The 72,089-nt window shown below is 43.9% G+C and overlaps 2 pseudogenes; one reads left to right on the top strand and one right to left on the bottom strand.

Moving 5' to 3' along the window:
• Positions 1-18,489: 18,489 nt before the first annotated feature.
• Positions 18,490-61,032, top strand: LOC119352305 (annotated as a pseudogene).
• A 10,636-nt stretch (positions 61,033-71,668) lies between these two features.
• LOC119352295 overlaps positions 71,669-72,089 on the bottom strand; it is a 1,126-nt pseudogene continuing 705 nt past the window's right edge.

The following is a 72,089-nucleotide window of genomic DNA, read 5'->3' as shown; positions in this document are numbered from 1 at the left end:
GTCAATTGCTCAACAGTAATTTGTTCACCCACCGTAGAATACTTATGCTCTTGAGAGAAGCCACTAGTGAAACCTATGGCCCCCGGGTCTATTCTCATCATATCAATCTCCACCACTTTAATCTTGCTTTGCTTTTTTACTTTGCCTTTACTTTTCACTTTGCATCTTTATACCAAAAATACCAAAAATATTATATGTATCAGATCTCACTCTCGTAAGTGACCGTGAAGGGATTAACAACCCCTAATCGCGTTGGTTGCGAGTAGCTATCGTTTTGTGCAGGTACAAGGGACTTGAGCGTGGCCTCCTACTGGATTGATACCTTGGTTCTCAAAAACTGAGGGAAATACTTACGCTACTTTGCTGCATCATCCCTTCCTCTTCGGGGAAAACCAACGCAAGCTCAAGAGGTAGCATGATGCTGCTGCCGGCTTCTTTCGCCGGCCGGCTTCGGAGGGGGAACCGGCTTCGTCTTTCCGGCTTCATCCAGCGCCACCTGGATCTTCATGGCGGAGTCGGCGGTGGTGTACTTGTCCGCCGTCACCATGAGTGCGGCCATGGTGGCCGGCTCGGAGCGTAAGATCTAGTGCTTAAGGAGGGTGCCGTCTCAGCACCCGCTGACGAAGTACTGGATCGCCTAGACTTCATGGACGCCCTCCTAGCTGTTCCAGAGCTCGGTACAGCATGCGAGGTACTCGCGACCGGTTTCCATAGGCCCTTGCACGCACATGGCGATCTGGCTAGGGCGGCCGGGTCGCTTGTAGGTCCCCGTAAAGTTGCGGACAAAGGCTTCCTCGAAGTCCACCCACGTGTTGATGCTGCACATCGGCAGGCTGTTCAACCACGTGCAGGCCGACCCTTGGAGTATGAGCGGTGCGTAGCGCACAACGAGGCGACGATTGGCACCGGTGATGCCGATGGTCATGGTGTAGTCGGTGAGCCAGTATTCTGGCTTCACCGTCCCATTGTACTTGGGGATGTCACGGGGGAGCATGAATCCTTTGGGGAAGGGCTCGTCCCAGATGCGCGGGCCGAAGCACGCCGGCCCGATAGCGCCACTCTCCTCCACCTCCAGGGAGCGAGCAAGCCGATCAAGGCGGGGCGAGCGTCGGTGTCGTCGATGGCTCGCGGGCCGAGTCAACTTGCGGCCAGGCCACGGGGGGCCGGGACGGTTGGATCCGTGGCCGGGTTCGCGCTGGATCTCTAGGATGGACTCGTCGCCCAATCCGCCGGCGGCTATAGCATCCGGGTCGCGCCGAGTCCGGGCTCGGCTGGAGTGCGCCTCGCCGGGTGGCAGTAAGCGGTGTGCAGAAGTTCGCCGGGCCCGCCAAGGCGGGCGGAGCCGGATCCCGCCGGCTTGGCGAGCTGGTTGAGGCGGTCCAGCTGGGTGTTGGCTGCGTGGAGGAGTTCGCGCATCCGCCTGATGCGCTCTTTCAGCTCCTCACCCGCGAGCTTGTCCAAGCCGGCTGCGGCTGCCTAGGTAGCGCGCATATTCTTCGCTGGGGTCTCATAGACGGTTGGGACGGCGTCGAGGGCCCGGCGGATCGCTCCTCCCCGGGCACGCACGTCGGCGCCCCGGATTGGGTCGGCCGCGGCGGGCGTGAATCCGTAGGCGGCATCGCGCTCCAACTGAGCGGCGTCCAGGCGACGCTGAGTGGCGGCGAGTGTCTCGGATAGATCCAGCATCTACTGGCGCCTTTCCTCAAGCTGGGTTCGGGCCTCTGCGACATTGGTGGCGTTGACGTCGGTGCCGATAGGGATGCGTAGGCTCTGCATTACGGCACACAACGGATCAGATGGCTCGATCCGATCCGCTACGGCCCTGGCTTCGGCAGCCTTCCTGGTCTTGCTCGACAAGGCGGAGACGCCGTCGCCGGTGACGAAGACAAAGACCTCCACGTGGTCGTCCATTGCCCCGGCCGAAATGCCGCCGCCGAGGGAGAGGGGAGAGTCCGAGTAGCTGAGCACCTCGCTGGGGTACTCGTCAGAGATGCGCAGCGCGGCGAAGGAGGCGGCTAGCGCGCCGACGACGTCGTCCGCCAGCGCGACGGACTCGTTGGTGTAGGAGAAGGGCCCCATGTGAATCATGCTCCCGGCCAGCTCCTCGAGCTGCACCACGGTGGGCACCAGCTGTCGTGGTGGGTGCACGACAGATGCCAAGGGATGGCTAAAGTGAGGATGAGGCTCGAGGGTGCTGGTGTACTCCAGAGGCGGGGTTGGCATGAGCGGGCGCGGGATGCCGGACATACCCAGGTCCGAGGCTCTCCGGAGATATAATACCCCTAGTCCTGCCGAGTGTAGTTGGATGACCGATAGTACAATGTTGCTGCTGGAGCTGTATGGAGGATGAAGGAAGCTGTCCAAGGCTTGGGCTGCTTCTTCTCTCTGGTGTTGCTGTTTTGTGGCTAGTCCTATGCTTGCTTGCTTTTCTCTTGTATATGTCTTCTGCTTTCTCCCTTTTTTGCTCTCCTACGATCGCGGGCTCCCGAGGGGTTTCATAGTCCAACCCCCCGGGGGTACAATAGTAATGTTACAAGTCGGTGGGTCCGTATTGTCGGTGTCCGGGAACCCAGGCTAGGTCCCACTGAGGGCTTGTGGTTTGCTGGGTTCCCCTAGGTGCGGGCCCCGCATGCCTAGGGGGACTATGCGTCGTCTTGTCGATCGTCAGGGCGTGGCCGAGTCGAGTCGTGTACAGCGCTCTCCGTCAGGTTGCTGCTTGCTGTCATCAGCAGTGAAGGCGGGGGCAATGTAGCCACGCCGGCCCTAGTCAGCGGGTAGGTAAGGGGCACTGTTGCCACGTTCCTCCTGACCAGAGGCATGGGCGGGGCACTGTTGCCTCGGTCATCTTTGATTAAAGTCTCGTCCCATCATACGGCCTGGACGGGACAGGAGTTGGCCCGTGGCTGGATTGCGTAGCACGCCATGGGTGGTGCTGGCTTGTCGAGGAGGCTTCGGTCGTGCCGGGTTCGGCTGTCTTGCGCTAGTTGTTGGGGCCGAGTCGACGTGTCTTTCCGGGTCGGCTAGTCTGGCCGGCTTGTGGGGCTTGGCCGGGTCGAGCGACCCGGCCAAGCGCGTGCCGGTATTGAGGGGCAGTGCCAACCCCGTTGTTTTTTGAAGAGGATCCGGGTTCCGTTGCCTGCCAGGGGTCCATCCCCCCGATAGCGAAGGTGTTGGTGAAGATCGCGGTAATGTTGATGGCACCCGGCGGCGTTCCGGCACCACCGGAAGCGAGGGGGAGAGAGCCCCCTCCTTCTTCTTCTTCCTTGACCTTCTCCCTAGATGGGAGAAGGGTTTCCCCTCTGGTCCATGGAGGGACGAGAGCCCCTCTGAGATTGGACCTGCCTCTCTGTCTCTCTCTGCTTCTTCGTTCCCAGATTCTACCCCTTCACCGATTCTTATATTCCCGGAGACCCGTAACTCCGATTGGGCTGAAATTTTAACACGATCTCTATCCGGATATTAGCTTTCTTGCGGCGAAAGAAGGGCATCCAGCGCCTTACGGGGTGGCCACGAGGGCCCAGTGCGCGCCTGCCCCATGCCTCATGGCCCCCTCGGGCATCGTCTCGTGTTGATTTTTCTTCCCAAAAATCACATATATTCCAAAAAAATCTCCGTTAGTTTTTATCCCGTTTGGACTCCGTTTGATATGGATTTACTGTGAAACAAAAACATGCAACAAACAGGAACTGGCTCTGGGCACTGGATCAATATGTTAGTCCCAAAAATAGTATAAAAAGTTGCCAAAAGTATATGAAAGTTGTAGAATATTGGCATGAAACAATCAAAAATTATAGATACGACGGAGATGTATCAATGTCTCTTACTGATTTACCGCTATCATTTTGGGTTTATGCTTTAGAGATGGCTGCATTCACGTTAAATAGGGCACCATCTAAATCCGTTGAGATGACACTATATGAACTATGGTTTGACAAGAAATCTAAGTTGTCATTTCTTAAAGTTTAGGGCTGCGATGCTTATGTGAAAAGCTTCAACCTGATAAGCTCGAAACCAAATCAGAGAAATGTGTCATCATAGGATACCCAAAGGAGACTGTTTGGTACACCTTCTATCACAAATCCGAAGGCAAGATATTCGTTGCTAAGAATGGGAGGAAGGTAGAACTTGCTGAGGTAATTGTACCTTCTCCCAAATTGGGAAGTAGTTCATCATAGAAATCAGTTCCAGTGATTCCTACACCAATCAGTGAGGAAGTTAATGATGATTATCATGAAACTTGAGATCAAGTTAATACCGAACCTCATAGGTCAACTAGAGTACGATCCGCACCAGAGTGGTATGGTAATCCTGTTTTGGAGGTCATGTTACTTGACCATGACGAACCTACGAACTATGAGGAAGCGATGATGAGCCCAGATTCCATGAAATGGCTTCAGACCAGGAAATTTGAGATGGGATCTATGTATGGGAACAAAGTGTGGACTTTGGTTGGCTTCCCGACGATCAGCAAGAAATAGAGAATAAATGGATCTTTAAGAAGAAGACTGACGCCGACGGTAATGTTACTGTCTACAAGTTTCGACTTGTTGCGAAAGGTTTTCGACAAGTTCAAGGAGTTGACTACGATGAGACCTTCTCACCCGTAGTGATGCTTAAGTCTGTCTGAATCATGTTAGCAATTGCCGCATTTTATGCTTATGAAATTTGGCAAATGGATGTCAAAACTGCATTGCTTAATGGATTTCTTAAAGAAAGTTGTATATGATGCAAGCAGAAGGTTTTGTCGATCCAAAAGGTGCTTACAAAGTGTGCAAGCTCCAGCGGTCCATTTATGGACTGGTGCAAACCTCTCGGAGTTGGAATATACGCTTTGATAGTGTGATCAAAGCATATGGTTTTATACAGACTTTTGGTGAAGCCTGTATTTACAAGAAAGTGAGTGGGAGCTCTGTATCATATCTACTATTCTATGTGGATGACATATTGTTGATTGGAAAAAATACAGAATTTCTGGATAGCATAAAGGGATACTTGAATAAGAATTTTTCACTGAGAGACCTCGGTGAAGTTGCTTATATATTGGGCATCAAGATCTATAGAGATAGATCAAGACGCTTAATTGGACTTTCACAAAGCACATACCTTGATAAAGTTTTGAGGAAGTTCAAAATGGATTAGTCAAAGAAAGGGTTCTTGCTTGTGTTACAAGGTGTGAAGTTGAGTCAGACTCAATGCCCGACCACTGCAGAAGATAGAGAGAAAATGAAAGTCATTCCCTATGCCTCAGCCATAGGTTCTATCATGTATGCAATGCTATGTACCAAACCTGATGTGTGCCTTGCTATAAGTTTAGCAGGGAGGTACCAAAGTAATCCGGGAGTGGATCACTGGACAACGGTCAAGAACATCCTGAAATACCTGAAAAGGACTAAGTATATGTTTCTTGTTTATGGAGGTTACGAAGAGCTCATTGTAAAATGGTTATGTCGATGCAAGCTTTGACACCGATCCGGATGACTCTAAGTCACAAACTAGATACATATTTATATTGAATGTGGAGTTGTCAGTTGGTGAAGTTCCAAGCAGAGCGTCGTGGCGGGATCTACGTGTGAAGCAAGTATGTAGCTGCTTCGGAAGCAGAAAATGAAGGAGTCTGGATGAAGGTGTTCATATCCGATCTAGGTGTAATACCTAGTGCATCAGGTCCAATGAAAATCTTTTGTGACAATATTGGAGCAATTGCCTTGGCGAAGGAATCCAGGTTTCACAAGAGAACGAAAAACATCAAGATATGCTTCAATTCCATCCGCAATCAAGTCAAGAAGGGAGAAATAGAGATTTGCAAGATACATACGGATCTGAATGTTGCAGACCCGTTGACTATGCCTCTCTCACGAGCAAAACATTATAAGCACCAAGACTCCATGGTGTAAGAATCATTACTTTGTAATCTAGATTATTGACTCTAGTGCAAGTGGGAGGCTGAAGAAAATATGCCCTAGAGGCAATAATAAAGTTGTTATTTATATTTCCTTATATCATGATAAATTTATTATTCATGCTAGAATTGTATTAACTGGAAACTCAATACATGTGTGAATACAAAGACAAACAGAGTGTCCCTAGTATGCCTCTACTACACTAGCTCGTTAATCGAAGATGGTTAAGTTTCCTGACCATAGACATGTGTTGTCATTTGATGAATGGGATCACATCATTAGAGAATGATGTGATGGACAAGACCCGTCTGTTAGCTTAGCATAACGATCGTTTAGTTTTATTGCTATTGCTTTCTTCATGACTTATACATGTTCCTCTGACTATGAGATTATGCAACTCCCAAATACCAGAGGAACACTTTGTGTGTTATCAAACATCACAACGTAACTCGGTGATTATAAAGATGCTCTATAGGTGTCTCCGATGGTGTTTGTTGAGTTGGCATAGATCGATATTAGGATTTGTCACTCCTTGTATCAGAGAGGTATCTCTGGGCCCTCTCGGTAATGCACATCACTATAAGCCTTGCAAGCAATGTGACTAATGAGTTAGTTACAAGATGATGCATTATGGAACAAGTAAAGAGACTTGTCGGTAACGAGATTGAACTAGGTATCAGGATACTGACAATCGAATCTCGGGGAAGTAACATACCGATGACAAAGGGAATAACATATGTTGTTATGCGGTTTGGCCCAAAAGATCTTTGTAGAATATGTAGGAGCCAATATGAGCATCCAAGTTCGCTATTGGTTATTGAATGGAGATGTGTCTCGGTCATATCTACATAGTTCTCGAACCCGTAGGGTCTACACGCTTAACGTTCAATGACGATTTGTATTATGAGTTATGTGATTTGATGACCGAAGTTTTGAAATGGTCGAGAGGTATATATTGATATATTGGAAGGTTTATATTCGGACACTGCTACCTCTTGAGCACTGCGTTGGATTTCCCCAAAGAGGAAGGCATGATGCAGCAAAGTAGCATAAGTATTTACCTCGGTTTTTGAGAACCAAGATATCAATCAAGTAGGAGGCTACACTCGAGTCCCTCGTACCTACACAAAAATAATAGCCCAATGCAACCAACGCACTTAGGGGTTGTCAATCCCTTCACGGTCACTAACGAAAGTGAGATCTGATAGAGATGATAAATAATATTTTTGGTATTTTTGGTATAGAGATGCAAAGTAAATAAAGTAAAAGCAAAGTAAAAGCAAAGCAATAATAAAGTAATGGAGATTGCTATGATGAGAAAGAGACCCAGGGGCCATAGGTTTCACTAGTGGCTTCTCTCAAGAGCATAAGTATTCTACGGTGGGTGAACAAATTACTATTGAGCAATTGAAAGAATTGAGCATAGTTATGAGAATATCTAGGTATGATCATGTATATAGGCATCACACCCAAGACAAGTAGACCGAAACGATTCTGCATCTACTACTATTACTCCACCCATCGACTGCTATCCAGCATGCATCTAGAGTATTAAGTTAAAAACAGAGTAACGCCTTAAGCAAGATGACATGATGTAGAGGGATAGTTTCATGCAATATGATAAAAAAAACCATCTTGTTATCCTCGATGGCAATGATACAATACGTGCCTTGCTGCCCCTTCTGTCACTGGGAAAGGACACCGCAAGATCGAACCCAAAGCTAAGCACTTCTCCCATGGCAAGAACAATCAATCTAGTAGGCCAAACCAAACTGATAATTCGAAGAGACTTGCAAAGATAACCAATCATACATAAAAGAATTCAGAGAAGATTCAAATATTATTCATAGATAGACTTGATCATAAACCCACAATTCATCGGTCTCAGCAAACACACCGTAAAAAGAAGATTACATCGAATAGATCTCCACGAGAGAGGGGGATAACATTGTATTGAGATCCAAAAAGTGAGAAGAAGCCATCTAGCTACTAGCTATGGACCCGTAGGTTTGAAGTAAACTACTCACACTTCATCGGAGGGGCTTGGATGATGATGTAGAAGCCCTCCGTGATCAATGCCCCCTCCGGCGGAGCTCTGGAGCAGGCCCCAAGATGGGATCTCGTGGATACAGAAAGTTGCAACGGTGGAATTAGGTTTTTGGCTCCGTCCCTAATCGTTTGGGGGTACGTGGATACATATAGGAGGAAGAAGTACGTTGGTGGAGCTTCGAGGGGCCCATGAGGCAGGGGGCGCGCCCTAGGGGGGTGCCCCCTACCCTCATGACCACCTCATGGCTTTCTTTATGGAGGGTCCAAGTCTCCTGGATCTTATCTGATGAGAAAATCACGTTTCCGAAGGTTTCATTCCGTTTGGACTCCGTTTGATATTCCTTTTCTTCGAAACCCTAAAACAGGCAAAAACAACAATTCTGGGCTGGGCCTCCGGTTAATAGGTTAGTCCCAAAAATAATATAAAAGTGGATAATAAAGCCCAATAATGTCTAAAACAGTAGATAATATAGCATGGAGCAATCAAAAATTATAGATACGTTGGAGACGTATCAAGCATCCCCAAGCTTAATTCCTGCTCGTCCTCGAGTAGGTAAATGATAAAAATAGAATTTTTGATGCGGAGTGCTACTTGGCATAATTTCAATGTAAATTTTCTTAATTGTGGTATGAATATTCAGATTCGAAAGATTCAAGAAAAAAGTTCATATTGATATAAAAATAATAATACTTCAAGCATACTAACAAAGCAATTATGTCTTCTCAAAATATCATGGCCAAAGAAAGCTATCCCTACAAAATCATATAGTCAGGCTATGCTCTATCTTCACCACACAAAGTATTTAAATCATGCACAACCCCGATGACAAGCCAAGCAATTGTTTCATACTTTTGACATTTTCAATCTTCACGCAATACATGAGCGTGAGCCATGGATATAGCACTATAGGTGGAATAGAATGGTGGTTGTGGAGAAGAAAAAAAGGGAGAAGATAGTCTCACATCAACTAGGCGTATTAACGGGCTATGGAGATGCCCATCAATAGATATCAATGTGAGTGAGTAGGGATTGCAATGCAATGGATGCACTAGAGCTATAAGTATATGAAAGCTCAAAAGAAACTAAGTGGGTGTGCATCCAACTCGCTTGCTCACGAAGACCTAGGGCATTTTGAGGAAGCCCATCATTGGAATATACAAGCCAAGTTCTATAATGAAAAATTCCCACTAGTATATGAAAGTGACATAATGAGAGACTCTCTATTATGAAGATCATGGTGCTACTTTGAAGCACAAGTGTGGTAAAAGGATAGTAACATTGTCCCTTCTCTCTTTTTCTCTCATATTTTTTATTTGGGCCTTTCTCTTTTTTTGGCCTCTTTTTTCATCCGGAGTCTCATCCCGACTTGTGGGGGAATCATAGTCTCCATCATCCTTTCCTCACTTGGGACAATGCTCTAAAAATGATGATCATCACACTTTTATTTACTTACAACTCATGAATTACAACTCGATTCTTAGAACAAAATATGACTCTATATGAATGCCTCCGGTAGTGTACCATTAGGTGCAATGACTCATGAGTGACATGTATGAAATAATTATGAATGGTGGCTTTGCCACAAATACGATGTCAACTACATGATCATGCTAGCAATATGACAACGATGGAGCGTGTCATAATGAACGGAACGGTGGAAAGTTGCATGGCAATATATCTCGGAATGGCTATGGAAATGCCATGATAGGTAGGTATGGTGGCTGTTTTGAGGAAGGTATTTGGTGGGTGTATGATACCGGTGAAAAGTGCGCGGTATTAGAGAGGCTAGCAATGGTGGAAGGAAGGAAAGTGCGTATAATCCATGGACTCAACATTAGTCGTAAAGAACTCATATACTTATTGCAAAAATCTAGAAGTTATCAAAGCAAACTATCACGCGCATGCTCCTAGGTGGATAGATTGGTAGGAAAAGACCATCGCTCGTCCCGACTGCCACTCATAAGGAAGACAATCGATAAATAAATCATGCTCCGACTTCATCACATAACGGTTCACCATACGTGCATGCTACGGGAATCGCAAACTTTAACACAAGCATTTCTCAAATTCACAACTACTCAACTAGCATGACTCTAATATCACCATCCTCATATCTCAAAACAATTATGAAGCATCAATTTCTTCTTAGTATTCAACACACTCATACGAAAGTTTTATTATTAATCTTGCATACCAAGCATATTAGGATTTTAAGCAAATTACCATGCTATTAAGATTCTCAAAATAATCTAAGTGAAGCATGAGAGATCAATAGTTTCTATAAAACAAATCCACCACAGTGCTCTAAAAGATATAAGTGAAGCACTAGAGCAAAACTATAAAGCTCAAAAGATATAAGTGAAGCACATAGAGTATTCTATCAAATTCCAAATCATGTATGGCTCTCTCAAAAGGTGTGTACAGCAAGGATGATTGTGGTAAACTAATAAGCAAAGACTCAAATCATAAAAGACGCTCCAAGCAAAACACATATCATGTGGTGAATAAAAATATAGCTGCAAGTAAAGTTACCGATAGAAGTAGACGAAAGAGGGGATGCCTTCTAGGGCATCCCCTAGCTTTGGCTTTTGGGTGTCTTTATATTATCTTGGGGGTGCCATGGGAATCCCCAAGCTTAGGCTCCTTCCACTACTTGGTCCATAATCCATCAAATCTTTACCCAAAACTTGAAAACTTCACAACACAAAACTTAAAGTAGAAAACTCATGAGCTCTGTTAGCGAAAGAAAACAAAATACCACTTCAAGGTACTGTAATGAACTCATTATTTATTTATATTGGTGTTATACCTACTTTATTCCAACTTCTCTATGGATTATAAACTATTTTACTAGCCATAGATTCATCAAAATAAGCAAACAAAACACGAAAAACAGAATCTGTCAAAAACAGAACAGTCTGTAGTAATCTGTAGTTAGCGCAAGATATGGAACCCCAAAAATTCTAAAATAAATTTCTGGACGTTAGGAATTTATCTATTAATCAACTGAAAAAAGAATTAACTAAATATCACTTTTCAAATAAAAATGACAGCAGTTCTCGTGAGCGCTAAAGTTTCTGTTTTTTACAGCAAGTTCAACAAGACTTTCCCCATGTCTTCCCAACGGTTCTACTTGGCACAAACACTAATTAAACACAAAAAACACAACCAAAACAGAGGATAGATAATTTATTTATTACTAAACAGGAGCAAAAAGCAAGGAATAAAAATAAAATTGGGTTGCCTCCCAACAAGCGCTATCGTTTAACGCCCCTAGCTAGGCATAACAAGCAAGAACAGGTCTAGGTATTGCCATCTTTGGTACGCAATCCATAAGTGGCTCTCATGATAGATTCATATGGTAATTTTATTTTCTTTCTAGGGAAGTTTTCCATGCCCTTTTTTAATGGAAATTGAAATCTAATATTCCCTTCCTTCATATCAATAATTGCACCAACCGTTCTAAGGAAAGGTCTTCCAAGAATAATAGGGCAAGAAGGATTGCAATCTATATCAAGAACGATAAAATCTACGGGCACATAATTCCTATTAGCAACAATAAGAACATCATTAATTCTTCACATAGGTTTCTTAATAGTGGAATCCGCAAGATGCAAGTTTAGAGAGTAATTATCAAAATCACGGAAATCTAGTAAATCACACAATGTTTTGGGAATAGTAGAGACACTAGCACCCAAATCACACAAAGAATGAAACTCATAATTTTTAATTTTAATTTTAGTAGTTGGTTCCCACTCATCATAAAGTTTTCTAGGGATAGAAACTTCCAATTCAAGTTTTTCTTCATAAGATTGCATCAAGGCATCAACGATATGTTTAGTAAACGCTTTATTTTGACTATAAGCGTGAGGAGATTTTAGCACGGATTGCAACAAGGGAATACAATCAATCAAAGAGCAATTTTCATAGTTAAATTCCTTGTAATCCATAATAGTGGGTTTAGCAACATCTAGGGTTTTAATTTCTTCAATCCCACTTTTATCAAATTTAGCATCAAGATCAACAAATTCCGAATTCTTAGAACGCCTTCTAGGTAAAGGTGGATCATATTCAGTCCCATCATTATCAAGATTCATATTGCAAAACAAAGATTTAATAGGGGACACATCAATAACTTTTAGATCTTCATCATTATTTTCATAGGAACTAGAAGAACACGCTTTTATAAAGGCATCTTTCTTAGCACGCATCCTAGCGGTTCTTTCTTTGCACTCGTCAATGGAAATTCTCATGGCTTTGAGAGACTCATTGATATCATGCTTAGGTGGAATAGATCTAAGTTTCAAAGAATCAACATCAAGAGCAATTCTATCAACGTTCCTAGCCAAATCATCAATCTTAAGCAATTTTCTTCAATCATAGCATTAAAATTCTTTTGCGAAGAAATAAATTCTTTAATATTAGATTCAAAATCAGAGGGCATATTATTATAATTTCCATAAGAATTGTTGTCGGAATTACCATAATTATTAGAGGGGTTACTAGGATAAGGCCTAGGATTGAAATTTTCTCTATACGCGTTGTTACAAAAATTGTTCCTACCAACAAAATTCACATCCATAGATTCATTATTATTCTCAATCAAAGTAGACAAGGGCACATCATTAGGATCAGAAGAAATACTCTTATTAGCAAATAATTTCATAAGTTCATCCATCTTTCCACTCAAAACATTAATTTCTTCTATCGCATGCACCTTTTTAGTAGATCTTTCAGTATGCCATTGAGAATAATTAACCATAATATTATCTAGGAGTTTAGTAGCTTCTCCTAAAGTGATTTCCATAAAAGTGCCTCCCGCGGACGAATCTAAAAGATTTCTAGAGGCAAAATTCAATCCGGCATAAATTTTTTGTATAATCATCCACAAATTCAAACCACGAGTAGGGCAATTACGTATCATTAATTTCATTCTCTCCCAAGCTTGTGCAACATGTTCATGATCAAGTTGTTTAAAAATCATAATATCATTTCTAAGAGAGATGATCTTAGCGGGAGGAAAATACTTAGAGATAAAAGCATCTTTGCACTTGTTCCATGAATCAATACTATTTTTAGGCAAAGACGAAAACCAAGCTTTAGCACGCTCTCTAAGCGAAAAAGGAAATAGCTTCAATTTAACAATATCATTATCGACATCTTTTTTCTTTTGCATGTCACACAAATCAACGAAGCTATTAAGATGTGTAGCGGCATCTTCACTAGGAAGGTCGGAGAACGGATCTTTCATGACAAGATTCAACAAAGTAGTATTAATTTCACGAGATTCAGCATCGGTAAGAGGAGCAATAGGAGTGCTAAGGAAATCATTATTATTGGTATTGGTGAAGTCACATAATTTAGTATTATCTTCAGCCATCGCGATAAACAAGCAATCCAACACACGAGCAAACAAAGAGAAAACGGGCAAAAGAGGCAAATAGAGAGGGAGGATAGAGAGAGAGGGCGGATAAAACGGCAAGGGTGAAGTGGGGGAGAGGAAAACGAGAGGCAAATGGCAAATAATGTAATGCGGGAGATAGGGATTGTGATGGGTACTTGGTATGTTGACTTTTGCGCAGACTCCCCGGCAACGGCGCCAGAAATTCTTCTTGCTACATCTTGAGCACTGCGTTGGATTTCCCCGAAGAGGAAGAGATGATGCAGCAAAGTAGCATAAGTATTTCCCTCAGTTTTTGAGAACCAAGGTATCAATCCAGTAGGAGGCTACACTCGAGTCCCTCGTACCTACACAAAAATAATAGCTCAACGCAACCAACGCGCTTAGGGGTTGTCAATCCCTTCACGGTCACTTACGAAAGTGAGATCTGATAGAGATGATAAATAATATTTTTGGTATTTTTGGTATAGAGATGCAAAGTAAATAAAGTAAAAGCAAAGCAATAATAAAGTAATGGAGATTGATATGAAAGAGACCTGGGGGCCATAGGTTTCACTAGTGGCTTCTCTCAAGAGCATAAGTATTCTACGGTGGGTGAACAAATTACTGTTGAGCAATTGACAGAATTGAGCATAGTTATGAGAATATCTAGGTATGATCATGTATATAGGCACCACGTCCGAGACAAGTAGACCGAAATGATTCTGCATCTACTACTATTACTCCACTCATCGACTGCTATCCAGCATGCATCTAGAGTATTAAGTTAAAAACAGAGTAATGCCTTAAGCAAGATGACATGATGTAGAGGGATAGTTTCATGCAATATGATAAAAAACCCATCTTGTTATCCTCGATGGCAACGATACAATACGTGCCTTGCTGCCCCTTCTGTCACTGGGAAAGGACACCGCAAGATCGAACCCAAAGCTAAGCACTTCTCCCATGGCAAGAACAACCAATCTAGTAGGCCAAACCAAACTGATTATTCGAAGAGACTTGCAAAGATAACCAATCATACATAAAAGAATTCAAAGAAGATTCAAATATTATTCATAGATAGACTTGATCATAAACCCACAATTCATCGGTCTCAACAAACACACCGCAAAAAGAAGATTACATCGAATAGATCTCCACGAGAGAGGGGGAGAACATTGTATTGAGATCCAAAAGAGAGAAGAAGCCATCTAGCTACTAGCTATGGACCCGTAGGTCTGAAGTAAACTACTCACACTTCATCGGAGGGGCTTGGATGATGATGTAGAAGCCCTCCGTGATCGATGCCCCCTCCGGCGGAGCTCCGGAACAGGCCCCAAGATGGGATCTCGTGGATACAGAAAGTTGTGGTGGTGGAATTAGGTTTTTGGCTCCGTCCTCGATTGTTTGGGGGTATGTGGATATATATAGGAGGAAGAAGTACGTCAGTGGAGCTTCGAGGGGCCCATAAGGCAGGGGGCGCGCCCTAGGGTGGGTGCCCCCTACCCTCATGACCACCTCGTGGCTTTCTTGACGGAGGGTCCAAGTCTCCTGGATCTTATCTGATGAGAAAATCACGTTTCCGAAGGTTTCATTCCATTTAGACTCCGTTTGATATTCCTTTTCTTCGAAACCCTAAAACAGGTAAAAACAACAATTCTGGGTTGGGCCCCCGGTTAATAGGTTAGTCCCAAAAATAATATAAAAGTGGATAATAAAGCCCAGTAATGTCTAAAACTGTAGATAATATAGCATGGAGAAATCAAAAATTATAGATACGTTGGAGACGTATTAGACACCGGAATGGTTCCAAAATGATTCGGGTATTTTTCGGAGTACCCGGAGGTTACTGTCGATGTTAAAACCGGCGGATCTCGGATAGGGGGTCCCGAACTGTGCGTCTGAGGTTGATGGTAACAGGAGACAGGGAACACAATGTTTACCCATGTTCGGGCCCTCTCGATGGAGGTAAAACCCAACCTCCTGCTAGGTTAATATGGATGAGTATGGGGGTTACAAGAGTTGATCTACCACGAGATCGTAATGACTAAAACCCTAGAAGTCTAGCCTGTATGACTATGAATATGATTCTCCGTCTCTACGGACTAAGCCCTCATGTTTATATAGACACCGGGGGGGACTAGGGTTGTACAAAGTCGGTTACAGAGAAAGGAATCTTCATATTGGGACACCAAGCTTTCCTTCCACGCCAAGGAGAGTCCCATCCAGACACGGGTGAGAGTCTTCGGTCTTGCACCTTCACAGTCCATCAGTTCGGCCCACGTACCATAGTACGGACGCCCGAGGACCCCCTAATCCAGGACTCCCTCAGTAGCCCCTTAACCAGGCTTCAATGACGAGGTGTCCGGCGCGTAAATTGTCTTCGGCATTGCAAGGCGGGTTCCTTCTTCGAACAATCCAACACAGTCTTTGGACGCAGCGAACGTGTCTGGCTCTGCAAAACAAATACCACACACCACCACAGAGGAAATAATATTTTGCTAGTCCAATTTGTTGACATTTTTTTATGATGTGATATCACGTCACCACCTGGTTATTATATCGGACCGTTTTTTTTCGTTTGCCGTTCCATGTTTTGAGACGCGGTTTCATTGGCACGTCTTGTCAAAGCAGAGATCGTGTCCCCGTATTGCGGGGTCCTCATCAACACGGGCATGGGTATTCCAACCGTCCGGTTGGCACGATTCCTTAAGAATAGGCAGGTTTCATGGTCGAAGAGGAGGTGTTCGATAGTTATTACCTTTATAAAGGGACTAAGGCCCGTCTGGCTTCTTTACGCCAACCCTTTTCTCATCCTCTCTAACCTCGAGCTCCAGGACCCAAGGTTTCTATTGTTTCAAGCATCCCAGTCATGGCCGGCCCCAGTCTTCAAGGTTGGTCGGTGCCTTCCTCCGTCACAGAGGAGGACATCGCGAAGCTTAGGGTGGCCAGATACCTGACCGCGAAAATCCTCCACAGGCTTCCTGCTCAAGGGCAGGTTATTCCTAATCCCAGATCTAGCCAGAGTGTCGTATTCATCTCCCACTTCCTCCGAGGGCTAGGGTTCCCTCCACCCCTTTGTTCGATTGCTTATGTTCTATTACAGGCTAGATTTTCACGATCTAACTCCGGACTCCTTCCTTTATATCTCGGCGTTCATTATCATGTGCGAGGCTTTCCTCCGTATACCCCCACACTTCGGCTTGTGGCTTAAGACCTTTAAAGTGAAGCCGAAGGTAGTCGACAGGGGACGAGCAGAGTGCGGTGGTGCTACAGTGGGCAAAGTTATCAACGCTCCCTGGATAAAAGGATCCTTCACAGAATCTTCCGACTTATGGCAGCGGGAGTGGTTTTACATCACTGAACCCCATGGCACCAAGTGGGCAGCTATACCTGCGTTCCGATCTGGCCCTCCAATTCAGCTCGCATCATGGGTCAATAAGGGGTTGGACTGGGGATCAACCGATGAAGTGCAGACTCTACAGAGCCACATCTGAAGTCTCCTTGAGAAGAACACTGAACTCATTGATGTGATTCAAGTAATGCTAGTCAGCCGGGTCCTCCCGTGCCAAAGACGGCCCCTCCGTATGTGGGAGTTTAATACAGAAGGACCATGAACCCTTCGGCACTTCTTCAGTGCGACGCACAAAGGAATGTGGAAGTTATTTTTTGGGAAACGAAAATAGTGGTCGGATACTACAGAGGACGTCGGCCTTGACTACAACCATTCGGATACCTCGGTAAGAACTTGACTCTCGAATACAGCTTAGATACGCACCTCATAATTAGATGCTGAGAAAACCATCTTCTTCCAGGGCTGGATAAAGAAGGCGGAGCAAATCAGTTGTTCGGCTCCTCTTCCCGAAGACTCAGCTAGTCCCGTACTAACAAGGATGCTAGTCCTGGCGCCATACCAGGCGCCGGTGGAAGAGGGGAATGAGGAGAGCGGGGGCCAAAGGTGGCTTCCATCCTGGAGGCAAACCACACACTGTGTCCGGGGAGACTAGGGCTCCCTCTTCTGAACACAAAAGAGAAGGGGAAGCTGACATCCCTTCTTCCTATGGTAAGAAAAGGTCCGCCTCCAATAGTTGGGAGGTAAGGGCTCCTAAGCGGGGAAAAACACCTCTGTCGGGTGGTTCAGGCTCGGAAGGGGTCGTTGTCGCACAATCCCTTCATAAGGATAAGCCTCCAGCCGAATCGTAAGTGAACAAAGATATTTTAAACATACCCCGTTCCTTTTCTCTTTGCAAAGCTAACATCTAGAATATGCGTTTTGTAGTCCGGCACACAGTCTTCCTCAACAATCTTCCTCCTCAGGGGACCTTCTACCAGAGATGATGGAAAGCGAAACGCCTCCACAAGCTTCCTCGCCCAACAGGGCGGACGACGTCGAGGTGTCGTCCCGGAGGGTCTCTCTCGGTTAGGGGATAATGGAGCCAGCACCCCAAGGTGAAACTTTGGCCGCCCAGGGTCCGAAGTGTGCGGTCCCTACAAGGGTTAACAATAAAGGCTCTAGAATATCCGGTTTACAGCCGGAGGCGACTCTAGGGTCGAGTAGACATACCCTTTCAAAGGGAGTCCGTACTGTCACAACTGCTTCCGAGAATCCAGATGCGCCGGATACACTGACGAACATGTTATGGTATTCGTCAATCTCAGAGGAGCATCATACCTTGATGGGTATGGTGGTTGAGAGGATTCTGTCCGTGAAAAGCGGATAGAATGAAGCCTTCATGGGCCTGCTAAGAGGCTTCGAGGTATGTAATGTTATATTTTTGATTGTGCTCTATACGCAAAATGCACATGTGTATAGACAGTAGCCCCTGAGACTCTGGTTGGCGCCCAAAGGTAGGCAATCAGAGGATCGAAAAAGATGTCCTCAAGTAATAATCTAATGACTGGAAACACAGGTTGTTACCTTCAAGACGACTGCCCACGCTACAGAGGTTGCAGGTCTGGAGCATAAGCTTGATGTGGTGGATAACAACATCATGCCTATTAACAGGCAACTCGATGAGGCGCAAGGTATGTGTTAGAGTATGTATAGTAACGTGAGCACGAAGCTAGAATTATGTTCTAAGACATGCGTATCTGCAGATGGTGTTGCCGTGGTTGAGACCCTTCGGGCTGAACTTGCCCGAGCCAAGGAGCAAGCCCGGATGAGTAATGTGGCTGCCAAGAAGGCAGTTGATGAGTTAGAAGCCGGACAGGCTGCTCAGCGCCAGTGTGAGGAGAGAATGGCCACTATGGCGCGCGAGCTGAAGGAAGCCACTGTCCGGTGCGAATTCCCCGAGAAGGATAACAAGGCCAAAGCATTCGATCTTGACAAGGCATTACAAGAGGCAGGAGAAGCACGATCTGAGTCTAGAGCGCGTCAGGAAGAGATCCGGCAAGTTGGGGAGATAGCGGCTGGTAAGCCTTTCTTATTACAGACCAAGTTCGCCGATCCGAAGTATGCCCCGCTTAATCAAATGTGGAGCTCCCTAGACGCCTTTTTGGACTTGCTGAATAGTGCCTCCTATGCGGCGCAGTTTTACAAAGCATAGGAAGGGCATGCAACGGAGAAGCTTTTCTGGTCACAATTCAGCACGCCGAAGCGCCCGCTGTTGCTGAATGAACAGATGGCCTAGTGGGCCGAGCTCCATAAGATATCCGGTTCTGCCATGAAGGACGTCATAGTCCGGTTGTGGCCGACTGAGCCAGTTCCAAAGAGTTATTTCAGTTTGGTACGGCGATTAGGTGATGCGGTGCCACATATTGACGCTGTTAAGCGGTCCACATGCATTGAAGGTGCACGGATGGCCTTTGCCCGTGTGAAGACGTACTGGGCAAAGATGAAGGCCACCAATGTTGCAGCAAAAAGTCCACCCGAGGGCAAGGAGCATCACACACCAGAGTATTATTTTGAGGATGTCTTAGAGGGTGCCCGCTTGATAGAGGGTTAGTGCTCGAAAGAGATAATGTTCGAGTGAAATGTATTGAAATTGTAGAAACAATATTATTATATTTTAAGATTATGCCTAGAAGTTGTGGCTCCTCCTGTGCGGCCTTTTTTATATAATATGAAAGTTTTCCAGTCGTCGGCTTCAGCCCCCTCGCATAAAATACGGGGGTCTTCGAAAAAGCACTTGCTCACTCTTGATCCAACGTCTTGGTCCGTGAAGGAGGTGTTAATGCGGTGAACTAGGCAATCGGACTATAGGGCTTTAGCACTTTCACTTAGCCATAGGAGTTTGACAGTGGGTCTACGATATGGCCCCTGGTATGTACGCGGTTAACCGAATACAGTGCGTTACATGAGTGACCAGAAGAACGGTCCTTCGTTCAATACGGAAGGAATCGCGAAAGATTCTAATAAGTCATCAAGTGGTTGACCAGCTCTCATCGCATCATGACAGTCAGTTTTCGGCTTTCTCTACTAAGGTGCTCATTCGGATAAACCGGGACACAATTGCAACAGTTCTCCCTTTACTACCCTAGCCGATATAGCGGAATGTAAGGTAGTAAGAATAGGAGCCGGGCAACCCAACTATTGACCAAAGACATGATTCGGAGCTGATGCATATAAGTCCAAACTCACGATGCCGAAGTGTGCTATAAAGCTGTTCAGACTTGTCGGCAATTCATTTGTTCCCATATCGAGCCCCTGGCAACCCGTGCCGAGGTGCGAGTGTGAAACAAGTGGAGAAATTCAGCTTTTTTAGAAAAAGTGAATACTGGATATGGATTATGTTTACTTGGATCTGATCGATATGTCAATTGCCATTTTACAAAGAATAATGCCACGACCCGGGCTATTTTACATGCCGGTGGTCGAAGGCTGAGGGAGAAGGCACTTTACAGGCTCAAAATAGAGAGTGCGGTCTACAAAATTATTTGGACCTCCTGTCGCACGTCTGCGCTGCCTTGCCTCGGTTAAAGGATTCCTTTAACAGGAACAACTTTGGGGTAAGTGTATGAAGCCAAACTCCGAAAGAGTTTGTGAGATGACCAATATTTTGCGTCACCTGTGATAAGATAAAAAGGAATAGTTAGAAATGAAAAGGAGGAAATGGGAGTGCTTGTAGGCTTGCCCGTATTGTGCCTCCGCCGATGTCCAAGGTATTTTAAGTGCATAATTATGCATGCGCGTTATAAACTTCGCGTGATTGTGTGGCGAACAACGGAGGCTGAACTACTAATCCTGCTCTGAGACAGATTGGTTCCATTTAATGGAAACCGGCGGCTTAATGGCCGATGAGTTGTGCGGCTTGACGAGGCCGCTTTGTGCTTCGGCTGTAATGGCCGTAGTACAATTCCCTGTACGGAAGGAGTGTCCTGTATTTCGGTTTATTGTTATGACGCCGTGCGGACTGGGCATTTTAAGTTTTGTGAGGGCGTAGAGTGAGACCACATTAAATCAAGCAAAAGCGGTATGCCCCAGAAGTGCGTGGTAGCCACTATGGAACGGGGCAATACCAAAGGTCAAGCCCTCGCTTCGGAAGTTGTTTGGCGAACCAAAAATGACTTCCAGTGTGACGGAGCCCGTGCAGTGAGCTTCTACGCCGGGTACTGCTCCTTTGAGAATTGTTGTGGTGGGTTTGATTCTAGAAGGATCAATGCCCATTTTGTGGATAGTGTCTTGGTATAGTAGATTAAGGCTACTGCCGCCGTCCACAAGGACTTTCGTGAGGTGGAACCCATCAATGATTGGATCGATGATTAGAGTTGCCGATCCTTCGGGATGGGTATGACTAATTTTTGGGGGAACCCGCTCTATGGCGTATGTATCCCGTAGTGCGCGCGTTTGCTCCCCTATAGGGGTGTGTGTCGCATATACCATATTTACGGTTTTCACTTCGAGGGGGAATTGCTTCGGAACCTCGGTATTCAACTGGCGAGTCTCTTCATCGTCGCTGTCACTGGGCGACCCCTTCCCCTTGTGTTCGGCTTTTAGCTTGCCGGCTTGTTTGAAAACCCAGCATCTTCTGTTAGTATGAGTAGCTGGTTTATTAGGGGTGCCATGAATCTGGAAGGGCCAATCCAATATCTTATCGAGGTTGGATGGTCCCTCTCTATTTTCCTTGGATGGCTTTTTCGTTGATCGGGCTTGGAGCCACTGAATCCGGTGTTAACTGATGTGTCTTGTGTTATTTCATCATTATTACAACGCATGTGTTTATTGCGTCGCAGCTTTCCGTTGCTGTCTCGGACTTTGGAAGTGCCCGGGTCACTAGCGTCGTTGCTCCTATGAGCGAGCCAGCCGTCTTCTCTGCGCAAAAGCGGGACATTAGAGCGGTAAGGGTTGTCATGGATTTTGGTTTTTCTTGACCGAGGTGGCGAGCGAGCCATTCATCCCGGACGCTGTGTTTGAAGGCCATGAGGGCTTAGGCATCCGGACAATCGACATTTTGGTTCTTTTTAATTAAGAACCTAGTCCAGAGCTTTTTGGCTGACTCTCCAGGCTGCTGGATGATGTGACTTAAGTCATTGGTGTCTGGTGGCCAGACATATGTACCTTGGAAGTTATCGCGAAAGGCGTCTTCCAGGTCTTCCCAGCTGCCAACGGAGTTCTCTGGAAGGCTGTTTAACCAGTGCTGAGCTGGTCCCTTTAGTTTTAGTGGTAGGTATTTAATGGAATGGAGATCATTGCCGCGGACCATGTGGATATGAAGAAGATAGTCCTCAATCCATACCGCGGGATCTGTTGTTCCATTGTATGATTCAATATTCATTGATTTAAACCCTTCTAGGAATTCGTGGTCCATTACTTCATCAGTGAAGCAAAGTGGGTGAGCGGCGCCTCTATGTCGGGCCACGTCGCGACGTAGCTCGGATAGAGTCTGTCTGCGGTTCTCGGCCCTGGCGTGAGTATGGCTATTGTGTCTGGCTAGATAGCCGTTATCGTGTGTCAGGGCACGCCCCCGTGATCCATAGATTGATCTGTTCTGACCTGCTCTACCATCCAAGTCTTGATGTAGGTCATATGTGTGTCCCCAAGCTGTTTTATCTCTGCCTTTACGGTGAGGTAGGGCAGGCTGGTGTTCGTCTTGAGTTGTCGCTTTATCCCGACCGCGTGCTGGTCGGTCAGCCGCATTGCACGATGATGGTACGGTCTCCAATGCCTCGTCATCGAACTGAGGTAGCAATTTGCACTTTGGGAAACTTTTGGCTAGGCGCTTGAGGCCGTATTCCTCGGCTGCCAGGACATCAGTCCATCTATCATTGAGCAGATCTTGATCAGCTTGAAGCTGCTGCTGTTTCTTTTTCAGGCTCCTTGCACTGGCTATTAGCTGGAGCTTGAAGCGCTCCTGCTCGAGAGGTTCCTCAGGCACGATAAAATCCTCGGTGCTGAGGCTCGCCTCATCCTCGGAGAGTGGAAGATAATTACTGTCCTCCGAGTCTTCGTGTGTGGCATGTTCATCAGGGCTAACTTGCCCGTCTTCCCGTTCATCTTGTTCGGAAGTTGCCTCAACGGGGTCTTCATTGTCTTCGGCACTGTCCGGAGTGTTATCTTCTCCTGTGCCGGTGTTGCTGTCTTTGCTGCGGCATGGCTTAGAGCGGTGCCGCTGACGCCGGCACTTTGGTTGTATCTCGGGAGGTTTATCCTCGACTGGATCTTCCTTGTCATTGTCGCTATTCTCTTTTGGTGCATCCACCATGTATACGTCATACGAGGAAGTAGCCGTCCAGCGTCCGGTAGATGGCGGGTTTTGGGCCTCTTCTTCTCCGGCATCGTCGTCCATATCGTCGATGTCGTCGAAGCCGTAATCGAGCATGTCAGTTAAGTCTTCGACAGTGGCTATTAAGTGGGCGGGGGTGGGAAGCAAATTTCTCCGTCAATAGCCTCCAGTTTGAACTGGATATAATTCGGTTACGAGTCCCCCGCTAAGGAGAGTGTTTTTAATGAGTTTAGCACGTCGCCTAAAGGCAAGTCGGGAAGATGTCCGCGGAGCTGAATTCAACGATTGACACCCGATCAAGCTCATCATGTGCGGACGCACATGCTTCGGAACCTGTAGCCGGAAACGTGTCCGAGGCTCTTGTTGGGTAACGTAGTAATTTCAAAATTTTCCTATGCACACGCAAGATCATGGTGATGCATAGCAACGAGAGGGGAGAGTGTTGTCCATGTACCCTCATAGACCAAAAGTGGAAGTGTTGGTACAACGCGGTTGATGTAGTCGTACGTCTTCACGATCCGACAGATCAAGTACCGAACGTACGGCACCTCCGAGTTCAGCACACGTTCAGCCTGATGACGTCCCTCGAACTCCGATCTAGCCGAGTGTTGAGGGAGAGTTTTGTCAGCACGATGGCGTGGTGACGATGTTGATGTTCTACCGACGCAGGGCCTCGCCTAAGCACCGCTACAGTAATATCGAGGTGGACTATAGTGGAGGGGGGCACCACACACGGCTAAAAGATCAAACGATCAATTATTGTGTCTATGAGGTGCCCCTGGCCCCGTATATAAAGGAGCAAGAGGGGTGCAGTCGGCTAGGGAGAGGGTGCGCCAGCAGGAGTCCTACTCCCATCGGGAGTTGGACTCTCCCCCTTTCCTAGTTGGAATAGGATTCGGGAGGGGGAAAGAGGAGGGAGAGAAGGAAGGGGGGCGCCGCACCCCTCTCCTTGTCCTATTCGTACTAGGGGGGAGGGGCGCGTGGCCCAACCCTGGCCGCTTCTCCTCTTCTCCATAAAGGCCCACTAAGGCCCATTTACCTCCCGGGGGTTCCAGTAACCTCCCGGTACTCCGGTAAAATCCAGATTTCACCCGGAACACTTCCGATATCCAAACATAGGCTTCCAATATATCAATCTTCATGTCTCGAACATTTCGAGACTCCTCTTCTTGTCCGGGATCACATCTAGGACTCCGAACAACCTTTGGTACATCAAAACATATAAACTCATAATATAACCGTCATCGAAGCTTTAAGCATGCGGACCCTACGGGTTCGAGAACTATGTAGACATGACTGAGACACGTCTTAGGTTAATAACCAATAGCGGAACCTGGATGTTCAGATTGGCTCCCACATATTCTACGAAGATCTTTTATCGGTCAGACCGCATAACAACATACGTTGTTCCCTTTGTCATCGATATGTTACTTGCCCGAGATTCGATCGTTGGTATCTCAATACCTTGTTCAATCTCGTTACCGGCAAGTCTCTTTACTCGTTCCGTAATACACCATCCCACAACTAACTCATTAGTTGCAATGCTTGCAAGGCTTAAGTGATGTGCATTACCGAGAGGGCCCAGAGATACCTCTCCGACAATCGGAGTGACAAATCCTAACCTCGAAATACGCCAACCCAACAAGTACCTTCGGAGACACCTGTAGAGCACCTTTATAATCACCCATTTACGTTGTGACATTTGGTAGCACATAAAGTGTTCCTCCGGTAAACGGGAGTTGCATAATCTCATAGTCACAGGAACATGTATAAGTCATGAAGAAAGCAATAACAACAAACTAAACGATCAAGTGCTAAGCTAACGGAATGGGTCAAGTCAATCACATCATTCTCCTAATGATGTGATCCCGTTAATCAAATGACAACTCATGTCTATGGTTAGGAAACATAACCATTTTTGATCAACGAGCTAGTCAAGTAGAGGCATACTAGTGACACTTTGTTTGTCTATGTATTCACACATGTATTATGTTTCCGGTTAATACAATTCTAGCATGAATAATAAACATTTATCATGATATAAGGAAATAAATAATAACTTTATTATTGCCTCTAGGGCATATTTCCTTCAGTCTCCCACTTGCACTGGAGTCAATAATCTAGTTCACATCGCCATGTGATTTAACATCAATAGTTCACATCACCATGTGATTAACACCCATAGTTCACATCATCATGTGACCAACACCCAAAGGGTTTACTATAGTCAATAATCTAGTTCACATCGCTATGTGATTAATACCCAAAGAGTACTAAGGTGTGATCATGTTTTGCTTGTGAGGGAAGTTTAGTCAACGGGTCTGCCACATTCAGATCTGTATGTATTTTGCAAATTTCTATGTCAACAATGCTCTGCACGGAGCTACTCTAGCTAATTGCTCCCACTTTCAATATGTATCTAGATTGAGACTTAGAGTCATCTGGATCAGTGTCAAAACTTGCATCGACGTAACCCTTTATGACGAACCTTTTGTCACCTCCATAATCAAGAAACATATCCTTATTCCACTAAGGATAATTTTGACCAATGTCAAGTGATCTACTCCTAGATCACTATTGTACTCCCTTGCCAAACTCAGGGCAGGGTATACAATAGGTCTGGTAAACAACATGGCATACTTTATAGAACCTATGGCTGAGGCATTGGGAATGACTTTCATTCTCTCTCTATCTTCTGCCGTGGTAGGGTTTTGAGTCTTACTCAACTTCACACCTTGTAACATAGGCAAGAACTCCTTTTTGACTGTTCCTTTTGAACTACTTCAAAATCTTGTCAAGGTATGTACTCATTGAAAACCTTATCAAGCATCTTGATCTATCTCTATAGATCTTGATGCTCAATATGTAAGCAGCTTCACCGAGGTCTTTCTTTGAAAAAACTCCTTTCAAACATTCATTTATGCTTTGCAGAATAATTCTACATTATCTCCGATCAACAATATGTCATACATATACTTATCAGAAATGTTGTAGTGCTCCCACTCACTTTTTTGTAAATACAGGCTTTACCGCAAGTCTGTATAAAACTATATGCTTTGATCAACTTATCAAAGCATATATTCCAACTCCGAGATGCTTGCACTAGTCCATAGATGGATCGCTGGAGCTTGCATATTTTGTTAGTACCTTTAGGAGTGACAAAACCTTCTGGTTGCATCATATACAACTCTTCTTTAATAAATCCATTAAGGAATGCAATTTTGTTTATCCATTTGCCAGATTTCATAAAATGCGGCAATTGCTAACATGATTCGGACAGACTTAAGCATATATACGAGTGAGAAACTCTGATCGTAGTCAATACCTTGAACTTGTCGAAACCCTTTTGCGACAATTCTAGCTTTGTAGATAGTAACACTACTATCAGTGTCTGTCTTCCTCTTGGAGATCTATTTAATCTCAATGGCTTGCCAATCATTGGGCAAGTCAATCAAAGTCCATACTTTGTTCCTAAACATGGATCTCATCTCAGATTTCATGGCCTCAAGCCATTTCGCGGATTCTGGGCTCATCATCGCTTCCTCATAGTTTGTAGGTTCATCATGGTCAAGTAACATGACCTCCAGAACAGAATTACCGTACCCCTCTGGTGCGAATCTCACTCTGGTTGACCTACGAGGTTCGGTAATAACTTGATCTGAAGTTACATGATCATCATCATTAGCTTCCTCACCAATTGGTGTAGGAGTCACAGGAACAAATTTCTGTGATGAACTACTTTCCAATAAGGGAGCAGGTATAGTTACCTCATCAAGTTCTACTTTCCTCCCACTCACTTCTTTCGAGAGAAACTCCTTCTCTAGAAAGGACCCATTCTCAGCAATGAATATCTTGCCTTCGGATCTGTGATAGAAGGTGTACCCAACATTTTCTTTTGGGTATCCTATGAAGACGCACTTCTCCGATTTGGGTTTGAGCTTATCATGTTGAAACTTTTTCACATAAGCATTGCAACCCCAAACTTTCAAGAACGACATCTTTGGTTTCTTGCCAAACCACAGTTCATAAGGCGTCGTTTCAATGGATTTCGATGGTGCCCTATTTAACGTGAATGCGGCCGTCTCTAAAACATATCCCCAAAATGATAGTGGTTAATTGGTAAGAAACATCATAGATTGCACTATATCCAATAATAGTACGGTTATGACGTTCGGACACACCATTATGATGTGGTGTTCCAGGTGGCACGATTTTGTGAAACTATTCCACATTGTTTTAATTGAAGACCAAACTGGTAACTCAAATATTTGTCTCTGCGATCAGATCGTAGAAACTTTATTTTCTTGTCACGATGATTTTCCACTTCACTCTGAAGTTCTTTGAACTTTTCAAATGTTTCAGACTTATGTTTCATCAAGTAGATATACTCATATCTGCTCAAATAATCTGTGAAGATCAAAAAATAATGATACCTGCCGCGAGCCTCAATATTCATCAGACCACATACATCAGTGTGTCTGATTACCAACAAATCTGTTGCTCGCTCCATTGTTCCGGAGAACGGAGTCTTAGTCATCTTGCCCATGAGGCATGGTTCGCAAGCATCAACTGATTCATAATCAAGTGATTCCAAAAGCCCATCAACATGGATTTTCTTCATGCGCTTTACACCAATATGACCTAAACGGCAGTGCCACAAATAACTTGCACTATTATTATTAACTTTGCATCTTTTGGCTTCAATATTATGAAAATGTGTATCACCACGATCGAGATTCAACAAACCATTTTCATTGGGTGTATGACCATTGAAGGTTTTATTCATGTAAATAGAACAATAAATATTCTCTAACTTACATGAATAACCGTATTGCAATAAACATGATCCAATCATATTTATGCTCAACGCAAACACTAAATAACATTTATTTTAGGTTTAACACTAATCCCGAAAGTAGAGGGAGTGTGCGATGATGATCATATCAATCTTGGAACCATTTCCAATACACATCGTCACTTCACCCTTAACTAGTCTCTGTTCATTCTGCAACTCCCGTTTCGAGTTACTATTCTTAGCAACTGAACTAGTATCAAATAGTGAGGGGTTGCTATAAACACTAGTAAATTACACATCAATAACATGTATCTCAAATATACCTATGTTTAGTTTTCCATCCTTCTTATCCGCCAATTACTTGGGGTAGTTCCGCTTCCAGTGACCAGTCCCTTTGTAGTAGAAGAACTTAGTCTCAGGCTTAGGAACAGACTTGGGCTTCTTCACTTGAGCAGCAACTTACTTGTCGTTCTTCTTGAAGTTCGCCTTCTTCCCTTTGCCCTTTGCTTGATGTTTTTCTTGATTTCTACCTTCGTCGATTTCAGAATCACGAAGAGCTTGGGAATCATTTCCGTTATCCCTTGCATATTATAGTTCATCACGAAGTTCTACTAACTTGGTGATGGTGACTAGAGAATTCTGTCAATCACTATCTTATCTGGAAGATTAACTCCCACTTGATTCAAGCGATTGTAGTACCCAGACAATCTGAGCACATGCTCACTGCTTGAGCTATTCTCCTCCATCTTTTAGCTATAGAACTTGTTGAAGACTTCATATCTCTCAACTCGGGTATTTGCTTGAAATATTAACTTCAACTCCTGAAACATCTCATATGGTGTATGACGTTCAAAACGTCTTTGAAGTCCCAATTCTAAGCCGTTAAGCATGGCGCACTAAACTATTAAGTAGTCATCAGATTGAGCTAGCCAAACATTCATAACATCTGGATCTGCTCCTGCAATAGGTTTGTCACCTAGCGGTGCATCAAGGACATAATTCTTCTGTGCAGCAATGAGGATAAACCTCAAATCACGGATCCAATCCGCATCATTGCTACTAACATCTTGCAACTTAGTTTTCTCTAGGAACATATCAAAAATAAAACAGGGGAGCTAAACACGAGCTATTGATCTACAACATAGATATGCTAATACTACCAGGACTAAGTTCATGATAAATTTTAAGTTCAATTAATCATATTACTTAAGAACTCCCACTTAGATAGACATCCCTCTAATCATCTAAGTGATCACGTGATCCAAATCAACTAAACCATAACCGATCATCACGTGAAATGGAGTAGCTTTCAATGGTGAACATCAATATGTTGATCATATCTACTATATGATTCACGCTCGACCTTTCGGTCTCAGTGTTCCGAGGCCATATCTGCATATGCTAAGCTCCTCAAGATTAACCTGAGTATTCTGCGTGTGCAAAACTGGCTTGCACCCATTGTAGATGGACGTAGAGCTTATCACACCCGATCATCACGTGGTGTCTGGGCACGACGAACTTTGGCAATGGTGCATACTCAGGGAGAACACTTTTATCTTGAAATTTAGTGAGAGATCATCTTATAATGCTACCTTCAATCAAAGCAAGATAAGATGCATAAAAGATAAACATCACATGCAATCAATATAAGTGATATGATATGGCCATCATCATCTTGTGCTTGTGATCTCCATCTCCGAAGCACCGTCATGATCACCATCGTCACCAGCGCGACACCTTGATCTCCATCGTAGCATCGTTGTCATCTTGCCAATCTTATGCTTCTACGACTATCGCTACTGCTTAGTGATAAAGTAAAGCATTACAGAGCGATTGCATTGCATACAATAAAGCGACAACCATCTGGCTCCTGCCAGTTGCCGATAACTCGGTTACAAAACATGATCATCTCATACGATAAAATATAGCATCATGTCTTGACCATATCACATCACAACATGCCCTGCAAAAACAAGTTAGACCTCCTCTACTTTGTTGTTGCAAGTTTTACGTGGCTGCTACTGGGCTTAAGCAAGAACCGTTCTTACCAACGCATCAAAACCACAACGATAGTTTGTCAAGTTGGTGCTGTTTTAACCTTCGCAAGGACCGGGCGTAGCCATACTCGATTCAACTAAAGTTGGAGAAACTGACACCCGCCAGGCACCTGTGTGCAAAGCACGTCGGTAGAACCAGTCTCGCGTAAGCGTACGCGTAATGTCGGTTGATACGTCTCCAACGTATCTATAATTTTTGATTGCTCCATGCTACATTATCTACTATGTTGGACATTATTGGGCTTTATTATCCACTTTTATATTATTTTTGGGACTAACCTATTAACCGGAGGCCCAACCCAGAATTGCTGTTTTTTGCCTGTTTTAGGGTTTTGAAGAAAAGGAATATCAAACGGAGTCCAAACGGAATGAAACCTTCGGAAACGTGATTTTCTCATCAGATAAGATCCAAGAGACTTGGACCCTCCGTCAAGAAAGCCAGGAGGCGGTCACGAGGGTGGAGGGTGCCCCCCCCCTAGGGCGCGCCCCCTGCCTTGTGGGCCCCTCGAAACTCCTCCGACGTACTTCTTCCTCCTATATATATCCACGTACCTCCAAACGATTAGAAACAGAGCCAAAAACCTAATTCCACCGCCGTAACTTTTTGTATCCAGGAGATCCCATCTTGGGGCCTGTTCCGGAGCTCCGCCGGAGGGGGCATCAATCACGGAGGGCTTCTACATCATCATCCAAGCCTCTCCGATGAAGTGTGAGTAGTTTACTTCAGACCTACGGGTCCATATCTAGTAGCTAGATGGCTTCTTCTCTCTTTTTGGATCACAATACAATGTTCTCCCCCTCTCTCGTGGAGATCTATTCGATGTAATCTTCTTTTTGCGGTGTGTTTGTTGAGACCGATGAATTGTGCGTTTATGATCAAGTCTACCTATGAATAATATTTGAATCTTCTCTGAATTCTTTTATGTATGATTGGTTATCTTTGCAAGTCTCTTCGAATTATCAGTTTGGTTTGGCCTACTAGATTGGTTGTTCTTGCCATGGGAGAAGTGCATAGCTTTGGGTTCGATCTTGCGGTGTCCTTTCCCAGTGACAGAAGGGGCAGCAAGGCACTTATTGTATCGTTGCCATCGAGGATAACAAGATGGGGTTTTTATCATATTGCATGAAACTATCCCTCTACATCATGTCATCTTGCTTAAGGCGTTACTCTGTTTTTAACTTAATACTCTAGATGCATGCTGGATAGCGGTCTATGAGTGGAGTAATAGTAGTAGATGCAGAATCGTTTCGGTCTACTTGTCTTAGACGTGATGCCTATATACATGATCATACCTAGATATTCTCATAACTATGCTCAATTTTGTCAATTGCTCAACAGTAATGTGTTCACCCACCATAGAATACTTATGCTCTTGAGAGAAGCCACTAGTGAAACCTATGGCCCCCGGGTCTCTTTCTCATCATATCAATCTCCACCACTTTATTATTGCTTTGCTTTTACTTTTCTTTTACTTTATACTTTGCATCTCTATATCAAAAATACCAAAAATATTATTTATCATCTCTATCAGATATCACTTTCGTAAGTGACCGTGAAGGGATTGAAAACCCCTAAGCGCGTTGGTTGCGTTGAGCTATTGTTTTGTGTAGGTACGAGGGACTCACGCGTAGCCTCCTACTGGATTGATACCTTGGTTCTCAAAAACTGAGGGAAATACTTACGCTACTTTGCTGCATCATCCTCTCCTCTTCGGGGAAATCCAACGCAGTGCTCAAGAGGTAGCAAGAAGAATTCTGGCGCCGTTGCCGGGGAGGTTCGTGCAAGTCAAGATTTGACTCCCGACAACAAGCCATTTCTGGCACCGTTGCTGGGGAGGTCTGTGCAAAAGTCAACATACCAAGTACCCATCACAACCCCTATCTCCCGCATTACATTATTTGCCATTTGCCTCTCGTTTTCCTCTCCCCCCAATTCACACTTGCCGTTTTATTCGCCCTCTCTCTCTATCCTCCCTCACCCTCTCTATTTGCCTCTTTTGCCCGTTTGCCTTTTGTTTGCTTGTGTGTTAGTTTGCTTGTTTGTCGCGATGGCTCAAGATAATACTAAATTGTGTGACTTCACCAATACCAACAACAATGATTTCCTTAGCACTCCAATTGCTCCTCTTACCGATGTTGAATCTTGTGAAATTAATACTGCTCTGTTGAATCTTGTCATGAAAGATCCGTTCTCCGGCCTTCCTAGTGAAGATGCCGCTACCCATCTTAATAGCTTCATTGATTTGTGTGACATGTAAAAGAAGACAGATGTGGATAATGATATTGTTAAATTGAAGAAATTTCCTTTTTCGCTTAGAGATCGTGCTAAAGCTTGGTTTTCATCTTTGCCTAAAAATAGTATTGATTCATGGAACAAGTGCAAAGATGCTTTTATCTCCAAGTATTTTCCTCTCGCTAAGATCATCTCTCTTAGAAACGATATTATGAATTTTAAGCAACTTGATCATGAACATGTTGCACAAGCTTGGGAGAGAATGAAATTAATGATACGTAATTGCCCTACTCATGGTTTGAATTTGTGGATGATTATACAAAAAATTTATTTTATGCTGGATTGAATTTTGCTTCTAGAAATCTTTTAGATTCGGCCGCGGGAGGCACTTTTATGGAAATCACTTTAGGAGAAGCTACTAAACTCCTAGATAATATTATGGCTAATTATTCTCAATGGCATACTGAAAGATCTACTAAAAAGGTGCATGCGAAAGAAGAAATTAATGTTTTGAGTGGAAAGATGGATGAACTAATGAAATTATTTGCTAATAATAGTGTTTCTTCTAATCCTAATGATGTGCCCTTGTCTACTTTGATTGAGAATAATAATGAATCTATGGATGTGAATTTTGTTGGTAGGAACAATTTTGGTAACAACGCGTATAGAGGAAATTTCAACCCTATGCCTTATCCTAGTAATCCCTCTAATAATTATGGTAATTCCTACAACAATTCTTATGGAAATTATAATAAGATGCCCTCTGATTTTGAATCTTATATTAAAGAATTTATTACTTTGCAAAAGAATTTTAATGCTATGATTGAAGAAAAATTGCTTAAGATTGATGATTTGGCTAGGAACGTTGATAGAATTGCTCTTGATGTTGATTCTTTGAAACTTAGATCTATTCCTCCTAAGCATGATATCAATGAGTCTCTCAAAGCCATGAGAATTTCCATTGACGAGTGCAAAGAAAGAACCGCTAGGATGCGTGCTAAGAAAGATGCCTTTATAAAAGCGTGTTCTTCTAGTTCCTATGAAAATAATGATGAAGATCAAAAAGTTATTGATGTGTCCCCTATTAAATCTTTGTTTTGCAATACGAATCTTGATAATGATGGGACTGAATATGATCCACCTTTACCTAGAAGGCGTTCCAATAATTCTGAATCTTTCGATCTTGATGCTAAATTTGATAAAAGTGGGATTGAAGAAATTAAAACCCTAGATGTTGTAAACCCACTATTATGGATTTCAAGGAATTTAATTATGAAAATTGCTCTTTAATTGATTGTATTTCCTTGTTGCAATCCGTGCTAAAATCTCCTCACGCTTATAGTCAAAATAAAGCGTTTACTAAACATATTGTTGATGCCTTGATGCAATCTTATGAAGAAAAACTTGAATTGGAAGTTTCTATCCCTAGAAAACTTTATGATGAGTGGGAACCTACTATTAAAATTAAAATTAAAAATTATGAGTTTTATGCTTTGTGTGATTTGGGTGCTAGTGTCTCTACTATTCCCAAAACTTTGTGTGATTTACTAGATTTCCGTGATTTTGATGATTGCTCTCTAAACTTGCATCTTGCGGATTCCACTATTAAGAAACCTATGGGAAGAATTAATGATGTTCTTATTGTTGCAGATAGGAATTATGTGCCCGTAGATTTTATCGTTCTTGATATAGATTGCAATCCTTCTTGCCCTATTATTCTCGGTAGACCTTTCCTTAGAACGGTTGGTGCAATTATTGATATGAAGGAAGGGAATATTAGATTCCAATTTCCATTAAAAAAGGGCATGGAACACTTCCCTAGAAATAAAATAAAATTACCATATGAATCTATCATGAGAGCCACTTATGGATTGCCTACCAAAAATGGCAATACCTAGATCTATTCTTGCTTGTTATGCCTAGCTAGGGGCGTTAAACGATAGCGCTTGTTGGGAGGCAACCCAATTTTATTTTTATTCCTTTCTTTTTGCTCCTGTTTAGTAATAAATAAATTATTTAGACTCTGTTTTGTTTGTGTTTTTTGTGTTTAATTAGTGTTTGTGCCAAGTAGAACCGTTGGGAAGACTTGGGGAAAGTCTTGTTGAACTTGCTGTAAAAAACAGAAACTTTAGCGCTCACGAGAACTGCTGTCATTTTTATTTGGAGAGAGATATTTAGTTAATTCTTTTTTAAGATGATTAATATATAAATTCATGACGTCCAGAAATTTATTTTAGAACTTTTGGTGCTCCAGATCTTGCGCTAGCTACAGATTACTACAGATTGTTCTGTTTTTGACAGATTCTGTTTTTCGTGTGTTGTTTGCTTATTTTGATGAATCTATGGCTAGTAAAATAGTTTATAATCCATAGAGAAGTTGGAATACAGTAGGTATAACACCCATATAAATAAATAATGAGTTCATTACAGTACCTTTAACTGTTCTTTTGTTTTCTTTCGCTAACGGAGCTCACGAGATTTTCTACTTTGAGTTTTGTGTTGTGAAGTTTTCAAATTTTGGGTAAAGATTTGATGGATTATGGAACAAGGAGTGGCAAGAGACTAAGATTGGGGATGCCCATGGCACCCCCAAGATAATCTAAGGACACCCAAAAGCCAAAGCTTGGGGATGCCCCGGAAGGCATCCCCTCTTTCGTCTACTTCTATCGGTAACTTTACTTGGAGCAATATTTTTATTCACCACATGATATGTGTTTTGCTTGGAGCGTCTTTTATGATTTGAGTCTTTTCTTATTAGTTTACCACAATCATCCTTTCTGTACACACCTTTTGAGAGAGCCATACATAATTTGGAATTTTATAGAATACTCTATATGCTTCACTTATATCTTTTGAGTTATATAATTTTGCTCTAGTGCTTCACTTATATCTTTTTAGAGCATGGTGGTGGATTTGTTTTATAGAAACTATTGATCTCTCATGCTTCACTTAGATTATTTTTAGAGTCTTAATATCATGGTAATTTGCTTAATAATAATATGCTTGGTATTCAAGATTTGTAAAACTTTCTTTTGAGTGCGTTGAATACTAAGAAAAATTGATGCTTGATAATTGTTTTGAGATATGAGGATGGTGATATTAGAGTCATGCTAGTTGAGTAGTTGTGAATTTGAGAAATGCTTGTGTTAAAGTTTGTGATTCCCGTAGCATGCACGTATGGTGAACCATTATGTGATGAAGTCAGAGCATGATTTATTTATTGATTGTCTTCCTTATGAGTGGCGGTCGGGGACGAGCGATGGTCTTTTCCTACCAATCTATCCCCCTAGGAGCATGCGCGTAATACTTTGCTTTGATAACTTATAGATTTTTGCAATAAGTATATGAGTTCTTTATGACTAATGTTGAGTCCATGGATTATACGCACTTTCCTTCCTTCCACCACTGCTAGCCTCTCTAATACCGCGCACTTTTCGCCGGTATCATACACCCACCAAATACCTTCCTCAAAACAGCCACCATACCTACCTATCATGGCATTTCCATAGCCATTCTGAGATATATTGCCATGCAACTTTCCACCATTCCGTTCATTATGACACGCTCCATCATTGTCATATTGCTAGCATGATCATGTAGTTGACATCATATTTGTGGCAAAAGCCACCGTTCATAATTCTTTCATACATGTCACTCTTAATTCATTGCATATCCCGGTACACCGCCGGAGGCATTCATATAGAGTCATATTTGTTTCTAAATATCGAGTTGTAATTGTTGGGTTGTAAGAAAAATAAAAGTGTGATGATCATCATTTTTAGAGCATTGTCCCAAGTGAGGAAAGGATGATGGAGACTATGTTTCCCCCACAAGTCGGGATGAGACTCCAGACGAAAAAAAAGAGGCCATAAAAAAAGAGAAGGCCCAAACAAAAAAAGAGAAAAAGAGAGAAGGGACAATGTTACTATCCTTTTACCACACTTGTGCTTCAAAGTAGCACCATGATCTTCATGATAGAGAGTCTCTCATTATGTCAATTTCATATACTAGTGCGAATTTTTCATTATAGAAGTTGGCGTGTATATTCCAATGATGGGCTTCCTCAAAATGCCCTAGGTCTTCGTGAGCAAGCAAGTTGGATGCACACCCACTTAGTTTCTTTTGTTGGGCTTTCATATACTTATAGCTCTAGTGCATCCGTTGCATGGCAATCCCTACTCACTCACATTGATATCTATTGATGGGCATCTCCATAGCCTGTTGATACGCCTAGTTGATGTGAGACTATCTTCCCCTCTTTTTGTCTTCTCCACAACCACCACTCTATTCCACATATAGTGCTATATCCATGGCTCACGCTCATGTATTGCGTGAAAATCAAAAAAGTTTTGAAAATGTCAGAAGTATGAAACAATTGCTTGGCTTGTCATCAGGGTTGTGCATGATTTAAATACTTTGTGTGGTGAAGATAGAGCATAGCCAGACTATATGATTTTGTAGGGATAGCTTTCTTTGGCCATGTTATTTTGAGAAGACATAATTGCTTTGTTAGTATGCTTGAAGTATTATTATTTTTATGTCAACATGAACTTTTGTCTTGAATCTTTTGAATCTGAATATTCATACCACAATTAAGAAGATTTACATTGAAATTATGCCAAGTAGTACTCCGCATCAAAAATTCTATTTTTTATCATTTACCTACTCGAGGACGAGCAGGAATTAAGCTTGGAGATGCTTGATACGTTTCCAATTTTTGATTCCTCCATGCTATATTATCTACTATTTTGAACATTATTGGGCTTTATTATCCACTTTTATATTACTTTTGGGACTAACCTATTAACCGGAGGCCCAGCCCAGAATTGCTATTTTTGCCTGTTTTAGGGTTTCGAAGAAAAGGAATATCAAACGGAGTCCAAACGGAATGAAACCTTCGGAAACGTGATTTTCTCATCAGATAAGATCCAGGAGACTTGGAACCTCTGTCAAGAAAGCCACGAGGCGGTCACGAGGGTGGAGGGCGCGCCCCTTGCCTCGTGGGCCCCTCGAAGCTCCACCGACGTACTTCTTCCTCCTATATATATCCACGTACCACAAAATGATCAGAAACGGAGCCAAAAACCTAATTCCGCCGCTGCAACTTTCTGTATCCACGAGATCCCATCTTGGGGCCTATTCCGGAGCTCCGCCGGAGGGGGCATCGATAACGGAGGGCTTCTACATCATCATCCAAGCCTCTCCGATGAAGTGTGAGTAGTTTACTTCAGACCTACGGGTCCATATCTAGTAGCTAGATGGCTTCTTCTCTCTTTTTGGATCACAATACAATGTTCTCCCCCTCTCTCGTGGAGATCTATTCGATGTAATCTTCTTTTTGCGGTGTGTTTGTTGAGACCGATGAATTGTGCGTTTATGATCAAGTCTACCTATGAATAATATTTGAATCTTCTCTGAATTCTTTTATGTATGATTGGTTATCTTTGCAAGTCTCTTCGAATTATCAGTTTGGTTTGGCCTACTAGATTGGTTGTTCTTGCCATGGGAGAAGTGCATAGCTTTGGGTTCGATCTTGCGGTGTCCTTTCCCAGTGACAGAAGGGGCAGCAAGGCACTTATTGTATCGTTGCCATCGAGGATAACAAGATGGGGTTTTTATCATATTGCATGAAACTATCCCTCTACATCATGTCATCTTGCTTAAGGCGTTACTCTGTTTTTAACTTAATACTCTAGATGCATGCTGGATAGCGGTCTATGAGTGGAGTAATAGTAGTAGATGCAGAATCGTTTCGGTCTACTTGTCTTAGACGTGATGCCTATATACATGATCATACCTAGATATTCTCATAACTATGCTCAATTCTGTCAATTGCTCAACAGTAATGTGTTCACCCACCATAGAATACTTATGCTCTTGAGAGAAGCCACTAGTGAAACCTATGGCCCCCGGGTCTATTCTCATCATATCAATCTCCATCACTTTAATCTTGCTTTTCTTTTACTTTGCTTTTACTTTATACTTTGCATCTCTATATCAAAAATACCAAAAATATTATTTATCATCTCTATCAGATCTCACTTTCGTAAGTGATCGTGAAGGGGTTGTCAACCCCTAAGCGCGTTGGTTGTGTTGAGCTATTATTTTTGTGTAGGTACGAGGGACTCGCGCGTAGCCTCCTACTGGATTGATACCTTGGTTCTCAAAAACTGTGGGAAATACTTACGCTACTTTGCTGCATCATCCTCTCCTCTTCGGGGAAATCCAACGCAGTGCTCAAGAGGTACTATCGATCCGGGCCGCTTCATCCAACAATACCGCCGAACCAAAGTATGACATGCTGGTAAGCAGTATGACTTATATTGCCCACAACTCACTTGTGTTCTACTCGTGCACATGACATCTACGCATAAAACCATGCTCTGATGCCACTGCTGGGTAACGTAGTAATTTCAACATTTTCCTACGCACACGCAAGATCATGGTGATGCATAGCAACGAGAGGGGAGAGTGTTGTCCACGTACCCTCGTAGACTGAAAGCGGAAGCGTTAGCAAAACGCGGTTGATGTAGTCGTACGTCTTCATGATCCGACCGATCAAGTACCGAACGTATGGCACCTCCGAGTTCAGCACACATTCAGCCCGATGATGTCCCTCGAACTCTGATCCAGCCGAGTGTTCAGGGAGAGTTTCGTCAGCACGACGGCGTGGTGACGATGTTGATGTTCTACCGACGCAGGGCTTCACCTAAGCACCGCTACAGTAATATCGAGGTGGACTATAGTGGAGGGGGGAACCGCACACGGCTAAAAGATCAAACGATCAATTGTTGTGTCTATGAGGTGCCCCCTGCCCCCATATATAAAGGAGCAAGGGGGGTGCGGCCGGCCAGGGAGAGGGTGCGCCAGGAGGAGTCCTACTCCCACCGGGAGTAGGACTCCCCCCCCCCTTCCTAGTTGGAATAGGATTCGGGAGGGGGAAAGAGGAGGGAGAGAAGGAAGGGGGGCGCCGCCCCCCTCTCCTTGTCCTATTCGTACTAGGGGGAGGGGAGCGCGGCCCAGCCCTGGCCGCTTCTCCTCTTCTCCGTAAAGGCCCATTTACCTCCCAGCGGGTTCCGGTAACCTCCCGGTACTCCGGTAAAATCCCGATTTCACCCGGAACACTTCCGATATCCAAACATAGGCTTCCAATATTTCGATCTTCATGTCTCGACCATTTCAAGACTCCTCGTCATGTCCGGGATCATATCCGGGACTCCGAACAACCTTCGGTACATCAACACATATAAACTCATAATATAACCGTCATCGAAGCATTAAGCGTGCGGACCCTACGGGTTCGAGAACTATGTAGACATGACCGAGACACGTCTCAGGTCAATAACCAATAGCAGAACCTGGATGTTCATATTGGCTCCCACATATTCTACGAAGATATTTTATCGGTCAGACCGCATAACAACATACGTTGTTCCCTTTGCCATCGGTATGTTACTTGCCCGAGATTCGATCGTTGGTATCTCAATACCTAGTTCAATCTTGTTACCGGCAAGTCTCTTTACTCATTCCGTAATACATCATCCTGCAACTAACTCATTAGTTGCAATGCTTGCAAGGCTTAAGTGATGTGCATTACCGAGAGGCCCCAGAGATACCTCTCCGACAATTGGAGTGACAAATCCTAATCTCGAAATACGCCAACCCAACAAGTACCTTCGAAGACACCTGTAGAGCACCTTTATAATCACCCAGTTACGTTGTGACGTTTGGTAGCACACAAAGTGTTCCTCTGGTAAACTGGAGTTGCATAATCTCATAGTCATAGGAACATGTATAAGTCGTGAAGAAAGCAATAGCAACAAACTAAACGATCAAGTGCTAAGCTAACGGAATGGGTCAAGTCAATCACATCATTCTCCTAATGATGTGATCCTGTTAATCAAATGACAACTCATGTCTATGGTTAGGAAACATAACCATCTTTGATTAACGAGCTAGTCAAGTAGAGGCATACTAGTGACACTCTGTTTGTCTATGTATTCACACATGTATTATGTTTCCGGTTAATACAATTCTAGCATGAATAATAAACATTTATCACGATATAAGGAAATAAATAATAACTTTATTATTGCCTCTAGGGAATATTTCCTTCAGCTCTGGTAACACAGATCTCACTTGAGGTTAGGTCCGTGTGCGGCTCCAACACCGTTGAGTCTGCGGCCTCCGTGGCAGGGTTGAGCCTCTCGTCCTTGGATGCGTGATCTGCTCCGGATCTAGAGTCGGAGCAGTTGCAAGTTCTATCTCCTGGGTGTGGTTCGATGACAGATTTAAGTCATGTTCATCGGGGTGACAGGGAGCGGCTACTGACGCGGTCTCGAATCCGTTGAAGATCAAGTCTCTGCGGATGTCCGCAACATAGTTCAAGTTTCCAAATCTGACCTGATGGCCAGGGGCATAGCTATCGATCTGCTCTAGATGGCCAAGCGAGTTGGCTCGCAGTACGAAGCCGCCGAACACGAAGATCTATTCGGGGAGGAAAGTTTCAACCTGGGCAATGTTGTTGTGGATGATTGACGGGGCCATAGAACCTCTTGACGACGACAAATTGGAACTCTCAATGAAAGCACCAATGTCGGTGTCAAAACCTGCGGATCTCGGGTAGGGGGTCCCGAACTGTGCGTCTGAGTTTGATGGTAACATGAGACAGGGAACACAATGTTTACCCAGGTTCGGGCCCTCTCGATGGAGGTAAAACCCTACGTCCTGCTAGATTAATATGGATGAGTATGGGGGGTTACAAGAGTTGATCTACCACGAGATCGTAATGGCTAAAACCCTAGAAGTCTAGCCTGTATGACTATGAATATGATTCTCCATATCTACGGACTAAGCCCTCCAGTTTATATAGACACCGGGGGGGACTAGGGTTGTACAAAGTCGGTTATAGAGAAAGGGATCTTCATATTGGGACACCAAGCTTGCCTTCCACGCCAAGGAGAGTCCCATCCGGACACGAGTGAGAGTCTTCGTCTTGCACCTTCACAGTCCATCAGTCCGGCCCACGTACCATAGTTTGGACGCCCGAGGACCCCCTAATCCAGGACTCCCTCAGTTATCGGAACCCACCGGGGATGTATTGGGCCTTAATGAGCTTTAGTGGAAAGGAGAGAGGGGCCACAAGGGGTGTCCGTGCCCCCCCCCATGGCAAGTCCGAATTGGACTAGGGAGGGGGCGGCGCCCCCTCTTTCCTTCTCCCTCTCCTCCTCCTTCCCTCTCTATCCCCTCTTGGAAAAGGAAGGGGACTCCAACTAGGATTCGGAATCCTAATTGGACTCCCCTATGGAGCGCACCCCCCTTGGCCGACCTCCTCCTCCCCCTCCTTTATATACGTGGGCAAGGGGCACCCTAAAGCACAACAGACAATCTCTTAGCCGTGTGCGGTGCCCCCTCCATAGTTTAACACCTCGGTCATATCGTCATAGCGCTTAGGTGAAGCACTGCACTAGTAACTTCATCATCACTGTCACCACGCCGTCATGCTGACGGAACTCTCCCTCGTCCTCAACTGGATCAAGAGCTCGAGGGACGTCATCGTGCTGAACATGTGCTGAACACGGAGGTGCCGTATGTTCTGTACTTGGATCGGTTGGATCGTGAAGACGTTCGACTACATCAACCATGTTACTAAACGCTTCCGCTTTTGGTCTACGAGGGTACGTGGACACACTATCCTCGTCTCGTTGCTATGAATCTCCTAGATAGATCTTGCGTGATCATAGGAATTTTTTGAAATACTACGTTCCCCAATAGAGAGGTAGCCAAGGGGGCGCCCCAACTAGGAGGAATCCTACTTGCACGCCTCGCAATTCGGCCTCCCCCCATTCCGTAAGTTCTGGAGAGGAAAGGAAGGAGGAGGGAGGAGGGAAGGAAGGGGGAAGCCGAATCCCTCCCCTTCCTTCTCTCTTCTCCTCTTTCCTTCTCCTTCTATTTCGGCCTATATGGGGGTGCACCTGCCCTTTAGGGGCTGGTCTGTCCCCCTCTTTGCCCATTAGGCCCATATAGTTGTCGGGGGGTGCCCGGAACCACTTCCGGTGACCCGATATGTACCCAGTACCCCTGAACACTTCCGGTGTCCGAATATCATCTTCATACATATGAATCTTTACTTCTCGACCATTTTGAGACTCCTCGTCATGTCTGTGATATCATCCGGGACTCCGAACAACATTCGGTCACCAAATCACATAACACATATAATACAAAATCGTCATCGAACGTTAAGCGTACGGACCCTGCGGGTTCGAGAACTATGTAGACATGAACGAGAGAACTCTCCGGTCAATAACTAACAGCGGAACCTAGATGCTCATATTGGTTCCTGCATATTGTACAAAGATCTTTATCGGTCGTACCATAATGACAACATACTTTATTCCTTTTGTCATCGGTATGTTACTTGCCCGAGATTCGGTCGTCGGTATCCACATACCTAGTTCAATCTCGTTACCGACAAGTCTCTTTACTCGTTCCGTAATACATCATGCCGCAACTAACTCATTAGTCACATTGCTTGCATGTCTTATTATGATGTGCATTACCGAGAGGGCCCAGAGATACCTTCTTTGATACTCGGAGTGACAAATCCTAATCTCGATCTATGCCAACCCAACAAACACCTTCGGAGATACCTGTAGAGCATATTTATAATCACCCAGTTAGGTTGTGACATTTGATAGCACACAAGGTATTCCTCCAGTATCCGGGAGTTGCACAATCTCATAGTCAAAGGAATATGTATATGACATGAAGAAAGCAATAGCAATAAAATTGAATGATCAATATGCTAAGCTAACGGATGGGTCTTGTCCATCACATCATTCTCCTAATGATGTGATCTCGTTCGTCAAATGACAACACATGTCTATGGTTAGGAAACTTAACCATCTTTGTTTAACGAGCTAGTCTAGTAGTGGCTTACTAGGGACACGGTGTTTTATCTATGTATCCACACATATATCAAGTTTCCGGTTAATACAATTCTAGTATGAATAATAAACATTTATCATGATATAAGGAAATATAAAATAAAAACTTTATTATTGCCTCTAGGGCATATTTCCTTCAACGTCATGAATCCCCAAGAATTTGATCCGTGTTACCGTATTAAACCCATCTGTCACTGGAGCTCAGTATAACACTTCATGTTCTCCCTGCACTTAGCCTCACCGTTACTCGATCTTCATGATTCTGGGTACCTCCAGGGATGAAGATCGCGAATAAGACAAGAGGCATCTACGAAACAATTTTATTTCACACATACGGGATGTTAATTCAGTGCCCTTCCATTGATCCTTCAAATACAGAGGGTTGCAAAGCATATACCTCAAGCCATACCTTACCGAGCTACTCACACATGGAGATCAGATCGCATGAAGAAAACATTGAAGACCAGATCTTGAAGATTGATTGATTGCAAATATGTCTTACAATGGCTGCCTTGTGCGATGCATGATTACAAGTATGAACTAGAGGGAGTTGGACTATGGTGGTGATGGAGGTTATGATGGAAATAGCGGCGGCTAGGGTTGATAAGAGGGGATGAAGATGGTTCTGTTCTGACTTCTCTCGACGATGTTCAGTTGACATTTTGGTGTAGTCCACTTTATAAAAGTTGTTCGGGTGGACGAGACGCCATGGATTTTTCATGCCATACAACCGCTAATACGAGCACTTGCGGGCGTATGAAACGTCGTCTTTTGTGCTGTCTTCGTTGGTGCGCTTCCTGATGATTTCTTCTATCTTCATTTCCACCCATTTCCATGTTCACACGTGATTTTTTTTCATATTTAGCCATTTTCTATGGAAACACTCCAAAGACAGAATTTGTGGAATCATTTGCATTCATCAATCATTAGTAGCAATATCAAAATGAATAAGTTTTGATGAAAATATCTCGGTTTAAACAAAGGGTGAATGAGTGTAAAAATGTCACTCATCACCAGGTCCACTGCCGCCAGAGCCCACCACGCACCCCCACCGCTGCAGCCCTTCCACGCCGCCACTCATAGCCCGTGCCTCCACCGTTAGGTGCTGCCACCGTGCCCTGAGCCAATGTCGTGCCGGCGCTTGACCCAGAAGGTTAGCGTCCTCCAGTGTCGAGCGGAGGGGGGAGCACCCCACCATAGCCAGCACTGGCTGGGCTTTGCCCGACAACACGTCGAGGCGGCAGGGAAGGAAGGGGTGAGATGAAGGGGGCCTTTGAGCTGGCGCTAGGCTCCCCCACCCCCTAGCGCTCGTTAGAGCGTCGCGGGAGGGGGAGGGGAAACCTCCTCCATATCAAGCCCATCATGTTTGTCCCCAGTTTGCGGGAGAAAGTGCATCCGGACCGTCTTGCAGCGTATATTTTTATTCATCCTTTTAAAATAATAAAAGTGCACAAAATATGAAACATGTTAACGAACTTATAAAATTGTTCACGAGTTAAAGACATCTTCCCTTCATCCGGAATTAGTTGTCGCTCGTTGTGTTGAAGTGTTTTTATATATTTAAAAAATAACAATGGACTAAATATGCTTATGATTTTCAAAAAATTATCATAATTTAGCAAAACATTCACTATTTTTGAAAATTCAAAAAATAGAAAAATGAAAAGATAAAATGAAATAAAAAACCCTTTAAAACTAGAACAAACGTAACATGCAGAGAAAATATAAGATAATAAAAAATCTTTTACCTAATAATAAAGCACGGAGTGCTTCTGGTCGTCTGTCACGCACTTTTGAAAACCCCCCTCTATTTTCTGTAAATTAACCCACAGTACACGTTTAAATCACAACCAGACCATTTTTTTGCATTTTCATAGAAAAGCCCCTAACGTTTCAGGTAATCAACCCGTCATCCATATTTAAATCAGCCGAATTGTTTTTTTTGTTTTAACAGAAACCCCTCGGACTTTTTAGTTAACCAATCCGCAGTTTATCTAAAACAAAATTATTCGTATCTTTTAAACCGTAACTCTGATTTTAACATGTTATATATTAAATTTGATTACAAAATGTGTAGAATCTAAATATAATATTATTTATAGCTGTTACATATTTCTAAAATATTATTTTAATCCACATTTAATCTATAGTGCACGGTCCATTTTTTTTGTACCGGCGACAATCCGAATTGCAAATAAACACCCATTAACACAAGATTCAGAGGAAAGAAAATATCAATAACCACACATGTACACCTCTGAACAACATATTTTTCCATCTTATTCCGAGCGAGTGTGCGTACGCGAGCGAGAGAGGGACGCGTTAGGACTAACCGCATTCAAACGTGTTTTCGTTGTGTGGGCACTGAGGCCATCGTCAGCAACACAAATATGATGCCATGTGAAAATAAAGGACGTGTACCTATTAGGGTCTTGAGTCATGGTTATTGGGTTAAGAGCGTGTGTTTTTTCCTCTTCCGTTTCAACGCACGGACTTTTTTGCTAGTAAAATTAAGGGAAACGTTTCCAGCGGGGGTACCGGACGAACCGTTACGCCGGACTCACGCAAGCCGCGAGATGGATCATAATCATGCGGCCAGATACAACGCACCCCTTTCCTTATCTGCAGCACATATCCTTCTTCCTTCTCCATCGCTCAGCTCCCCCACCCCATCCCCACAACTCCGTTCCCCATCCTGCACCACCGGCGTCGCCGCAACTCTAGTCCCCTGTCCCGCACCACTGCTTTCGCTGTTGCGACCCTCCTCCTCCTCCTTCCCCCCTCCCCCCTCCGCCCCCAATTTCCTCCTCCTTCTCCTTTTCTCTATGATGGCCAACGCTCGCCCTTAATCCTGCGATCCCCCACGACCATCTCTCATCGGAGATGGACACGACGACAGGGGGGAGCCTGGCGCTGCTGCGATGCCGGAACCATCATCTATTTTTGCTGCAACCTGCCGGCCAAAACGCTGGAAACGGCCAGCTCAGAAGCTGAAAACCAGCGAGACTAGATGCTACGAGCGGCAAGGTGGAGCTCAATGACGAGCTTCAAATGAGAGGCGACCGGTGTTGCAACCAGCGTGGATTTGAGTTGGAACCATCCGACAAAATAGTTGCATCCAGCGTGGATTTTTGCTACCAGAAACAAGGCGTGTTCCGATCGGCAATAGGCATAATGCTGAAAGCTTCAAGCAGCAAGGAAAAATGCTTCAACCGACATAAAAAAAGCTTCAACCAGGAAAAATCATAAACAAAAAAAGCTTCAACCCGTGCAAAAAATCTTCGACTTACGCGGCAAAAGCTTCAATCGTTTTGTAAAAAAGCTTCAACAGGCAAAGGACAAAGCTTCAACCATGGGGAAAAGCTTCAATCGGGTGGGAAAACAGTTTCAACCATGGAAAATATCTTACGAGCAACGTCCGAAAAAGCTTTAACCGTTGTGTGAAAAAGCTTCAACCATTGAATGAAGAAGCTTCAACCATGGAAAAGCTTCAATGGGCCTGGAAGAAAAGCTTCAAACATGGAAAAGGTTTCAACCGGGAAAGAAAAGGCTTCAACCGACAAGGAAAAAAGCTTCCACCAGGCGACGACATGATGACGACATGCGAGCGGTGAGACGCGGCTGACGGCATGGCGGTGCTACGACGGCGGCGGTTAATTGCTGCAACAACGAAGGGGTCGGGCGTCTTACGACGACGGCGTTGCTACAGACGAGGGCGGAGTGCTGTGATGAGGTCTTTCGCTGGAACCATCGAGCACGGGTGTTGCAAGGACGACGATTGGCGGCAGCAACGGCGACCGGCGGCAAGGATGGCCGGCGACCAGCGACGAGGACACGGAGCATGAGTGGCCGGGGTATGGCGGACAGGGCTAATCACGGGGAAGCATGTTGACCCAGATTGAAGACGACATGAAGAAAGAAGATGGGATCTGATCGGACGGCTCTGCGTGCATGTATCAGGCGGCTGCGGTGCGACCGGCCAAAACATTCGGTCGGTGCACCGGCGCAGATTACTGCCCTAAAATTAAACTGCTGAAAACTGGAAAAAAACGATATGGAAAACTGGCAGAGAAAATGCGTACTATGGTACAAAAAAAACCGATATAATTGGGCAAGCCCATTACTGTTTGCCATGTGTGTCGAATAAATATTTTTACCAGGATGAGCACTCGATAAATTCTCAGCGCAGCCCATATACACCCGTGTGGTGTTGGCGAAGCCCTCAAAGAACGGGAGCAACTAGTTAACGAGCGCTCCTTCGGGAGCCTCGCAACGATCAGCACCACTTGGCGCGCCCTTAGCCATTCGACACGTGTCGCGCTCTGGACGCTTCCTTCGGATTTTATTTTTTTATTTTTCTGCACCCGTTTTCGGCTTTTTAAATGGTTTTTTCCAGGGGTTTTTGACGTTTTGGTTTTCCCCGGTCTTTTTAGCTTTTCGATCAAAAAAAATTCAAAAAAAATTTTTGCACAAAAAGAACGCGTTTTCTTTTATTCCGTGAAAGTCACGGTTTTTTTCCGCGAGAGGCATGGTTGTGCTTTAGCAAGAGTCACGGTTGTGCCTTTTGGAAATGAAAAAAAAACATGTTTTTTGGTTTTTTTCTTTTGCGAGAGTCACGGTTTTACTTCCGCGAGAGGCACGGTTGTGCTTTCGCGAGAGTCATGGCCGTGCCTCTCGGAAAGGAAAAAACAAAACACGTTTTCTGTTTTATTTTCGAGAGAGGCACGGTTGTGCTTTCGCGAGAGTCATGGCCGTGCCTCTCGGAAAGAGAAAAAATACATGTTTTCTGTTTTTTTCTTTCACGAGAGTCACGGTTTTGCTTTCGCGAGAGGCACGATTGTGCTTTCACGAGAGTCACGGTCGTGCCTCTTGGAAACGGAAAAAATGCGTTTTCTGTTTTTTTCTTCCACAAGATTTACGGTTTTGCTTCCACAAGAGGCACGGGTGTGATTTTGCGAGAGGCACGGGCGTGCCTCTTTCGGAAAGGAAAAAAACCGTGTTCCCAGTTCAGTTTTTTCGTCTGGTTTTTTTGTGAAAAAAAAGTTCGTCAAAACCTATCAACATGGGATCTAGTTTTGAAGCTCTTGACACGAGGAATCCAATGGTGAAAACGGTTCGAGATTTGGATGCACGGTTTAAAAGATAAAACATTTTGAATAAACGAATCCACGAAAAAAGGGAAAACTCCCAGGTTGCGACAAATGGCGCGTTGCATGAGCGCCACTTGTCGTGACCTGAGAAAGTGGAGTGTTCTTTGCAACGAGTACTCCTTAATTAGTGATTTGTCAAAGTACAGTTGTGTGCTTAAGGGTTTTGCTCTGAGGGGCGGCGGCCACGAGCGCAGGCCACTAGTAGAAAAAGGCCCATTTGTCCCGGTTCATAAGACCCATCTGTCCCGGTTGGGGAACCAGGACTAAAGGGTCGTTACTAACGCCCTAGGCCTTTAGTCCCACTTCTTATACCAACCAGGACAGATGGGCCTCCACGTGGCCGCTCCGGCGAGCCCAGGCACGAGGGCCTTTGGTCCCGGTTGGTAGCACCAACCGGGACCAATAAGCATCCACGCGTCAGCATTTCAGGGGCTAGTTTTTTTAAAGGAGGTGGTTTAGGGGTTTTGGGGGTTAATTTAGGTTCGTATAGGTACCTAATAGAGAGATGTGTCCTCTCTTATCTCCGTGCTACTGCTACTACTATGCCTAAACATGACTTAGATTCAAGTGAGGCAACATGTGGTGCATGTCGAAAGTAATTCCAATCCTAACTTGATCAAGTTTGGATTGTACTACTTTTGACATGCACCACATGCATGTTGCCTTCACTTCAATCCAATCCATATTCATTTCACCTACAGGTATATAATAACTCTTCATGCTCGCATCATGCATCATCATAATAACAAGTCCTACTAATCATCATCATACAACTTCTACTCGTTATTAATAACAAGTCATACGATCATCCTCCTCATAGTCATCGAACCAACCCTACTTAATTGTTCTTAGCACATGATCATCAGTATTAGGTAGGACCTAAATACCCTCTTTAAGGTAAAATAACATAAAACAAAATAGACCCTGGCTCTCCCTTATGGAGAATGGAGATCATCATGTCTCCAATTCTTGCACTTCGCTTCCTTTTGCTTCCAAGAACCTCCTTACAACTGTCCATACATTTTTTCCATCCTTTGATTTGCATGTCTCCACTTCTTTTAGAAATCTGGTATGGACAGTTGAGATTCATAGGATGACCTGGCTGTATGTTCAAAACATTAAGGCTACCTTTCTGATACATCAAATGAGGCACACAATTCTCTGGGATTATCTGTTGAAAAACATAGTAATAACTTCATAGTTAGCAAAGATGTACTGGTTTTAGAAGTATGCAAAAGATGCACGGATGTCGTAATAGTAAAAAATCATACCAGGGTATATCCATGGTAGTTACTGTAGTTGAACACATGCACTAGTGGCGCGTATTGACCATAATGTTGAGGAGTTTGATTGTATATATTGTAATTCTCAATGTCAGTACAAAATCCGACCAGATGATTTTTCTCCTTGTAAGTTAATTCGGAGCCATCGGTGTAGTGGGTTTTGTCTACCATCTCCCACACATTCTTTAAAGAATGAAAATAAGCTGTCAATGGAAATAAGTTGTCAACTATTTTGAAATAAACAATATAAATTAGCTAATAACTATGTTTGAGAAACTCACATAGCGGTAGAATTGGAGGCGTATCAACAAGGACCCAAATGTCCATATTGTCTTGCTCGATTTTAGGATCACCAAGATCCATGGTGACAAGCATACCCTCATCAAAACCATACATTTTGTAAAGTGCTTCCCATTTTTTGCAACCAAAATGGGTTATGCTCTCAGAATTGTACAGCTTTACTTCAAAATCCACATCATGATGAGTCCTTATGTGAATTTTCTTTGTTTATAAACTTTCATGGTCTTCAAAACCCATCCTCTCCAAGACATAGAGCCTTGCACTACTAGGGAAAAGCCTATACACAGAATTTAACCAGTAGCGCTGTACAAAATCAAGCGCTGCTAGCAGCGCGCGTAAATAAACCACGCTACTGCTATGACTTTAGCAATAGTGCGTACTAGCGAAAAGCGCTGCTGCTACGTTTGAACTGGGCGCACATGGCTAGCCCAACCTAGTAGTAGCGCGTATAATGGCCCAGTGCTACTGCTAATCTCCTTAGCTGCGGTGCGCTTACGTGTAAAGCGCTGCTGCTAATGGAAATAAAATAAAGTGAAAAACAAGTAGAAAAGTAAATGAAAATGAAAGAAATAGAAAAAGGAGAAAGGAAAAAAATAAAATGTAAAGAAAAATAAAATAAAAAAAGGAAAAAAGAGAAAGGAATAGCAGTAGCGAGTTCTGCAGAAAATCACTATAGCTGCAACGTGTATTCCATAATGCGCTGTAGCTAACGTAGCAGTAGCGCCCTTTCTAAAACGCGCTACTGGTACTTCTGACTTAACCACGCGGTTCGTCCTTCCCCACGGCCACTTCATCCCCCAAATCAACTCCACTCTCGCTGCCGCCGTCGCCCCTCGGCCGCCGCGCGCTCTCCCCACACCGCCCCCGACCCCAGATTCAACGCCGGCTCCGCCCCCGACCTCAACACCGCCCGGGACGCCGCCCCCGACCCCGACCTCAACGCTGCCCCGGACGCCGCCCCCGCCCCCCTGACCTCAATGCCGCCCCAGATCCCTAACCACGACCTCGACGCCGCCTGCCCCTCCCTCGTCGCAGGCACCCGAGGTGAGCACGCCTGCTCCTCCCTCTCCCCTACCTCTGCCTAGGGTTTCTACCTCCATCAAATTAGTTAGGGTGGAAACGAATCAGATGCGGATGCGGCTCAAATGAGTTAGGGTTCATGTAAGGGTGGAAACGAATCAAATTTCTAAGATGAATCATAAAACGAGTAAAATTTGACCACTTATTTCACTTTATAGTTGGATAATTGGAATATCCGCTACCACTTTCCACCCCTATAGGTTCATCAAATTAGATGGTAATTAGGGCAGTAGTTCTTAGGTGCTAATTAGTTAGTAAGAACTAGGTACTAATTAGGTACTAGAATATTTTTATTTATAGTAAGTTTATTTTTAGTAAGAACTAGTTGAATTAATAGAACTAGTTAGTAAGAACTTGTTGCTATTTTTTTAGTTAAAGCAATTTTCCCGCATCGACGTGGACGATGCCTATCCCGCATCCTCGTCGTCGAGTCGGCGGAGGACGACACCTGCTTGACCAGATGGGCCATGTCCGGGACTGGGCTCCACCGGGGTGGTACTGGGAGGCGCTACCTACCGGGGGCGCAGGTTGGTGAGGAGCCAGCCTGTCGTTGACCCGAACCTTCTTTGGTGGTGGTCGCGTGGGCCAGTGACGGTCCAGAGGCTCGAGGACTCCGTGGAGGTGGTGCGTCACTGTGTTAGTGAGGAGGACGCGCACATCTGTCGCTACTTGTTTGTATTGGAGCACAGGTTCTCCAGGGATCTCACTGGAGCTATGATCCCGTGATGGTTCCTTCTCTGTGGGTGTCCACCGCCCGCGCCGATACCCGTCGTGTGCTAGGGTTTTAGTTGTACTAGTGATGTTATATGTATGACACTATTCAGGATGTATTAGTGATAATATTCGACGATGTACGGACGCATGAGATGATTTACTTTTGCTTATTGAATGCATGCTAATTTGAGTCTTATAAGATATTTTGAAATGTATATCTTGTGTTGCTCAATATCCAAGTGGCCGGTCATGTTTGCAGGTTACACCTCCGAGTGGCCTATGTTTTGCCGGAGTGTTGATTCATTTCCGTTCCGGCAAATTTCAGGCGCTCGATATATCCTATTTTAGCAAAGGTCGTGCCGGATTTTTCCGTGAATTTTGGCATGACTTTTGCCAGAATATGTAGGAAATATCGAGTGCCCCGGATTTGTGTGTTGAGTATCCTGGTAGTAGTCTTCTATCGATTTTCAATTAATGTTTTAACTATGAACATAGGAAATGTCTGACGACAAAAAGGATTTCGGTATTTGCAAATACTGCGAAGACGAGCGCGGCCTGTGCGACAGAATCTTCCTAGATGATGATAGGCGCTTCAACATCAAGCTGGACGAGAACTTCGAAGTGGATACAGTAAGTCACAACGACAAGTCTTTTTTCGTAATTAAGCATGACATCTGCTTCATTTGCTTCAAGTTATATTTTTTTTTACTATTCTACTAGCGTATCCCCTGCCATGCAAGAGTTTTTGTATTGGATAAGATAGGTTTCAGTCATACTATGGAGGTAAAGAAAGTTTATTTGAAGACCGAGCATGGTTATATTTTCCACGCAAAATTATACAATTCAGACGACTACACCTATTTTGGATGCAAAACATGGCAAGCACTATGCAAGACTTATGCATTTCAGCCTGATATGGTTATCACCTTTGATATTCGTCTGGAAGATGATATTGAAGGTAATACCGACATCTGGGTCGATGTGCAGACGCCTCTAGTTACACCAAAATGTAAGTTTCTCAACCATATTTATGTCTTTGATATTGTTTATTCAAAAATAGTTGACAACTAATTTGTATTGTCAGCTTATTTTGGTGCAAGCAAACATGTCCAGCGCTTGGTAGACAGGACCTACTACTGTCCCGGGGCTGAACTAAACTGCAAGGAGCTAAGTCATTATGTTTCATGGCTTGAGGATCTTGATACCGTCAAGACAAATTTTCTTCCCGGACTTAGAAATCTTAGTACTGAAAACGTGCGACCAATAGTGTTCGTCATGAACCACAGTAACATCTATTTAGGAAGGATGGTAAGATTTTTACTATTTTTCCTCAGTGCATCTTTTCCATATATTATTTGTGAAGCTAAACTTCATTGCTAAGTATGTGACCATACGATGTTCTTCAATAGGTACTCCCGATGAATGTTGTGCCTTATGGGATCGAGACTAAAGGTACCATGAGTATTATTAGCTTACGGCCAAGATATCCTACATGTTACTTTAGTGCATTCAAGATGAGCGATGAATGCTTAATAGTGCAAGACTGGACCAAATATGTGATGGGGGAGCGCAGACAAGTACTAGGGGGCAGCAAACAGATGTGCTACCCAAAATTAGGAGACAGGTTCATCCGCATGCTCCAACTTGATCAAGGAGGAGAGCTACACATGTTTTATGTTGTTTTACCTAAGAGAGAGCAGCAGGAGTGATTAGCTAGAAATGAGTTTGAGGATGATGATGTTCTACACTATTACTATGATGATAAAATAGCTAGTGTTGGTGGTAATGACTGATGATTATTATTAGCTAGTGTTAGTGGTGATTAAATAAATATTGTTGGTGCTAATGATTATGATGATGATTAAATAGCTTGTGCTGGCGGATTAGATTCAAGTGGAGGCAACATGTGGTGCACATCGAAAGTACTACTAGTCCAAACTAGATCAAGTTTGGATTAGTAGTATACTTTTGACATGCACCACATATTGCCTCCACTTGAACCTAATCCACCTTCATTTGACACACTGTTATGGACATAATGATGTAAACCTCATAACTGGTATTGTACCAATATTTGTACGATGGCGCATAAATACACTAAAAATAAAAAAAATAAAAACAATACTAGTAGCGATGGAAAGAAAACACGCTGCCAGTAGTTACATTAGCAGCAGCGTGGGAGTGAACAAGCGCTACAGCTATTTGTCCTAGCAGTAGCGCGTGCGACACACGTTACTGCTAAGCAATAGCTCTAGCGCCTTATTAGTAGCACGCCTACCCACGCTACTAGTGAGCACAAAACCAGTTGTAGTCATGCTTAATTACGAAAAAACATTTGTCGTCGTTGCGTACCGTTTCAACATCAAAGGTCTCCTCGAGCTTAATGCTGAAGTGCCGATTATCGTCCAGGTGAGGCATGTCGCACAGACCTCGATCTTCGTGGCACTAGTTGCACTCCCCCGGGAGACTTTCGTCGTCTGATGACGACATTTTCTACGTTCATAATTCAAAGATTAAACTTGTACAATTAAATATATGTACTACAAAAACTAAATTAGATCATTATTATTCATCACGGGTTGACTATCGGTCTGTCGAGTATTTTTTTGAAAACTCTCAGCTCACGTGGTGTATATATTCGACTCTCGGTGATGGTCGCTCCTCACTTTGTCCCCGAGTGCATGACACCAAAATGTCTAGCACACGGGAACGAAGGAGAAGCGACCCCCATGACAACAGTCGGGATTTTACGTCCTCTCATATATATATATATATATATATATATATATATATATATATATATATATATATATATATATATATATATATATATGGTGGAACTCCCCCTCACTGATTCCTTTTTGACTTTTGCGACCATTGGTGATGGTCGTTACTCCTTCTTCCCCTAGTGCATAACAAAGGTCTAGCACCCGGAGAAGAAGGAGAAACGACCCCCACAACAATAGTCGAGCTTCTTCGTCCTCTCATATATGGTGGAGACTCGACAGACTTAAAGTCAACCTGAAATATCGCTTAATTATCTTTCTAAAAAAGGATTTGGCTGGTCTCACCTCGAGGTCGGAGGGGGTCGGTGACGGGGACGACGGCGGGGATGATGGAGGAGGGCTCCTAGATTTCTGCGAAAACAAAAACCCTATAAGCTATCAACTAATCATATGCATACGCCGTGCATAGTGCTCTCCAATTTTAGCATTCAACGTAGGAGTAGTTTTCCAATTTGAGCATTCAATAAGAAAAATCACATCGCAAAATAAAGTAGTATTCAAATTAGGATGCATTCAATTATAAGCAAAACTACATCATCTCTTGCATCCATACATCGTCGAATATTATCACTAATACACCTCAAATACTATCATACATATAACATTGCTGGTACAGCTAGAACCGTAGCGTCCGACGGGTATCGGCACGGGCGGTGGACACCCAAAGAGAAGGAACCATCACAGGATCGCTCTAGTGAGATCCCTGAAGAACCTGCCAGGTATTGTCGAACCTGCCCTCCAACGCAACCATGTAGCGACGGACGTGCTTGACCTCCTCGTTGACACGGTGACGTATCACCTCCGCGGTGTCCGGAAGGCCGGCACCGTCACTGGCCCATGCGACCGCCACCAAACAAGGATCGGGTCAACGACGGGCTGGCTTCTCACCAACCTACGCCCCCTGGAAGGTAGCACCTCCCAATACCAGCCCGGCGGAGCCCAGTCCCGGACATGGCCCCTCTGATCAAGCCGGCCTCCTCCGCCGAGTCGACGACGAGGATGCGGGATAGGCATCGTCGATGTTGATACGGGAATAATTGCTTGAACTAAAAAAATAAACTAGTTCTATTAATTTTCTTGCTAAAAATAAACTACTTCTATAGTAAAATAAAGTAGTTTTATTAAATCAACTAGTTCAACTACTAAACACTTACTATAATAAAATGAAGTAGTACTTACAAAAAATAAACTACTTCTATAGTAAATAAAGTAGTTTTATTAAATCAACTAGTTCAAGTACTAAGCACTTACTATAAATAAAATAAAGTAGTACTTACTAAAAATAAACTACTTCTATATATAGTAAAATAAAGTAGTTTTATTAAATCAACTAGTTCAACTACTAAGCACTTACTATAAATAAAATAAAGTAGTACTTACTATAAATAAACTAGTTTAACTAGCTAGTTATATTATTTATCGACCCCCCCCTCTCATGTCGAAGTTATCGGGGAGGGGTATATTGACAACGGCAGAAACTGGATGCACTTTGTGTACAAAACGGCAGAAACTCGTCTGTTACAACATGCATTTCAAATGAACTAGGAAAAGGTTGAAAGTTGGCATGGTATCATCATAATAGTTGTGGACAGAAAGTCTTCACTTTTTCTTCACTTGTGTGCTTTCCTTATTGTGCTGTAACCATGGATAATCTTCATCGTTGATCAGGATGCTTGGGCCAGCCTTGACTTTGAAGGGAGGGATTTCATGAAACTTTTCATAATCTTCGGACATGTCTGTCTTGCCCTCCACTCCCAGGATGTCCCGTTTTCCTGAAAAAACTATGTGGCGCTTTGGCTCATCGTATGATATATTCGCTTCCTCATCTTTTCTTTTTCTCGGTTTGGTAGACATGTCCTTCACATAAATAACCTGTGCCACATCATTGGCTAGGACGAACGGTTCGTCAGTGTACCCAAGATTGTTCAGATCCACTGTTGTCATTCTGTACTGTGGGTCTACCTGTACCCCATTTGCACTTAAACAAAGGGACCTTAAAATCATGTTTGTAGTCAAGTTCCCATATGTCCACTATGTAACCATAATATGTGTCCTTTCCCCTCTCGGTTGCTGCATCAAAGCGGACACCGCTGTTTTGGTTGGTGCTCTTTTGATATTGGGCGATCGTGTAAAATGTATTCCCATTTATCTCGTATCCTTTCTAAGTCAATACAATCGAAGATGGTCCCCTGGACAACGAGTACAACTCATCACAAACAGTATTGTCACCTCTGAGACGTGTTTCCAACCAATTGCTGAAAGTCATGATGTGTTCACATGTAATCCAGTCGTCACACTGCTCCGGGTGTTTGGAGCGCAGACTGTTCTTGTGTTCATTGACATACGGGGTCACGAAGGTAGAGTTCTGTAGAACTGTGTAGTGTGCTTGAGACCAAGAATGCCTGTCCTGCATATTATTGTGTCCGCTCCTAGCGTGCCTTTTCCAGTCAGTCTCCCATCATACCGCAATTTAGGGAGACCTATCTTATTAAGGCCAAGAATGAAGTCAACACAAAACCCAATGACATCCTCTGTTTGATGGCCCATGGAGATGCTTCCTTCTGGCCTAGCACGGTTACAGACATATTTCTTTAGGACTCCCATGAACCTCTCAAAGGGGAACATATTGTGTAGAAATACAGGGCCCAGAATGACAATCTCGTCGACTAGATGAAGTAGGACGTGCGTCATGATATTGAAGAAGGATGGTGGGAACACCAGCTCGAAACTGACAAGACATTGTGTCACATCACTCCTTAGCCTTGGTATGATTTGTGGATCAATCACCTTCTGAGAGATTGCATTGATAAATGCACATAGCTTCACAATGGCTAATCGGACGTTTTCCGATAGAAGCCCCCTCAATGCAACCGGAAGCACTTGGTCATAATCACGTGGCAGTCATGAGACTTCAGGTTCTGAAACTTTTTCTCTTGAATATTTATTATTCCCTTTATATTCAACGAGAAGCCAGTCGGGACCTTCATACTGAGCAGGCATTTAAAAAAGATTTCCTTCTCTTCTTTGGTAAGAGCGTAGCTGGTAGGACCTTCATACTACTTTTGAGGCATGCCGTCTTTTTCGTGCAAACATTGCAGGTTGTCCCGTGCCTCAGGTGTATCTTTTGTCTTCCCATACACGCCCAAGAATCCTAACAAGTTCACGCAAAGGTTCTTCGTCACGTGCATCACGTCGATCGAAGAGCATACCTCTAGCTCTTTCCAGTAGGGTAGGTCCCTCAGCGTCCCTCAGCGTCATTCGGAACAGCTAGTCTGCCGGGACCCTTTCCAAATATCACATGTAAATCAGAGACCATATCAAGTACGTGATCACCGGTACGCATGGCGGGCTTCTTCCAGTGATCTGCCTCGCCTTTGAAATGCATGCCTTTCTTTCGACATTGATGGTTGGTCGGGAGAAATCGACGATGTCCCAGATACACATTCTTCCAGCATCTGTCCAGGTATATACTTTCGGTGTCAGCTAAACAGTGTGTGCATGCGTGGTATCCCTTATTTGTCTGTCCTGAAAGGTTACTGAGAGCGGGCCAATCGTTGATAGTTACAAACAGCAACGCATGGAAGTTAAATTCCACATGTTTGTGCTCATCCCACGCACGTACACCGTTTCCATTCCACAGCTGTAAAAGTTCTTCAACTAATGGCCTTAGGTACACATCAATGTCGTTTCCGGGTTGCTTAGGGCCTTGGATGAGAATTGGCATCATAATGAACTTCCGCTTCATGCACATCCAAGGAGGAAGGTTATACATACATAGAGTCACGAGCCAGGTGCTGTGATTGCTGCTCTGCTCCCCGAAAGGATTAATGCCATCCACGTTTAAACCAAACCATACGTTCCTTGGGTCACCTGCAAACTGAGCCCAGTACTTTCTCTTGATTTTTCTCCACTGCGACCCGTCAGCGGGTGCTCTCAACTTTCCGTCTTTCTTACGGTCCTCACTGTGCCATCGCATAAACTTGGCATGGTCTTTGTTTCTGAACAGTCGTTTCAACCGTGGTATTATAGGAGCATACAACATCACCTACGCAGGAACCCTCTTCCTGGGGGGCTCGCCCTCAACATCACCAGGGTCATCTCGTCTGATCTTACACCGCAATGCACTGCATACCGGGCATGCGTTCAAATCCTTGTACGCACCGCAGTAGAGGATGCAGTCATTAGGGCATGCATGTATCTTCTCCACCTCCAATCCTAGAGGGCATACGACCTTCTTTGCTGCGTACGTACTGTCAGGCAATTCGTTATCCTTTGGAAGCTTCTTCTTCAATATTTTCAGTAGCTTCTCAAATCCTTTCTCAGGCACAACACTCTCTGCTTTCCATTGCAGCAATTCCAGTACGGTACCGATCTTTGTGTTGCCATCTTCTCAATTGGGGTACAACCCTTTTTGTGATCCTCTAACATGCAATCGAACTTCAGTTTCTCCTTTTCACTTTCGCACTTTTCCCTTGCATCAAAAATGACCCGACGAAGATCATCATCGGGCACATCGTCTGGTTCCTCTTGATCTTCAGCTTCCTCTTTTCAGCTTCCCCTGTTGCAGCATCACTGTATTCAGGGGGCACATAGTTGTCATCGTCCTCTTCTTCTTTGTTGTCTTCCATCATAACCCCTATTTCTCTGTACATCATCCAAACATTATAGTGTGCCATGAAACCTTTATAAAGCAGGTGGGTGTGAAGGATTTTCTTGTCAGAGTAAGACCTCGTATTCCCACAATCAGGGCATGGACAACACATAAAAACATTCTGCTTGTTTGCCCCAGCCACTTCGAGAAATTTACGCACACCCTTAATGTACTCGGAGGCGTGTCTGTCACCGTACATCCATTGCCGGTTCATCTGTGTGCATTATATATAATTATGTGTGTCAAAAGTAAGAAAATTAGACAAGTATCTATCTAAAGTAAGATTTTTTTTTCTTTCAGAAAGAAGATAAGAACAAGAGGCTCACCACGGTGGTGCCGGCGACGAGATCGGCACGGGCGATCGATAGCAGTGAAGACGAGGACGGGGCGTGACAGACTGCTAAACCTAGACAAATCTTGGAAGAAATGGAGCTCCGAGGTCGAGCTTTGAGAGGAGAAAGCTTAACTAATGTGGCTCAGTCATTTCATCAAACACCTCACATGCATAAGAGGTGAGCTAGAGCACCCAAAGGCCCTTCCTCGCCGGCCGGCAAAAAGCAGAGCACTGTGGAGTGCTTTGCTCGCCGGCGATGGCGTATATATAGGAAGCTCATTTATTCCGGTTCGTGGCTGGAACCGGGACTAAAGCCTAGCCTTCTGTCCCGGTTCAAGCCAAGAACCGGGACCTATGTTTGTGGGCGAGAAGCGAGGCCCATTGGTCCCAATTCGTGCCTGGAACCGAGACAAATGGGTCCATACAAACTGGAACCAATGCCCACGAGACCCTGGCCGGCCCCTTGGGCTCACGAACCGAGACAAATGCATCCATTGGTCCCGGTTCGTGATAGAACTGAGACTAATGGGCTGGCCAGACCCGAACGAAAGCCCCTCTTTCTACTAGTGAGCGACGAGTAGTAGCGGCGGCGGCGGCGATGACAAACGACGTACGGCGGAGGTCCGAGGTGCGGCCTTTGGCGCCTCAGCACCGGTTGCCACCGCCAGCAGGCCAATCGCTGCCACCTCCGGCAGCTAGCAAGCCAGTGAGTGCCCTTGGTTGGTCCGTTGAATAGAAGGACTCGCTAGCTTGTACTACTCCTTTACGGTTTGCTTGAATCCTTCTATTCAAGCAACTCAATTCTGTGGAGTACTTTCTTTCTTACGTTTGCTTGAACATTCTTCAGTGAGCAAGCGGGCTAAGACGGCAGAGCCTGAGTCGAGGACCACCATTGTGGGCTCTTCCGTCTTCCAATTCAAAATAGACTACGAGCAAGTTAAGCAGCTTCCCACCGGCAAGTCCGTCTTCTCCGATACCGTCTCCGTCGGGGGACACTTGTGGAGGACTGAGTGCTTCCCGTGTGGGATGAACGAGGCCGACAAGGAGCATGTTTCTATCTTCCTCGAGCACATGAGCAAATCCAAAAGTGTCGGGCGTTCTTCGAGGTCTTGATGATGGGCAGGGATGGCAAACCATGCCTGTCGCATATACGTAGGGCATTTGAAACCTTTGAGATCACGGAAGACGGTGACACCTTTGGATGGCATCAGTTCGTGAAGGGGCTGTTGTGGAGAAAGATTACTTGACAGGGAGACACGTCACGTTTCTGTGCGTGATCATGGTCGTGGATGACAGTCCTATTCTCGTCCCATCTTTAGACATCGGGACCCATCTTGGCCGTCTGCTAGATCATGCTGACGGGACAGACATGTCATTCATCGTCGACGATGAGACATTCCGTGTACATCGAGCGGTGCTTGCTGCCCGCTCGCCGGTGTTTAGAGCAGAGCTCTTCGGTGCCATGTCTGAGGCTACAATGCCATCCATCACGCTGCACGACATCAAACCAGCAATTATACTTCGGTTTATTTACACGAATGAATTGCCCGAGGAAGACGAGCTTGAGGACTCTTCTGCCCAGATGTTTCAAGATCTACTCGCTGCGGCCGATCGGTATGCACTGGACCGACTGAAGATTATTTGTGCTCAGAAGCTGTGGTACAAAGTGTCCGTTGAGACAGTTGCAACTATCTTGGCTTGGCATTAGTAGAAAAAGGGCCTATTGTCCCGGTTCATAAGGGCCTTTTGTCCCGGTTCCTGAACCGGGACTAAAGGGTCGGTACTAATGCCCTGTCCCTTTAGTCCCGGATCAATCCAGAACCGGGATAGATGGGCCTCCACGTGGCCTGTGCGTGGAGCCCAGGCAGGAGGGCTTTTGGTTCCGGTTGGTGGCACCAACCGGGACCAATTGGCATCCACGCGTCAGCATTTCTGTGGCAGGGTTTTTTGTTTTTTTAAGGGGGGGGGGGTTGGGGGTTTTGGGGGGTTAATTTAGATGTTTCATATATTGTGTTAGCTAGCTATAATTAATAGAGAGAAGTGTCCTCTCTTATGTATGTGCTTGGTCGACGCTACGTACTATACATACGTATAGAGAGGACTAGACACGCTAGCTAGCTAGTAAGCAAACGAAGGAAACAGAAGATCGTCATGAATATATATGCATACAGAGAGAAGTGATATCGACCACCTCTCCTTCTCCGAGAGATTGGTCGAACAACAAGTTCTCGTATATCTATCCGACACTACCGGCTACATATATACAATAATTATCTCTTACAAATATAATCTCCTAACATACGAACTCATAGTCCACATAGTATTCTCCGTCTTCAGCGATCACGTGGTCAAGAAAGAATGCCGCCAATTCCTCTTGAATTGCTCGCATGCGAGCTGGTGCTAGGAGTTCATCCCGCTTCCGAAACATCTAATTTGAAGAAGGGGGTCAATACATATATATATGAATGAATGAAACTCAACACAAATGATGGTAATAAAATAAAATTGTGAATGTTCTTATTTACGCACTTCATATTGTTCGTCAGAGTAGCCCCGCTCACAGGTCATGTGGCGGATGGACTCGCAAACGTAGTATCCACATAAATCATTCCCTTGTTCCTGCCACAACCACTTTACAAGAAATAGAGGTCAATCAAACTGATAAGCAAGAATGCCAAATGGTATTGATGAAACTAGCGCTTGAATCACTAGGAGATGCGCGAAACATGCTACTATAGTACTTACTTTCGGGTGTCTAAATTGCAGCTTCTTCAGGAGTCCCGGAGCTTTTTTGGTAAATTTTCTCCAAACCCTGCCAGACAAGCAAAATAATTACTTGATATATCAAGAAATGAACAAAGTTGTTGATATGGTGGATAATGATCGATTTAACTTACTTCTCGAGCATTTGAGTCATGTCCGCATAGTCCTGGGGATCTTTTCGTCTTGAGTCTAAGACGGTTACTAGTCCCTGCTCAAGCTTAATCTCTAGGAGAATATAGTGGAAACTGCACACGCATGCATAACTCATCAATTACATTACTATAACCTTGACTAATATATAAGGGAAACCGAATATGCACAACACAGTAACACTCACTTGACGTTGTAAGGAAAGAGTATTATATCTTTGTTTTCATTTATTACCAACGATTGTAGCAAGTTGGCCTCGGTATCTGCGACATGAAATTTAACCTGAGTTGCATCTATGAGATTTGTGTTAATGAACCCAATATCACCGATTTGTCTTTTCTTCAATTCGACGATCTTCAATCTGCATAATATAGTGAGTATAATTATAAATACATGCAATGAAAGAGTTGAGCTATATAGAGAGACTTAATGACAGAAGTAGTACTACTTACAGACAGTAGCAGGTGACCGTTGCTTTATCGAGGGCCAATTGAACTCCTCAAATGGAACAGGCAACAGTTCAATTCCAATGAGGTCATGCTCATTTTTAACTCTCACATACAAAGTACTCCTCCCCCCAGACTCTCTGCAGATTTTCAAGTACGAATCATGCAATCTTCGCATCATCGTTGATAGAGATCTTTCATCTTTGACGAGAGGCTTCCCGTACTCATATCTTTGTATCTGCACCTCCATGAAATCATAATGTACATCGTCGGGCAGGTAATCTCCAAGATTGCTATAACCGGGCACCATCCTAGGATCATTAGCGACGATGTCGCTAGGCACCTTGAGCGGGGGGCGCGATTGCTTCGCTTGTTCGCCGACCTGGGCAATTTGTTTCCCAGCTCATCGTTCTTTCAGCCTTTGATCATTGACAGTACTTCCCGACCGCTCCGCTTCGGCAAATTCCTTTCCAATAATGCGCTCATAGTTTCCTTTCGGCGAAGACTTGGGTGGTTTTGTCAGGGCAGCTAGAGTGCGCTTCGCTTTCACCAGATCTACCTTCTCCTCCGGAGGTGGATGTTTCTTTGCTTTCACCCCTTTAAAGAAGTTCCTCACTTCTTCTCGCGCGATCTCGGCGTTCTCCTCCGGGGTCCTCTCGTATGGTAAATTCTCTGGAGTCTTCAGAGAAGGACCGAATCTGTATGTCCTCCCACCTCTGGCTGTACTGCTAGACGCCGGCAGACCAGACGGAGCGGTTGTCTTCTTTACTTGCTTACGAGGTGGAGGAGAAGGACTACGACACGCCGGAGCAGCCGGAGGGGCGGCAGGTCTCTTCCGCCCGTGCTGACGAGGCGGAGGAGGAGGCTGGCTGCTCGGGCGCGCCGGCGCAAGCGGAGAAGGAGGCGGAGTGTCGCCACGCGCCGGAGAAGGAGCCGGCCGAGTGCCCTGATCATCACTCGCCGGAGGAGGAGGCGGTGGAGGAGGCGGAGTGCCCTGACTCGCCGGAGGAGGAGGAGGAGGAGGAGGTGTCCAGTTCGGAAGGTTGATGAGCTCCTTCCGCCATAGGCATGGAGTCCTCAAAGCAGAACCCAGCCGAGTCTCCCCTTCACCGGTAGGGTGGTCAAGCTGGAGGTCCTCAAATCCCTCCGTTATTTCATCCACCATCACCCTAGCACATCCTTCTGGAATCGGCCGGCAGTGAAAAAATTGTACATCATTTCTGATCAACAATATGTCATTCACATATACTTATCAGAAAGGTTGTAGTGCTCCCACTCACTTTCTTGTAAATACATGCTTCACAGCAAGTATGTATAAAATTATATGCTTTGATCAACTTATCAAAGCGTATATCCCAAGTCCGAGATGCTTGCACCAGTCCATAGATGGATCGCTGGAGCTTGCACACTTTGCTAGCATCTTTAGGATTGACAAAAACTTCTTATTGCATCATATACAACTCTTCTTTAAGAAATCCATTAAGGAATGTAGTTTTGACATCCATTTGCCAGATTTCATAAAATGTGGCAATTGCTAACATGATTCGAACAGACTTGAGCATCACTACGAGTGAGAAAATCTTATCGTAGTCAACACCTTGAACTTTTCAAAAACTTTTTTCGACAATTCGAGCTTTGTAGATAGTAACACTACTATCAGCATCCGTCTTCCTCTTGAAGATCCATTTATTCTCAATGGCTCTCCGATCATCGGGCAAGTCAATCAAAGTCCATACTTTGTTCTTATACATGGATCCCATCTCATATTTTATGGCCTCAAGCCATTTCGCGGAATATGGGCTCATCATCGCTTCCTCATAGTTTGTAGGTTCGTCATGGTCTAGTAACATGACTTCCAGAACAGGATTACCGTACCACTCTGGTGTGGACCGTACTCTGGTTGACCTATGAGGTTCAGTAGTAACTTGATATGAAGTTTCATGATCATCATCATTAGCTTCCTCACTAATTGGTGTAGGAAATACTGGAACTGATTTCTGTGATGTACTACTTTCCAATTCGGGAGAAGGTACAATTACCTCATCAAGTTCTAGTTTCCTCCCACTCACTTCTTTCGAGAGAAACTCCTTCTCTAGAAGTATCCTATTTTTAACAACGAATATCTTGCCTTCAGATCTGTGATAGAAGGTGTACCCAATAGTTTCCTTTAGGTATCCTATGAAGACACTTTTCTCCGATTTGGGTTTGAGCTCATTAGGTTGAAACTTTTTCACATAAGCATCGCAGCCCCAAACTTTAAGAAACGACAACTTAGGTTTCTTGCCAACCCATAGTTCATATGGTGTCGTCTTAACGGATTTAGATGGTGCCCTATTTAATGTGAATGAAGTTGTCTCTAATGCATAACCCCAAAACGATAGTGCTAAATCGGTAAGAGACATCATAGATCGCACCATATCTAATAAAGTACGATTACGACATTCGGACACACCATTACGCTGTGGTGTTCCAGGTGGCGTGAGTTGCGAAACTATTTCACACTATTTCAAATGAAGACCAAACTAATAACTCAAATATTCACCTCCATGATCAGATCATAGAAAGTTTATTTTCTTGTTACGATGATTTTCCACTTCACTCTGAAATTCTTTGAACTTTTCAAATGTTTCAGACTTATGTTTCATCAAGTAGATATACCCATATCTACTCAAATTATCTGTGAAGGTCAGAAATTAACGATATCCGCCGCGAGTCTCAACACTCATTGGACCGCATACATAAGTATGTATTATTTCCAATAAGTCAGTTGCTCGCTCCATTGTTCCAGAGAACGGATTCTTAGTCATCTTGCCCATGAGGCATGGTTCGCAAGCATCAAGTGATTCCAAAAGTCCATCAGCATGGAGTTTCTTCATGCGCTTTACACCAATATGACCTAAATGGCAGTGCCACATATAAGTCCATCAGCATGGAGTTTCTTCATGCGGTTTGGGCTAGGGAGAGCGTGCGCCACCTCTTGGCCTGCCTGCTCTCTTCCACCACTAGGCCCATAAGGCCCAATAACTTCCCGGAGGGGGTTCCGGTAACCCCCGGTACTCCAAAACTTATCCGAAATGACCCGAACCATTCCGGTGTCCAAATGTAGCCTTCCAATATATGGATCTTTATGTCTTGACCATTTCGAGACTCCTCGTCATGTCTGTGATCACATCCGGGACTCCGAACAACCTTCGGTACATCAAATCACATAACTCATAATACATATCATCATCGAACGTTAAGCGTGCGGACCCTACGGGTTCGAGAACTATGTAGACATGACCGAGACACATCTCCAGTCAATAACCAATAGCGGAACCTGGATGCTCATATTGGTTCCTACATATTCTATGAAGATCTTTATCGGTCAAACCGCATAACAACATACGTTGTTCCCTTTGTCATCGGTATGTTACTTGCTCGAGATTCGATCGTCAGTATCATCATACCTAGTTCAATCTCGTTACCCGCAAGTCTCTTTACTCGTTCCGTAATGCATCATCCCGTAACTAACTCATTAGTCACATTGCTTGCAAGGCTAATAGTGATGTGCATTACCGAGAGGGCCCAGAGATACCTCTCCGATACACGGAGTGACAAATCCTAATCTCGATCTATGCCAACCCAACAAACACCTTCGGAGACACCTGTAGAGCATCTTTATAATCACCCAGTTACGTTGTGACGTTTGATAGCACACAAGGTGTTCCTCCGGTATTCGGGATCTGCATAATCTCATTGTCAGAGGAACATGTATAAGTCATGAAGAAAGCAATAGCAATAAAACTCAACGATCATAATGCTAAGCTAAGGGATGGGTCTTGTCCATCACATCATTCTCTAATGATGTGATCTCGTTCATCAAATGATAACACATGTCTATGGTCAGGAAACATAACCATCTTTGATTAACGAGCTAGTCAAGTAGAGGCATACTAGGGACACTCTGTTTTGTCTATGTATTCGCACATGTACTAAGTTTCCGGTTAATACAATTCTAGCATGAATAATAAACATTTATCATGATATAAGGAAATATAGATAAAAACTTTATTATTGCCTCTAGGGCATATTTCCTTCAGTTGTTGAATTCTATTTTCCTCAAACCCGATGTGGACGTCATCCTATCAATCCCAGTGAAGAAAGATATGGAGGTTGCATGGGTGTGGCACCTGTAGGACATCTTGGGCGTACTCCATATATTCGTGACAGAAGTCAATTCAAACTTTGATACCTCTTTGCATAGATGACATATTCATGATAGAAGTCAATGCAAGCTTTGTTTGGCAATGGACGAGGATCTGATGCATATATGCACTGATTCACTATTCACACGCCAAACGCTTCTGGGATGAAGCTCAGAAGTGGTTTGCCTACCCACGACTTTGCCCGCTTACTTGGGCACGCGACATTGTCAACAACCTAGTGTTCTCGGATGGTGATAGAGTAGAGATAGTGTTGATCATGTGGTCTATTTGGCATTCCCGGAATAGATGGACCCATGAGGGCGAACATGTTAATCCAGCAAATTTATTACAAATTAGCTGAGAAAATTTTGCAATCCTGGAGCCACCACAGGAACATGCACTCACTGTTAGAGAAATGGGTAGGCACAATGTTGGGGACATAGCCCTACGGTGAGACACGCCCTTACTGGGACGGGTTAGGCTGTTGGCAACTCATAAGGGAGGCCTTATGCAGTCCTAGGAGATCAAGACGTGAGACCCGAAGGGTGACTTACGTGGTGAGCCGCCGGAAGCCCAAGCCCAGAAGATGGTGCGAGACCCGGCGTTGTAAGTTGCCCGACGGTGACTTGCCTGGTAAGGCAAGGCAACTTAGAACTAGGGTCGGTCATAAGATATGACCCGACCAGGACTCTTGTAAACCCATGGCCTTGATCTGTGTATATAAAGGCGAGTCCCTGCGGTGGGTAAACTTAAGAAAAAAATGATCGAGAGCTAGGTTAAGATATTTCGCTCCCTTGTAATCGATACTCAAGCAATACAACTCAAAGCAGGATATTGACTTTTACCTCCTTGGTGAGGGGCCATACCTGGGTAAACTCGTGTCTCTCGCCATGCTCAACCCCTTTAAGCTAACCTACGTTGCGATGGCTCCGTGCTTAAGTCTTTTCACTAGGACATCTGCCATGTTAAACCCACAACACACAACTTTAGTTGGTGGCACGCCATTTCCAACCAACATTGCCACTATTTTTTTCAAATAGTGACGGCATTTTGCATATTTGGCACGTCATCATAAATTGGCCCATTTAGTTAGTGTTGGTGTTGCTTTTTTCTAACACACCACAACTTGGCCCATTTGTACTGACCAGGCACAATCTAATGCTCGGGTTGTATTTCTATCAACATCGTAGGTAATTAATTTAGTGTTGGCATGGTAATTCCTGGCACGTCATAAATAATTTTGAATCTTTTGTAATCTTGATTATTTTTATTGTCTTTTGAGTCTTTTTTTACTTTATGTCTGTTTATTGTTTCGAGTATTTCTATAATTCCGAGTCTTTTTAATTGTTTTTGAGTCTTTAATTTTTTGAAACTTTTATAATTTTGAGTTTATTTATTGTTTTGAGTCTTTTTTTATTTTGAGTCTTTTTATTTTTTTAAGTCTTCTTTATTCTGAATCTTTATACTTTTGAGTCCTTTATTGTTTTTGAGTATTTTTATAGTTTTGAGTCATTTATTATTTTGAGTCTGCTTATTGTTTTAAGTCTTTCTATTATTCCGAATCTTCTATAATTTTGAGCCTGTTATTTTTTTTAGTATTCTATTTTTTAAAACTTCTATAATCTTGAGTATTTTTTATTGTTTTTGAGACTTTTTTAGAATATTTTAATTTCGATTTTTATTGTTTTTATCCTTTTTATCAGAGGATGCATTCCAAAGCTTGCCACCACATTGTGTGACTTCTACTCACTTCATTCACTACTAATTGAAAAATATTTCAAGACCGTGAAAGTTATAAACAGAGGAGCTAACTGTAGTCCCCTCCACATTTTCTCATCCGGGCTTGGGACCGGCAAAGGCAGTGTTAAACTACAAAACCGCTAAACACAAAAAATAGCAAACATTACAACCAATCATTCAGCTAAGCAACAAGCCACACAATCAACCAAAGGCAGCATTGGCACGACACATGATTGGCAATAAATATTCACGCAACATTTTCACAAGATCATAACACATACATGGTTCAAAATCTCATGGAAACACTGCTGAAATCATGCTTGCCTCACTAGCAGAATCACAGCTCAAAATCGTGGTTCAAATCATGTGTGTTCACATGAGCAGAGACACCGCTCATAAGAGCACAACCAGAGGTCCAAATTACACAGAAAAAAAGAGCATCATGCGTAATGGGGATTAAAAATTGAAAACACAGAAAAATTGAACACACAACGAGGAGTCGCGGCATCGAAGACAAAGTAGTCGACGACGTCCAATCCATATGGAACACACAACATGGGCAACCTGTTGAAATGAAAATACATGTGAATCAAAGAATTGAAACACACAACATGGACAACCTGCTGCATGTAGGAAGTGAAGAAGCTCCATTCCTGAATATAAGTAAAACTGCATATTGTGAACTACCTGATTGTTCAGAAGTCCTGTTAAACTAGATAATTGTTGTTGCGGGGCTACTGCAGTCACCTGTCTGGTAAAATGTAATCACGTCACTCATCTCAAATAAAACATACCCCTCACTTCAATCATGTTATAGTACAAAATGACACAGAAATAGATATACATTGGTACTGGGGTACAGAGAACTTCCGCAAGAGTTCCAACACACAAAAACCAGTAGTACAATCAACATTGGAATGAATAAAATGTATTGCTGCAAACAAATACATTTATCTCCGAACTATGTATGCTAACCATATCTTACAACAGATAATCAATTCAGAAACACAGCAAATGCTAGTTAACATCCAAAGAGGGAAATAGAGGGTAAAATGGTCCACATCTTTAAAAAGCTGCACAACAAAACCATTTATCATGCATAGAAACTAAACACTACATCAGCTAGATTTCAAGTCTTGCATGCACAAAACTAATAAACAAGCTAACCATCTTGGTAAACTAGAATGCCATCAGCCACAAAATTCATAAGGTAAAATACAAAGGAGGTAAATGCAGCTCCCTCCACATTTTCACATCCGGGCTTGGGACCGGCAAAGGCAGTGTTAAACCACACCAATCATCATTCAAGCATACAGGCCACACCATCAAGCAAATGTAACATTCACACACACACAGAGTAAAGCACACACAGAGTCACACAATCAGAGAGTCAAGCACACACACAGTCAAGCCACACAGAGTCAATCACACAAAGAGAGTCAAGCACACATAGAGTCACACAATCAGAGAGTCAAGCAAACACACGGTCAAGCCACACACAGTCACACACACACAAAATGGATCACTTGCACAAAAGAAACAAACATAGATAGGGGAACAAACATAAAGCTAATACATGCAAAGACCGAAGTAAAGTCAAAAAGCTATAAAGAATTTCCAGAACTTGAATGAGTAAACTGATTTCTCTAGAGGGGCGAGGGTGATCCAGATCTTCGTTCCTGAAAATAGGAAGCTAGTTAGAGGCTCATTAAGTGATTATCTTCAACAATACCCACAAGTGTGTAGGCATAGAGACGCATGCTTATTTATGTAGAATTTGGTCTGTAATTCAAATATTATGAGTGTACGCATACGGACATAAAAGAAATGTTAATGTATTCTTGTTCTACTTACTAGAGAAAGCAAGACGTGTAACATGAGCAACATTCTTATCGAAATTCTGGCTAAGGTAAGCCTTGCGACTTGATCACACCAGATGCTTTGCCGTGGTCAAGAGCAACCTTCAACAGTAATTCATTCCTAGTGCTAGTAAATTCAGCCTGCAGGGCAGAAACAATGTCAATACAAATCACCAGGCAAACCAAGCTTCTTACTTGTTGGGTCCAAATCAAGGAATTCTAGCTACCAAATAATTCAAGGTGGATGCAAGATGAAACCTCCAAACATCAGCCTCACTAGTGCACACCAGCTTATAAGCTCACGTATTGCGTTTGTATTATACAGAATAAACACACCAGCCTACCACCAGTCAAGTTCAAAATAATGTACTGATTAACCAAAGCTTATGATGACTTGCCAACAGTTTGAAAGTGAAATGCAGTCTAATGTTTATTCCATTTGTAAGTAGAACATGATGCAAGAAAAAACCCTAAAAGCAGAATTAATTCACTGGCCTGGGGTATGTAAAGCATCCACTTTTCACATATTGGGAATATGCACTAACACCAACTGCCATTATTCCCTTTACGTTCAGAACAAGGACGTTGGTATTTATAGGTAGTTCCTATTTTTCATATTATACATACTGGGTCATGTATTCTAAAATTGAAAAGAACCAATAAAGAATGGTTAATGTAGCCAACAGATGAAAGGCAGGTTAACTCACCGGGTGACGTGGATCGGCAAGCATGGGAAAGAGGCCTCTAACTATGAGTTATTTTCTTGCCTGCAGGAAGATAATGCAACAAATATGAGTTATAATAGTGGCACACTGCCAAACACCACAGACAAGTCTTGGTTCAACATAAGCAGTACTGTTTCTTATCGGGTAAAATTCTATAGTACTTCCTCCATCCTGAATTACTTGTCTTAGATTTGTCTAGATATGGATGTATTACATATGTGGTAATACATGTTAATTAGTGAGGCTAGTTGAACACCACTCTAAAAAGGTTACAAGGAAATAGGATGTTCACATACTTCAAATGCGCTTGTGAAGCTCCACTTCAATTGATATGTTTTTAGATCAGGAATGGCATGGTGGGCCTGTACTTGGCAATTCGCCTGCAGATACTCGATACGGCATAATATATGAATCAGTTTCTATTAAACTGGAAGATGAGGTGAAGCGCCTATAAGAAGAAATACTCCTTTTCTCCTATCCAGATGAGGTGAAGCAAATGATGACCAAAGCCTTAACTTTAATAGCAGCCCGCACCTAGCAAATAGGTAGTGAACTATTTTTAGACTTAAGTGTCACAAACTGATATTCAATCAATGGAAGACAGAAATTGTTCCCGTGTAAACACTAACAAAAGGTTGGAAAAGGAAAAGAAACAAAGTACGCACTGCAGAGGAAGCAATAGACTCCAAGTGGATCATGGGTTCTCCCACGTATTTCATGGTTTGCTTGAAGTACAAATCCTAGTTGAAGACCTTCTCAGCTTGTGATACAATTCATGAAAATATATCACCAACTATGAAGAGAGAAAAGGCAGGAAGGAGTTAATTTCCATTAGATTCCATTAGAGTGCCAAGGATATACTTGTTGAGAACACATTTAGGGGCTGTTCGGAAGA

Source organism: Triticum dicoccoides, chromosome 1A (assembly GCF_002162155.2).
Source record: "Triticum dicoccoides isolate Atlit2015 ecotype Zavitan chromosome 1A, WEW_v2.0, whole genome shotgun sequence".
Lineage (NCBI taxonomy): Eukaryota > Viridiplantae > Streptophyta > Magnoliopsida > Poales > Poaceae > Triticum > Triticum dicoccoides.
This window is presented reverse-complemented; position numbering and strand designations above follow the sequence as displayed.